This window comes from Pelmatolapia mariae, linkage group LG9 (genome assembly GCF_036321145.2).
Source record: "Pelmatolapia mariae isolate MD_Pm_ZW linkage group LG9, Pm_UMD_F_2, whole genome shotgun sequence".
Classification (NCBI taxonomy): domain Eukaryota; kingdom Metazoa; phylum Chordata; class Actinopteri; order Cichliformes; family Cichlidae; genus Pelmatolapia; species Pelmatolapia mariae.
Genome location: NC_086235.1, coordinates 20,910,563 through 20,970,668, shown reverse-complemented (window position 1 = coordinate 20,970,668; position 60,106 = coordinate 20,910,563). Strand labels below are relative to the sequence as shown.

Genomic DNA, 60,106 nt, shown 5'->3' with positions numbered 1-60,106 from the left:
AAAAAAAAAAAAAATCCAATTACTCAGACCTGCTTGCAGTTGTCCCCAGAGTTAGTGCATGGAAATAAATCTGGTGGCCTTGATTAAGTACCTGACAATAGAGTTAGCACAGTGCTAGTAGTTTATAGTAACACAGCGGACATGGGCAATTAAGCCCACCAAGTAATTTACAGTACTGCTTGCAGGTGGTGACCAGGTACGAGCTGGGGACCACCTCAGTAACAAATTAGATCATATAGGCAAGGAGAGTAGAGGCTCTGTAGGACTGCCAAATAAAGTAAAGCAATCAAAGATTTTAAAAAGCTTGGCACGTATTTCAAATTTGTTATGATTTTGGTTTCTTTTTTTAAAGGAACAACATAGGGCACTGGGGTTTTTTGTCTGTGATTTTCTGGAGAATGAATGATCACTTTTATACGTTGTTGATCTTTTTACGTCAACGTGGACTGTTCTCCTCTCACTGCTGCCTATTAATTATGAAATACTGTAGGCCTTTCCCATTTAATTTTACTGCTTCTTCCTGCTGAACTTGGTGTGAAAGGCTGCTGTTCTTAAATAGGTGTATAAAAGTAGGAGCGGAGCGTTTCCCCGAGTACCAGCTCTCCCCACAGCATTATGTCATCAGAGTCAAAAAGGCACAGCTAAAGAAAAATAGCTTGTTTCACACATAATAGACACCTTAACACGTGGAGCAAATGGAGCGCGTACAGGGCTACTTTTCTTTCTGGTCACAGGACAGACAGTGGCCGCCTTGATAAGAAAAGCATGTTTGAATGCATCAAATTTAACACTGCAGAAAGACGTGAATTTTGGAAAAAATAATATAAATTAAAAAAATTCTTATCCTCTAGGTGAATTTGTTCAGTGATGCCTTTATCATTGTACTGTACTCTGTGTACTCCATGTAACAGTGTTGAAAACAGTGCCCTCTTCTGCCTGCTTGCCAGTGTCTGTGCTGTTTGTCCACAAACTGAATGACTTGCTGTATTCCACACTGCTGAGATGCACTCTGTGTGGCACCTTATCTATCGTTTATCAACCTTTTGTAGAGGTAATGACTAGGCTGTTCAGCCTTGGAAAAACTTCGACTACCTTGAGCTCTACTGTCAGCTTCCTGGCCTTAGTGCGGGGGGATTTCATCAAGGCCAACACAGTATGATGGCCCTGCTCCCTGTAAGTGTCCACTGCTGGGCTGGTTTCCTCAGTAAGGCCATTTCACTTAACAGTCCTGTGCGGCTAATCCAGTTCCCCCATGGCCCCTCTTATACTGTAGATGTTTCATAAAACCCTCATAGTTGTATTTTTGTAGTATTTTGTGTTATATTTTCGCAGCAGGAATAAAGTAGTAATAAAAAAAACTTAGCTTCTTTAAAAAAAAAACTGTAAGTGATTTGCCTCTATTTTTATTTATATCTTTTAAATCTTTATAAATAAATGTACATGTTTATTGCCGGTCATACCAAGCACAGTGGTCGGTGAGTAGCTTTGAAGGATGGACCATCTATTTTCATTTATGACCAACACCCTGCAAATAGTCTTAACAGCTAATTGGCATAAACTCCAATGATGTGAGCAGAACCCCAGCACCAGCAGCTGTGTGTGGTCCACAAATGCTTGCACAGCTATTTTAGAACCCCAGTCCAAAAGAAATATACAGTGTGTTTATGCTTCGCTTGCAGTGCAACTCAGAACATTTCGCCTTTTCTCCAAGCAGAGAAAAGAGTCTTATTTCTGTAATCTTCTTTAATATTGATATTTAAAGCATTCATCATGCAAGTAAGCATCAGATATATTTTTTAATGTGCATGTTCTCTTTGTAAATAAAAAAAATATATCCTGAATAGTCTTATAATAATAATTGATACTTTTAATGGAACATTTCCAAAGGTATGGGTTTGTTGGATATGTTGCGGGGCTACTGAGCAATAATTAGCATTTTGGCTGCTGATGTTTAATCTCTTATTAGCCTTCAGGTGACATGAAACAGCATCGGCCTCATTCTAGTGTTTGCCATTCAGACGCAGGTTGAGTGACAGCCACAGAACAGCACATCTCTTATGTAAACCTTCCCTCTACTGCCACGAAATTAGAGTGCCTGTTGCTACACACTGCTGCCTCCTGCTTCTGCACAAATGAGAAGTAAGCACTGTGGTTCAGAAGTTCACATTTTGGATGCATGCCGGAACTACTTAAAACCAGTGACGTTTTCAGGGAACAGGTGGTCCGGGTGACATAATTCTGGCTTACTGTTATGATCCCTAGAAATTAGGCCCTGATACGCTGCCAGAAGGGTTATTACGCTGTCATTTTCTATAAGTTTTAGTGTATCTGTCTTGTTATTAATGGAAAAATATATGAATGCAAAGATATTGATACAAAATACTTCTTTGCAACTGCTTATATGCTTAAAGATATTAAATATCGCTACAGATAATTTGCGTACATGTCAGACATTAACACCCATCTTTTACATGTCTCAAGGCTTGGCTAAGAAAGCTATTTATTCTCATCCACTGTTAACTACTGGCACATATGCGTTAGAGTGGAATGCCATTCAGAATGCAGAAAATATATTTAGTTCTTGCCAACAGACAGCAAAAGGCACCAGTGGGTCTAGCCCCTGTGTGAGAACAGTTATTTCTGTCACAGTATGGACTTTCAATTACTGTAATCCGCTCCTTAAAGAACATTGATATGATTGATAAGATATGAATTTCAGCACATATTGTAAGTCAAAAACGTTAAGATGGTGTCTAAAATCATAATGTAATGATTTGCAAATCATTTAAACTCTAGTATATTTAATTAATAGAATAAAGGCTATGTGTCATATACTGAAACTGAGATTTTTTTAAAATACATGTGCTGTTGTTGCAAAACAGTGCATTTAGGTGCAGCCCTCGCCACTTTTATGCAGACATAGTGGGTGCAAGAGAGAGAGAAAGAATAAAATAAAACAGAATAAAACACATCTCCCTGAGCTCGACAGGTGGGTTGCTGGGCCTGCATTTCAGAAAAACTTGGAAAAGAGGCATGTTTAACATTGTTTTGCATTGCTGCTTCTCTCAGCATTGTCTATTAACTACACCTACATGTTCAGGAGCTGTAGTTGCTGTAGTTTTGAAAGCTATAGCCTTTCTTCCTTCATACAGGATTCCAGCTGCTTTACATTTCAAAGGATAATTTTTTGTAGTTTTTTATTTCATCATCTGCCCGATGTTTTCTCTGGATTACACGTCTAATCTTCAGGCATGTCAATTTAGACTTAACCCAGACAATTTTACAATGGAGCCATGCAAATTTAATATGTATTGAATGGGTTTGGCAGTGTCTTGCAAAAAATATTGCCTGGTTGACACTAAACCACTCTTTATTGCTTTAATGGTGCCTTCACAGATATGTGGTTACCCACGTGCACTAATGCACTACCATATTATTACAGTTACTTTGCATTTATTACAAAACAGATGTTCCCTGTTTGTTTTGTCTCAGTCCATCTTAAAGAAGCTCAGACCCACAGAATGCAGCAACATTTCTTGATTTTATTTCTGTTTCTTTTTTAATTTGCCTCACACAGTTTTAACTTGGAATGAACTGTGTTCACTGGCAATGCTTTTTAGATGTCTTCCTGAGTTGTTTCAGTCATTTCCGTAATATACTGATGTCTTCTTTTAAAGCAGTGCAGCCTGAGAGCTTAAACATAATGACCACTGAATAATGGCTTAAGGCCTTGATTTTTAAGTACAAAGATTTTTCTGGTTTCCACGCCATGCATACACTAGTAAATGCTCAAATTCTTCACAATTATGCATTGCAGAATGTCATTCATGCATTTTTAATTATTTGCTGTTTATTTCATTTTATTTAATGAGCTGAAACTTTTTTTTTTTAAGTGTTTTGGCAATGTTTTTAGTTATGACATTTATCACCGGTTGGAATTTTTATGTTCTGTTTTTCATTTTTATTTATTTATTTTTTATTGAATAGAGGATTTAGATAATTTAATTTGGTAGTGTTTATTTATTTTCGGATGCAAGGTTGGCAAACTTTTATTTTTACATGATGGTTATCTGTTACACTGGCTTCTTGGGTGTTAGTCTAGGATATTGTGGAGTGAATATTTTGGGACATTAGAGCGTATTGTACCCTTTGGCTTTGTTGCTATCTGCATGCCTGCTTTTGGTTTGATACGAAATGACTGCATTAGAGAGATTTTAACAGTCTGACAGATCTAAGTTATTATTTTGAGTTTCTGTAAGCCCATTAATAGGTAGGCACTTATGGACGGTGGAAATACCCCACAGCTGCAGTCTGGCTGTTGCTCCATATGTTTCCCCCAGAAGAGCCTCAAACTTCAGTGCTGCACAGACATGTGTCCAGCAAACAGTAATACAAAGAGAAACAGATGTCTTGTTTTTAGTCACAATCAAATTAATAGAAAACACAGTTAGAAATCAGCTAGTATTTTCCATGCAGATGTGTAGTAATCCTTAATGTTTAATTTATTATTGATATGCATGTTCACATGTAACTCCATGGTGTTACATGTAAACATTTTATTTCAGGACACACTATGAGGTCTGATAATTGGAGGTTTTATCTAAAACCAAGTCTACCAACAAAGTCAGGTGATTCAACAAGGGTTAAATGAGAACAATGCCCTGATAAGTGAATTACTTTCCTGGTATGAACACACAACAGTAATGTCCAAAAGCCCTCTGTTTATATTAGGAAACTATTGACCAGCTCAGGCAAACACTACCTATCCTGTTTAATTGGTAAGTAATTCCTGCAAAGTTGTCTTATACAAACAGTACAGAGCAGTGTGAATGGTTGCTGAGTGGTAAAGTGCTGGCTTCGTTAGAAAGGCAAATAACTGTTGGTTTGAGTTGTGTAAATATTTTAGAACCGAGCTGCACGACTGACTATTGCCCATCAGTACAGTTGTGTATGCAACACCAAGCCCTATGGCCACTCATGTATAAAAATACTGTTTTATGGATGATTAAGCATGTTAAAGACAACACTGCTGTGTAATACTACAAAATACACTGGTTTTCCTTATGAAATTTTCCAGAGTTGGTGATTGTAAAGTCGCACCAGTTTGTAAACCTTTTTTGATCAGGGAAATAATAAAAACAATTTTGTTTTTGTCCAGGTTTTCACAGGCTCATTAATAAGTATTTTCAAGCATAACCTCATTAATGTACCTCATCAATGCCCAAATGACTGCAAAGTGATGATTCATTCATTTGCTAATTGTTTGTTTAATTAATTCTCATGTTAGCTTTAAGCATGAGATAACTCTGATATTAAAAAGCAAATTTATGCCTTCCTTGTACAGACCTTTAAGACCACTTTGCAATCATCTGGATATTAATAGTAGTAGGAAACAACGTCCTTGCTGCAAGTCAGACTGAATATTGGATTAACTTTATTATGATTAAGAAAACAATCTTGCATGATGGCAAATGAAAAAAGCTTAAAACAAACATGCAGCTAATAGCTGACATTGCCACCATGGAGCCATTTATTTAATAAACTGTAATGAATAACTTGAGCAGACACTTCATTGGTGTCCGTGGTTCTGCATTATTGAAGTAATTCACTAACGATATTCCATATGCAAATGAGGATTATATAAATGAAAACTGAGATATGCTGTATTTGTTTCTCAGAGCAGATAACTGTGTCCTCATCTCTGAAAAATAATCCATGAGGTTTGACTAAAATAATCAAAAATAAGTTCTTTGGTCATTATTCTGATTTGCTACCATGAGTGAACAATACCTTTACCTTCTTTCAGTACTCAAACTTTTTAAATGTCCTAGAGGAGTTCTTGTTCGAGTCCCAAACCTACTGAGATCTCTAATGAAGGCTTTACCTTCCAGGCAAGCATATTTCTCCAAATGACAGTAATTTACATATGATGTATTTAGAGAAGAAGAGGGCAGGCTAATTCCATTTGGAGAGTTTCCTTTGTTTTAGGAGTCATTAGCAGCTAGCTCAAATCTAATTTTTACAATTTCATCAGGCCATCTTGGAAAGCCTCTGTGAGCTCATCAGAGAGGAGCATTTATTGCTAAGTGTTCTCTATTGCATTAGCACACAATAAAGCGGCCAGGGACTGCTACAGACGTTTATGGGGAATCCAGTTAACACTCTGGCAATTCGTTTTTTATTGGGACACAATCAATTTTTATTCATTTTAAAGCCAGAATGCTTTCTTTCATTGTGTGCCTACCCCAGCTTATTATCCCCTAAACTAATTACTCAGTTGTTTTCACAAAATGCTAATATTTATGTTAAAGATTTCCTCTTTTAAATTCAGACATGGCGTGCATATACATGCACTTCCCGCTAAGCTTTAAGCATAGTAATTGCATTCATTTAATTTGTGTAAGTCCTATTTTAAAGTATTACAGTATTAATCATTGAATCTGGCCCCTGGGTCAAATCTGGCACTCTGAGTCATTTGGTCCATCTTGAAATTTGAATTTTACCATTTTTAAACTGCAACAAAACTTGTACTAGCAGAAATGTGTGCATGTAGTGGACATACCAGGGGGGTTGAAACAAGTTTTGCCAATATTACATATTCCATAATTATTATTAAACCAGAAGGAATTTCAGATTATTTGCTAGGAAGACACTCTGCCCTGGCTTTGGCAAAAGCAAAATAAAATCATATTTTCACCACTCCTTACTAAAACTTCAGGTTTCAATATCCGGCATTATTTTGCCAAACTCTGAGTGAGTCTCTATGGTTTCTTTTAAAGAGACTCTTTAGCTTTTTCAGTGCCCAATGTGATCTCTGCATAATTAGAAACCAAGCTGTACTTTTTAAGAGCTGCTATTTCTATCCTAGATTTATGTTGATTTTCCACCATGACTTCAAATGGTATCCTTAATCACAGACAAGTCAAGCCCTATCAGATAGACATGAATGTGACTCTATCATACATATTTATGCAGTATATTGTATTTAAAATTAAAGGTACTATTTGCTTTACTGGTTGTGGGATTGTCGAGACGAGCATGGACCCCTCTTCCTCTGTAGTAGTCTTTTCTCTTGTTTACCAAGACCGTCTTTAAAGGCTCCCATTTGATGCTGATATTGTTTGTATCAGGTGTATATCTTGCACCTTTCAACTTTTTCATCTTTTTGTACCGAAGCAATCTTACCTCGTCGTCCTTGATCCACCACTGCTTTCCCATCAGTAAAATGCACAGACACAACTAGAGAATATCCATAGCTGCTATTAATGTGTATGTGTTTGCAACTGTTTTACTTTCTATGTGCATGCACGGATATTCTTTTCTTCCAGTTTTGGGATTTGTTCTGCAGTGGCCTCTGGAATGCTTTCAACACATTGATGAGATGACAAGTTATCATTGATCTGTCCTTACTTAGTGGGATCTATTAAATAATGTATGGGCTCCCGTGCATTACCAGGACACTCTCCTGTCCTCGACCCATTAGAGGAGTAGGGCATGGGGCCCTAGTGGCTCAGGGCCCTCAGAGGTCCTTGGGCTTTCATTTAATTAAATTATCCTATAATGAAAACTCCCATAAGGAGATTAATTTTAATTATTTATCAGCGGCCGATTTGAGGGAGAGGCTGCATTAATAATGCATGAAAGGGCTAAACATTTTTCAATTCATCACCTTTTCCTTTTGTTAAAGGTGCAATTTATTAAGTGCTCTGCAGCTGCTAGAGATATTGGTGGTGGAGATGTGGACAGTCAGTCCCAGAGGTCAGTCAAAGGGGCTGCTCAAGTGCTCAAATGTCATTTGATAATGTTCATATTTATTGGTCAATTAATATCCCTAAAATTCTTCTGTAGTATTAAGTATTATACTAGTGTCTTTGCATGCATTTGTACGTGTTTTGAAAGATTTATCCACACCGTGAAAAAGAAAGTAACACTTTTCCTTTCCTCAAATATACAGTAATGTTTTCCTCTGTTTCTCAAAGCTTGATGGATTTTATATTAATACCTAAGGCAAGGAAGTAATCAAAATTTTGCCAGTAGTTCTCTGTTGATGTTTGTATATCTCCATCAGATTGGCATGTTGATTCCCCTTGTGTGAGCACATTAGAACGCTTTGGTGTCTGGCCAACAGAATAGGGGAAGATTGTCGACTGTCGCACTGTGTGAAACTGTAATTAGCTGGCTTGGTAATGTACTTATTTGAGTCCCCCGGCTGCAGAGATAGCAGCACAGTTGAGAGCTGTAAGATGATACATTGCTGAAAACAGCTGCCTTTTTGTGTTATAAATGAACAAAATCCACATTTTGCTAAGTTTTGTATCACGGGAACATACAGGCAGACAAAGTGGCAGAAGTGGCTCAAGGCAGGAGACAAGAATGTCATTGGGATGGTGAGCGGGGTGCATTTATCAGCCTTCATCAATAGTTAATAAATAATTCAGGCAGTGTCTGGGGCTTCTTTAGGGCAGGGTTTCAGCTAGCTTGTAATTTTGTAAATTGCATAGTCATCATGCAATGGATGGGCCAGGCTCCTCTGAGAGCCACAGCTGTGAATCTAGAGCTGTATTTATACATGCACTGCAGCCCCAAACTTTTCTAGAATCACAGAGCTATATGTCAAAATGCTAATGTCCAAATCTTGTAGAGTATGTGCTTCAGGTAATTGTCCATGTCTGCCCAGATACAACCTAAACTACATGAAGTAATTTCATTGGGGAGAATGCAAATAACGAGGGATATCTTCCATTGTTTGCAACATGTGAGAAAGTGCAAATTTGGATGATGTGTAGATTGGATTCTCCTGAAATGGTCCAGAGTTCATGCCTTTCGAAGATGCAAGAGAAAGATAGTGTTAACCAACTTTGTGTCAAAAATACCTATATTTTAAAGGTTTTGTTGCCCTCAGTATGTCTAAACTAGAATGAATTTCTAGACGTAACTATAGATAAAAGTTTGACACTCAGTACTTCAGGTTGAAATTTTCCCAAAGCAGATCCACAGTTTGCTACATAAGCTTCTCTACAGCATGAACAATATAAATCAATATTCAGAAAGTGGCTTTTTGTTAAACCATTCTCCCATCTTTAGACAAACTTCCACCAGATACTTGCACCAGCTCACACCAGAATAAACACGCATTTCTTCCCATTGTGAGTTGTTCAAATTGTCTTAGCCCAGGTGCGGGTTTAACAGAACAGTCCATGCCCATTGAATGACCAAAGCCTTCAATTACTCAAAGTCAGCCTTCTGATACTCCTCCTTCAACAAAATAGGCCTTCTAATTGCCCCGACCAGTATTACCAGTTCTGCAACCAATAGCACACTGTTCTTCCACGTTGTTTCCTAGGCAACTGGAAGTCTTGTGACCTATAAAAAGTTGCTACTCCTGTAACTGATCCGAGCCTTTGCGGTTGTTTGTTTCCATGGTAGGCTGCTGAGCTATTTATATGTCTGTTTAGTTGGTAGTAGTAGGCAGAGAAAGTATTGCTAACAGTTTTATTCATTTATTTATTTTAGGCAAAGTTTATGTTGGTGTTGATACTCTGAGAGTTGACATGTGTTTAAGAACAAAAAACCACCTGGGGCTTCAGCAACTGAGTCACAAAGTTGAGAGGAAGAAGGCTTAACACTCTCATCCCGGTTTTCCCTCTGTCTGCTCCTTATAACAAACAGTGTTTATTTTGGAGTCAGAGGCAAAGTCCCGGTCGGCCAGAATTTCTTTGTTGTGGCTTTGTTAGCAAAGACATGCAGATCTGCTGGTATTGATGAATCATGTGTTCATCATCAGAGGTTACTAGCAGTTCATCACACTTTCCCCTTGTGATGTTTGACTATCAAAAGGTTTATCAGGGATTCCTCGTTATTAAAGTGATAATTTATCTCTGATTCACAGGTTTGAAAAGGTATATTATTTTTCAAAGGTGCCATGTACAGAGTTCAAGAAGAGATCTCCCTGAAGGTATTTGGCAGCTGTAGCAAGCTGAACTCCAGTTTTACTCTTGTCTCTTTCACTGCCTTTACACACAGCATGCAACAAACACTATAATATCACTTGTTAGAGAAGTGTACCACCATTTTTCTTAGTTTTGTTTCAACTCACAGAGACATGTACACAGATCAGCCACGAAATGTACTGTCCCAGACATTTGTGCAGACCAGCACGCATTTCCAATGGCAGCAGACTCCCTCTGTGCTACAGTACGCCCAGCATATCTGTTCAAAGACAACTCAAGGAGTACAAACGAGAGCTGAAGCTTCAAACATCTACCTATCCCGTTCTGTTCAAACATTGTTTCAGAACAAGCACGATCCACCAAGGCACCCCACCTCCACTTTTCTCCCACTGCAGCTCACAGTAGCCAAAAGATTTGGTGCCAGTGTCCTTGTGTCAGACACAACAATACAGTTGCAGAGATCCTTTGTTTATGTCCGCAATGGGTCAAAGAACTTTTGATGACACGAAGGAGATCTAAACAATAGTAGACAAGTCCTGTTAATGCTGTGGCTGTGAATATTGTACAGTTGTTTGCTTTATATGCATGTTGTTGCAAATTTTTTTTATGTCCGTGACAGCATTTCTTTTTTTAAAATCAGGTCATTATCTGTAGCATTGCCATTTAGATTACATATATGCAATGCAAAAATAAGACTGCTACTTGGTCACTTATTTTGAGATCCCATAAGAGTGGGAGGATATTTGTTAGATGGATGTTTACACCAGGTGAATTATCAATAGGAATTCATGTAGGTTATAGTCTCAATACAATAATTCAACTAACAATCAACCACTGCCATCTTTAAAGCTTTTTACACTGCTTTAATCTGACCTGGCAATACATTTCCAGGTACTGCACACTTTTAATGCCATTCTTTTGGTTACATGTCTGCCATAGCTGGTTTGTTGCTTTCCCATTTAAATCCAACTATTACTTCCCAGTCTGAGTCATTTGCATAAGAGAAAACTTGGCACAGGCAAACAGGCAGACACCAAATCTATTCTGTTCTGCAAGAAGTATCTTTTTACCCTTACCTTCTGCCTGCAACAATGTATTTTTTTTTAAATTAAAGAGTGGCAATAGGATTGCGGTGTTACTGTACTTAAGTTGATACTAAAATACACAGAAATACTGCACACTAACACGAGCCATATTGACAGAGAAAAGCGTAAATTCTGAGATTGTTTTTCTTTGAATCAGTTATACCAAAAAAAAAAAAAGAGAGACAGAGAACATATTTTCTCACAAGCACAAAGGGAGAGTGTTCTGCGTGGAGTGCATTGCAAATTCCATTTCCTCATAAGGGAAGTCACCTTTTAGAGGGGCCACTGCTGCTCTGAACACATCAAGAGGAAACAAACATGGCATATCATTGACTTTTAATGATTTCATTCACAGTGTCTGTAGAAAATGAACTGCATCTCAACTCTTTACTGACTTTTCAGTAAATTATGTATTCGTTGATTCCTCTTGGTTTAAACTGTTAGCGCTTCTCCTGGCGGTGCCATCTTTGTTTTTTCATATGTAAAGTAACTTAGACAGCTCTTCCTGTCTACTGGATATTGATAGTGCAGCAGTAGTACTCTAAGAAAAACAATAAATGAAAGGCTGTCTCCCTTACTCGTGATGGCTGCAGCAACAAGTACCAGACACATGCACAGAAGTCACCTAGAAGTACTTTGAGGTGATATATTAGAAGAAGAGTCAGTGCTCCTCCTGTATTGTCTGAAACTACAATTAATGCATTGCTTATTTTGAAAATCTGTAAATATTTCACTAGCTAGCTGCTGTTTGTTAACTGTATTCACAACTTTATTGTGGAGCTCAGTGTGTTTCTTGCTCCTGTATAAAATAAATGAATAATCTACGCATCAGCCGACCGAAGTGCAGAGTATGCAGATAAACCCAGCTGTTAAATCTGTCAAGGAGTTAAAAATTACTGAAAGCTGGTGTCCAGTGGCGGTGCTCATTCATCACTGGAAATACCCAAGCTATGTTTGCATGCACTTGTTTCTTTGAGAACAAATGTGGATGTAGGTTAAATATAAGTTATTTTCCGGTCTGTGCTATTTCTGTTTATTTATGTAGGACAAATATCTGATTGATAATGCCCCTGGCTTAAATCCTCGTCTGTGCTCTTGTATCATCCCTTGGCAAATATGGCACTGCAACTTGAATGTGGAAGCATTTTCTGTTAGTAAGACAAACCGCTGGCTTGCACAGCAGTGCCTCTTTTGTAACTGTATTTAGTCACTGAGGAGAATGGCACAGACCCAATTCAAGTGTCTTTCATCTGGCCAATTCAAACAGACGTTTGACCCCAGACATTTGCCTAATGTGTTTTTGTTATGTGGACTCCTGGCTTCACAAATGTCACAGTGGTTGGACTAGTGGGGGTTTGGTAAGTGAGTCAGAGAGGAGGACAGAGAGTTTGCCTGGAGGGGTGGGTTTGAGAGGCAGCAGTTATGTCTATAATGTCTGCATTTTGCACTCTAACCATTTGGGAGTTGGTTGGTGGTGAACATAAGTTCCACTGATGACCTGCCCCCCCCCCCCCCCCCCCCCCCCCCCCCCCGGCCTCCTTGCGGGCCAGACTCACTGCAAGCCTGTTGATCAGTGGCCTGGCCTCTAGTGCTTTGCTGACCTGGGCAGCTGGGGAAGAGACGGGGAGTGCCACATTTCTGGCTGCCTGGGTTGCACAAGTCAGAAGTCTGTCCGAGACAGTTGGGGCAACCCTGACAAATGCTGCCATTAAAGGGGTGCTGAAAATTTATTACCAAACATATTGGTATTTTAGGGTGCAGCTAATTTAGATTTAGTAGTGTTGCTGTGAGGCTGTATAGTTAAACCAGAATGCTAGAGAAATTCTAAAGTCTTACTGTTCATTATCACAACAGTGATTAATATCTGCTAAACCTACTGAGGAAGAACCCTCTTTACACTCAGATTTGTTTCTGTGCTTGATTGCAAATTTTAAAATGATGTGACAGCTATAAGCAGATCCCACAATTTGTTATATCAAGTGAAAATGTGCTTTTGTGTGCATTGCCAAAAAATTGCTGCTGAATGACAAAAATGTGCCACTTCAAGATGTTTTGATTCCTTTTTCTGATTGTTATTGCATTTGCGGGGAAGGCATCTGAAAGCAGTTATCCACTGTGTAACTTTTTTACATTAAATTATGAAACTTTTTTGGGTTTTGGTAAAAGCTGATGGCGAACGAGGGCCTTCTATTTTAAGTCGATTTCAGACTACTGAGGCTTAGCAAAATAGTATCGATAAAAAAGACAAGCGACTGTAGAGGGTGAAATTGTTTTTCCCTGCTTTCATAATGGAGCCGTTAATGAGTAACATGAGCACAATAAAGAAACAAATACAAAAATAGCCGTTTCATCATTTTTTTTTAAATTATATTTCAATGCTATTATGAAGGGTTGTTAGGGTATAAACAGCTTAGATAAAGTGTACCTGTTTCGTGGTTAATAATTTCTCCATAAAGCCATGCAAGATCAGTTTTCAATGCAAACTTTGTTTCTAATATGGACAGCAACATATAGATCACATTCATGACTAGAATCAGCAGTTTAGAATATATCTGTCTCTAAAATTTTATAGCCTTATATTTCAGTGTTTTTAGCTTTAGAGATTGTGATAAGAGCAAACTATAGATCATACTGTCATAGTATACCATTGGGTTGCACGAGCATTAAAGCTGGAGAACATGTTGATGTTCCTACTCATCAGTTCGTAATTACACAAGTTCCCAGTATTCATAGGTTGGACTATACTCTTCTTTAATCTAGTTTTATGTTCTTGTACAGACATCTATAAAATGTTTCACTGAATTTTGCAAAATATGTCCACCGAAAGATGAAAACAACATCAATTATACAATTAGATATGGTAAAGCTTTTTCTTGCATGTTCAGATATGTTAATGTCAGCTGTAAAATGTGTGTCTATATTTGCAAGGAAAGTTAGGTCATTGTTAAGCCAAATCCCAAGAGAGATAAATCAAAAATCCACATTTTACTTACTTATTAGAACAAATGTTCTATTAAAAATTTCTTTATCTTTCAGCAGGATGTATATTATGTATGTAATGTCCACAGTGATAGCTTACTTCCAGCCCTAGCAATGTCTTATTCTGAGTAATAGGTCTCTGAAGTGTGCTTGTTTGGCTTTTTTGGGGCCATTGGAGACCAATAAAGTATCTGTCTGAGGATTTTCAGGGTTCCTTATAGACTTTCCCCAGGTGTGCTTCACTGGTCATAAACTACACTTGTCTCTTATGGCATATTCATGGACAAATGTGTCCATGGAGAGTTTTTAACTACATACTAGTTAGCAAGCACCGGGGCAACTACAAAATATATTAATTGCTTTTGTAAATTCTTAAATCTCAATAAGATTGAGTTAAGTACATATATATATATATATATTGTTTTTTTCTTAAATGGCATTTTCTCATAATTCAAAACATGTTTCTCGTGTTTTATTTGGAATCAAGATGACTGCAACACTAAGGTCACTCTGTTCATTTAACTTTGTGACGTCCACTGAGGTTAACCATTTCCTTTGTTCCTTGCTTTCTGGAGAAAAGTGCTAGTGTATTTTCATGTCGAGGTATGCTGTGTTTACTTTTATCGCTGCTCCTCAGCGAGCCAATCCAACCTGATGTTTGTTTATAAGGAATTCAGGCTTCACTAAGAACTTTCATTCACCACTTGAAAGCACTTGAGTTGCTACTAATTTACCTTGAGGGATTTCAAAATTATCTGTCTGCACTGTCAAAATCTTTTTTGTGGTGGCAGCTTATCATCATCAAAGATTCTCTTTGGATTTAATGAAAGCCTGTTAGATGGGCAAATGTTATATTCTGTTTACTTGAATACTGGATGCAGAAAGACATTTTGAAATGTGTTAACATGTTTTTGGTCATCAAAACGACATTGGTTTGCTTTTTGTTTTTGCTTCGAGTGCTGGAGTTGTCATTGTTGCTAGGAAAGTTGCTTTTAAGTCTACTATTACAGAGTTCAGAAGAAAATGCATGCACTGGAAGAGAGAAGGAGTGGAATGGTATTGAAAGTGATCTTGTATTTCCCTTGGTCATCAGAGTACTCTTTCTTTACCAAGGATATGTCGCTCTGTGTTGCTTTGTTTTGAACAGGAAACTTTGCACATTGAACAACTCAGGAATATCCAGCAACTAGCACTTACCAAGCTCCCTGACAAATTGCGATCCGGCAAACTTCACGTCACACTTGGGTCAGGGGCAAAGTTAGGAGTGGGAGGTTTGTATAGTTAAGGGGTTTTTTTGTATTTTCTCCATAGTTAAAAGGTGAACACTTCACCCGGTAATGTCTGTATAAATATATAAAACTGTTATTTTATCCAAAGTTATCCCAAGTTCAGATTTCTCTTCTTGGGGGAAGGTTTTGAATGTAATGCTTTGCTGAGACGTATGTCAAAAAAGGAACTTGATCCTCCAACGTGTGACATTGTGCAAACACTCTAGTAGTTCTACCCAAACAAGTTTGCAGCATATGCATATGAAAATATTGCAACTGTGTCACCGGGGTGTTAGCATTTTGTTTCATCTGGACCACTTGATACCTTGTCAGATCGTTCCTGCTCCCTTCACACTGTTTATATATTCTTTGTCAAGTTAGGTAAACTCACTTTACTGAGATGTTCTCCTTTGTGGAACAACAGAGTAAAAAAATTGCCACAATTACTTGAGTTAGATCTATGTTAACTCTTAATTCTTTATCTCAAAAACTGCATCAGCCAGTTGGAATTGAAGTCTCTTTCCATGTGTGCAAGAAGCTGAGTGGATAACCTATTGGCAGTGGAGGACAGTGCAGATCTCTCCTCACTCTAAATTACAGTTAGGCATCCCTGCAGCCCCTCATGAAGACCATTGAGTCCCATCAAGATAATCCTTAATAAAGAACGGCTTCGCATTTAATCTTAGCTCTCTTCTCAAATTTCTTACTTGATATAGTTTTTGGCAAGTGGTGTTTTAGCGCTGATGTCAGTCGAACAGTATCACTGCATCTTTTGTTAAGCTTCCATCTGGCAGATGTAGAGGCACTCTTAGTTTTTACAGTTCCACAAACGATTATTTTATTGCTCTAATCTGCAAGTTTTTTTTTTTTTACTTTGAATATGTTGAGTCCCCCTAACTGTGATAGTATATTGTTACTCTTTTTGATTGTGTGCAAAACTTCAATTTTCAAACTCATAATATTGACAATTCAACTCGAGGTTTAATCTGCCATTTTCCGTAAAATAATTTTCATTTATTGACCTTAAATTTAATACTCCGTGACATGAACATAGTAGTTTAGCAGTAAAACTGCTAGATTGATTGAAACTTCGATTCACAACATTCAGATGCAGGATGCATGCAAGAGTGTAAGAGGAAAATCTGAGTTTACTCAATGAGACATAAACAACTCTGGATAATTATACTGTACAATTTGAAAATAACTCACTTGCAAAATTACATCTCAATCTAATTTTACACAGCCACTTAAAACGGAGAGTCACTGAATGAATGTAGTAACTTAATTGGCATGTGTACCCGTCTGCTATTAGAACTAGTTACTTGAGAGCCCCCAAGCATCTATTAGTCAATTTAGCTATTAAGAATCTGTTCAATGTGCAATATATTTCATGATCTGATATTGCAATGTGATCCTGTGGATTTACCTGTGGGCTGAGGGTTTGGAAAGACAGGCAGCGCTTGCATTTCAGGCACGTCCACATTATTACTGCACTGTGTTTAAATCAGGAGTAGTGCAGCCCGGATCTATTTCTGTCAGCTCCTCGTTGACTACTGCTACACAGAGGCCGGTTGGTGTCGACCTGCTTTCAGTATGGGCCTTGAACACTACAGCTGATCAGGTGCAAACTGATTAACTCATTTTCATTAATATTAAATAAATACTATCATAATCATAAAGATTTGAACGTGCTCTTTCGGTGACATGTGTGACATTATTTAATTTCTTATCATCACCAGCTGACTGGGAGTTAACAAGATATTCAAGTAGCACACAAAAAGCCCAGCCACTAACACAGCACGCTATTCTTCTGGCCGTGGGTGTTCTTTTTCTCTCACCACCTCTTTACCATAGTAAATGTATGGTTTCCTCTTTCTTGGTAATCATTTGTCAGTACTACAGTTGGTATTTAACCCACAGCTTTATTTTGTGGAAATTAAACATATTTTAAACGGTTCATTGATATCTCAGCCATTATTTACACAGACTTGATATTCTTGAAAAAAAAATGTCATGACATATTGAAGCAAAATCTGTACACGCCTCATCACCAGCCTGAATAAATCACCAGTTCAAGCTCATCAGTAGCAGCGTGGCCTTGTGTTGCTGCTTTGCGCAGTTGAAATAATAACCTGGAGCAGACAGAAGGCAGTCATTACCTTGCACACAGATGCCGTGTGTATGTGTTGACGGAGGACTTCCACTAGAGTGCTGTGGAGATGAACAGAGCCGAGTTTCTCGGCCGCTTTTAAAACCTCTGGCTTCCCATCACCTTAGCTAATGACCTAGCCCCTTGTTTACTCTCTGAAGTCCTTCTGTGACAGAAAGAAATCCAGCAATGACCCAAGGCTCACAGGAGAGAGAAAAAAATGTGGTTTGTGGTGAAAAAAAAGAGCATAACAAAAACAACAGAGAAAGGGGGGAGAAGAAAAGTGTGAGCCCTGAGGGTGTGTGAGCAGAGCCTGGTGTTCCAGTGGACAGACAGGGCATTGGAGAGATCAGCCTTTTCATTGTCTTAGTCTCCACTGATACAATCTGGAGAGGACTATATTGCTTAAAGCTTTGAGTTAATGACATATGGGAAGCTGGTGTGAGGCACAACTCCCCCGTGCCTCCTCCAGACCCAAAGTCTTCCTGTGAGAGCACCGAGCAACTTTTCTGCTTTTTCAAACGGCAGCAGCCTCCCTCTCCTTCCCTCATTCACTGCCTTTTTTTCCTCCCTCCCTCCCTCTCCTTGCTCTCGCTCACTCTCTCTCTTTTTTTCCCTCTTCCTCAGACACTCACTAGTCACTGCCTGAAGCAGTAATCGGACAACTCTCTTTCTCAATGGGACTGAGTCTCCTGAGATACCGCGTGGGGCTCAATGGGTTCCAACACCTAAAATGAAAAAGAAAAAAGTAGTTTTGTAGTTTACATTTATCGTGCTACAGGTTCTACGGACAGCTGAGAAGTGTTTTAGAAAGTTTGCCACCCGCTCTGCTGGACTGAACGATCTTTCTCAAGAAGATTTTTTTTAAGGAAGATATAAGAAGGGATAAACACACAGTGATTCAACCATAATTCTAGTGAGTATGACTTTAATTTCTGTGCGATAATTATTTGACATGATTATTTGATTTCTGGTTTACTAACTGTCTTGACATGATCAGTATTTCTAGAGTCTTATAGTGTGTGTGAAAGTTTGTCTTATTTCATACATTTCTGTCAGTGTTTAAGCAAGCATATAATACTCAATTAAAGCATTAATGTCAGCAGAAAGAGTGACAATTATGACTGACATTATCTTTTAAAACAGCACCTATGACAACCCTTATTTTTGCAATTTAAGAAATGTAATACTTGAGTGCATCTTACAAAAATAATGGTAACACAAACTCAAAAGGAAGGCTTTAAATTTCACGCGGTAGTTGCAGTTTATTAATGATAAAGATAGATAGCAAAAGTATTTAATTACATTTCACGTTAGTAAATCCAGCTAATATAAAATTAAAAAATTACACAAAATCATACACTAAGCTCTGTTTTTATACTACATGCAGTCAGACTGAGTTTTACAAGTTTCCAGTCAAATTTGTCTACAAAAATAATAATTTATTGATGTAAATTACCAGTGTAAAACAGATATAATTTTTTTTAAAGTCATTAAAAAAATCTTGTTTTTTGGCCTAAGTTAATTTTTTGACCTTCGAGTAAATATATATTTGAATTTTTTTTAAAAGCCCAATGTCTTTAGTGGCATTCAAAATAATACAAAGACCGTAAATACATCAAAATTCACATTTGAAATATGGGAGCCTCTTTTTTTTTCTTCCTTAACACACTACATTTTGTTAAAGTGTAGAAAAGATGCTGGACTGTCGTAGTTCCTTTTTTTTTTTGTTACTGGCGGAACAAACAAAATGAGCACAGTCAAAGCAGTTGACATCTAATGCCATCTGCTGAAGCGAGGAATGTTGCAAGACCTGAGAGGCTCACAGCCTCTAAACACGACAACAGACCCCGCTTCTCGGCCGTGCTGCGTCTCTGCTCGCCAGTGTTTCACGTGTAGCGAAGATGACTCACCCACTGTAATCACTAGCCTCTCTAATTGAAGGATGTTCTGGTTTAATGTTCTGCGTATGATCACAGGCTTACATCTCAAGTCGAGGAATTATTGTATGGTGTGTGTGTGTGTGCATGTGTCCGTGTGAAGCGCATTTCATCTTTCTGAAATTTTTTTCTTTTTCATCCTCTAATTCAATCCTCTAACAGCGTTTGCCGTTTTCAAACGCCTGCCCTTTTTTGGAGTTTAGAAAAGGTGTGTGCTGATGAAAGAGAGGAAATAGAGAGGTTAGGATCGCCTAGTGAGCCTCCGCTCTATGTAGACAAACATGACAGTGTGTTTGACTGCCTGCTGCAGCCATTCATTCACACAATAACCGTATTTATCCAATTAACAGATAATGAGCAGGCTGATTTGGGGCTGTTTACACTGTGTATTTGCTTTACACAGAGAGAGATCAGGGTCTCTCTGCCTGGCTGCAGTGCCTCATGCATGTGTAGCAGCAGTGTTTATAAGCAGGAGTGGTCGGCGGTGATGGTGGCATTGTTTGCCCAAGGACTGATGCCTTCCGTATGGATGTGTCTAGCCGGCCAAGCTCTCATCCTCTTCTCTCAGAGAGGAGATTGAAAATGGTGAAAGACACAGACGGCTAATTGATCGAGCCTCACTCAACTGTTAGGGAGGAAGATGGAGGGGTGGAAGAGAGCTCGAGAGAAGGAAGAAGGTAATAGGGAACCACCTATTAAGTAGCCCATGCTGGGCATTTAGTGGAAAGGAGTTGTTTACTAAATACTGTGGGGTGTTGTTTTGTTAACACACCCCTATTTAGATGTGTAATATGTGGTTGAAAGAGCAGGAAATGAGTGCTCCGAGCCTTTTCTAAGCTTTCCTGATGATTGCTATTGCAGGTCCTCAAACACTAATACCCACTTTTGTGCCTTTTGTGTGTAAAGGGCAATATGTTTATGCCGAGTCAGAATAAAAAGCAAGGCGCTGAGAAAATGTATTTCATTTCAACTGCATTGCACAGAATTAATTTAATTTATTTATGTTTTATGTTTTTGTTTTTATAAAAAAGATATTGCTAAAACTACTTTGCAACCTTTGGCGTTGTCAATTTGAAGTCTATTTAAAATGTGTATTGTTTCCTATTCTGTGCAAGTATTAATTTTTCTCAGTATAACAAATTGCTTTTTCAGGATTGAGAAAATTAAAACGACGAGTATTAAAGCTTCATAATCATTCCGATTTGTCCCTGGACTTTCTTTCACCTTTTTCTCGTAAAGCCTCTCTCATTCTGCAGCGGTCACGGTGGTAGGCAGGTTGTGATAAAATGTCCACCTTAAATCTTGTTTGATGGCCCCTCAAAGGCAAAGTGGCCTTCTGGAAATAATTTTGAGGGTTGAAGAGCACAGTATTAACAGATTTAATGTAGCCATTGAGCGAATTGCTGGAGCACAATGTCATATTGAACCAAATGAGAGAGACAAATTGCACATCAACAAACAGCACATCTGTTAATAATTGTGCTTTTAATTGTAGACAAGTTCAAAATTTTAAATTGCATGTGAAGCACCATGCGCTTTCAATTGTCACTGCATGTCGCACGCAGTGCTAAAATATATAGAATACTCCTCCATTATATGTATGCATTAAAAAAACAAAGTCATGTATTATATTTTAAGTAATAATAATTATCTTTAGATTTGTTTTTTAATAAGATATATGGGCCATGATGAAGTCGTAATAAATAAAATAACAGAAATAGTTTCTCTTGTAAACAAAAAAAAGGATATTAAAAATACACCAGTATTGAACTTCACTTGTCACTTCATTTTATCAGAAATGTGCAGTGCTTTTGTAAAATTAATAACACTGACAGGGTGAAAAAGCACCAGTGTATTTAATGTTGCATTTGTTGGCAGCCGGCTTTTTTTTTTTGGCCACGTATGGAGACACAAGTGAAGTGTAGCATTTTGTAAACTGTGCCTAATTCCACTCACATCTGTGTCCAATTGTTGTCCGCATCTACATTCTTTGCGAGTGGATTTATTTTTCCTGGGCCACCATGTGGATTCAGCTGACCAGCTTAAGTGGGGATTAGTTGTTTTAAAGTTAGATTTTGATTAAAGCATTGTTTTGCAAAAGTTGTAACGCACAACACATGGCTTATATACTCTGTAAAATACAAAAGACTTTGTGTAGATTATAAGATAAATATGTATTAGAAATGACAAAGGGGGTATTGACTGAAAAATGCCACTTTTTAATTGTCTTGTGCATTTTTAAAATTTGCATTACTTAAAATACTAAACAAATCACGATTTTTACGACAGTGCGTATATGAAAATAAGCAACCCTTGCTTGTATAATAACAGGTATATGCAGCAAAGAAGAAGAAACAGTGTGTGCTTGGTCAGGCACCCTGCATGCTCAGATGATCTAGCTAAAAGCTTGGCTGTAGCTATATTTATCTTTGGAAATGCAGGTCTTGAAATAAGCAAAGCGTAGCAAAAAAAAAAAAAAAGCCTGCTAACGGCTCTGAATGAAGCATGTTGTGGCACTTCTTTTTTTTTCTTCTTTCTTTTGATGACACTTCCAACGCTTCATCTAGTCAGGCTTTGTTCTTGTTAGCTTCAAAGACCTGGCAGTTCAGGTTGAAGTAAAGAAGCACTTCAAAGATGCTAAATGCAGACCTTTTTTAAAGAAAAAACTAAATATTTAGCAATGATGAAGAAAGGCATGTTTTTGCTTTTAAATCCAAGCCCCCTCCCTTCTCCTCTCCCATCTTCCCCGCTCTCCCTCACCCCCTTCACCTGGCTGGTTTCACCTGCTGGCAAAGGCTGACACACCACTATGGTAATGGCTTTATTGGCATGAACTGTTGAACAGAGAAGCCAGCCACCACACACACCATACCACATCAGCCCACCACAACACTCTCGCTTCACAGCTTGCCCCAACTCTGTGATCTCTCTTAATGTGCTGTGGCAAAATGTGTTTCTCTTTCGTCTCCATTGCTTTTGCCTCTTCTTTCTATTCTATAAATATAGATTTTACTCATGTTGTAATTTTTTTTCATCCTTTTTGTGTATTTCAGTATTAAGAAATTATTGGAGGAAGAAATGCTGTTGTCTGTGGTTTGTGAAAGTAAAAGTGAGGTGTGAGAATGAAATATACCGGTTATTTTTGCTAAGATGGCTGTATCGTAAGCAGTGGGAGAGAAGGCAAATTGTAAACCTGGAATGGTGTTCATGAAGGCTTTGCCTTGGTGTGAAGAGCAAAGCCTGTTGGGGTAAAAAAAAAAAAAAAAAAAAAAAACCTTAGACCATGGAGCTCAGGTTACCCTGGCTCATGTAAACAGTCAGCCATTAAAAAATCATGGCAGGATTTTTGAAAAAAGACTTTATACATCTTTCGCTCCATCTCTCTCTCTCTCTCTCTCTTTTTTTACCTGACCATATGAATACCTTTGACCTTTTTTGGACCCTGTATTCCCATGGTGGGCTGGAGTCAGGTCTAATATAGTGTTATAGCCATGCAAGTATATGGCTCTGCTTGATGTTTGCAGAGAGACAAGCAGAGTGGGAGTGGACAGCAAAATGTAACTGTCAGCTAAAGGAGAGTAATAGAGGCATTCGTAGCGTCATAGGAAACATATGTGGCTCCATATGCTCTCCATGTTCTCGTTTCCAGTCTCTTTCATTGTCTGAGATGCACCACTGATCTGAGGGCCTCTAAAGTGCCCTGCGCGCGTGTGTGTGTGTGTGTGTGTGTGTGTGTGTGTGTGTGTGTGTGTGTGTCTACGCCACTCATCTGGGGGCCTCTGTAGTGCCCTGTGCATGAGTGTGTGTGTGTGTGTGTGTACACATGCAGACATACAGAAATGAGTTATGTGTCTTTGTGTGCATAAAAAAAAAAGACATAAGCATGAACCTTTGTGTTACCGCAAAGAAAGTGTGTGTGTATTTCTCTTGTTCTTTATTTCATGGCCATTGTGAGTCGGCTGTGAAGTTGTGCATTTTTCTATTGTGCCCCAGGCACAGGCAGGCCTAGGGAAGACAGCCCTGATGGTCATTAGGACCTGTCAGTATGCCTAGAGGAGGAGTGCTGATAAATTTCAGATAGTGTCAATTGCAGATGAAAGATCTGCTGAAGATGCTAGGGGTGTCACGCTTGACTTGCCACTGCTCAACAAGTCCCATCTTCCTTCCAGCAGCAGCAGGCTACCTCAAGCAGGAAAGTAGGCAGGCTCTCCCACCCTTTACTGGCCCTCAGCCCCCTTCTATCCACTACCCCTCACCCCTTTGCCTACCTTCACTCCCTCACCCCCTTCCCAACACCCCCTCACCCCCCTCCACCCCACCCCTTCCTGCTTACCTTGGCTAAGCCGCTTTGCATGTTGATTGGGGGAGGGCTAATCCAGTTTGCAGCTGTCGTAGACCAATGATGAATCACCTTTCCGTCATTTGGCCATGCTCCCCTTGCTCAGGGAGGAGGGAGGACCTGGAGGAGGAAACAACAGTGGAGCGGGGCTGCGGCTCAGAGCGAGACAATGTGAGCCTCTGTTCCCCAGCTAGCCCTCTCTTCCCATTCTGCTCCAGAATAACAATAATGTTTTCTCAGACAAGCCTTTTTGTGTCATGGATGGCTCCGGACTGTGACATCGAGCTGCAATAACAAGGAGTGACATTGTTTCTGCTGGGGCAGGTGGAGGCAGAATAAAGAAAGGGAGTGTGGTTTGAGAGGACTCAAAGCCATCTAGGTCCAGGTAAGAGCACAGTTGTGCCAGTGCCAGGAGCATCAGAGACATGTAGCTCTCTGTGTGGCATCAGAGATTGCTTTAGAAATTCTGCTAAAGAACTGTCGGCATTTCTCGGCTTGACTGATTAGAGATAGGAGGCTTTTTAGCCGTCAGTTAATGACAAAAAAGTTTGGCAAAAGGAAAAGAAAACAGGATTAAGCCGTGTGTGCAAGAAATAGGGTCAGTTTATTCTGGATCATCCTTAAGAGTATGCTTAGCGGGTGTGATATTTTTAGGGGAGGAGTAAATTAATATACCTTTGGGAAAAAGGCAATGCAGCTTCCATTACTGGAGCACGCGTGAAGAAGACTGACTTGGACTTTTGTGTTGCTGTTTTTTGTTAATTATAATTACCTTTTTGGTGTGTACTGTCTTGCCTAAATGTATATATATTTTTCCCATAAATAATTGATTTGGATTTAAACCCCAAGAAATGACTACATCTGCCAAAATCTACTGGAAAGTATTACAACATAATATCATTGCAATGTTATTTTAAACCCAGTGAATGCATATCATAATTTAATGTTTTTATCTCATAATTCTGTTTCTTGGTGGCATCTGATATCACTCAGACTACTCAAAATTGCTTGAGCATTTATCTTTGTGGCCTTTTGTAAAGGCCGATGTTTATCAGCAGAGATACCCCAAACCCTGCAATATAATTAAAAATGACAGTATAATGTACAAAACATTTTATCCTAATTTCATTAACTCACTGTTGCAATGGGAGCAGCGGCAGAAACAAATGGGGTGTAGAGTTTGTGGCCATACTTTTTCAAATCACTCGTGCCTTCTTTTAGCTCCATTGTCTGTGCTCAATCAGATCCTTTGAGCGCACAAATGAGAAGAGAGAATAATGTTTTCAGTGGCGTGGTCTTTTGTATAAACACAGAAACAATTAAGGAGCTTGCCAGAGCAAACACATGCCTCATGAGCTTCTCATCTGCCCATCACTGAGGCATGGACTCTTATAATCAAGCAGAGTGCTGCGTTTTTAACAGGCATGCTGAGCGTTGCTTCCAACCAGCAAACATCTGTTAACAGTCTTCATTATCGCACAAAACGACATATACTTAAGGCCATTTTTGTTTCAAGAAGCATCAGACTAAATTAAGAGTAAACATTTTGCGTTTACATTACGTTAAATTGTGACTGCCAGTGAGAAATCTCAAACTGTGCTGTCAAAATGCTTACCAGTCATTTTATCACTCTGTTCCACACAGTTTTTTTTTGTGTGTGTAACATTTTGTCTTGTGTACTTCTTTCATTTTAATCTGATAATTGTTTTTTTTCTGGGCATTTAGCACAGCATAAAAATTGCTTTATTTAAAGTAGTAAAGTAGAAAAATATCACATTCAAGATAGAAATTAGTAAACTTGCATTAAATTGTGTATTTTTCTACTGTAAGTGCAGTGGAATACACATTTTTTTTACTTTATCTTCTGTACTTTTTACTCTCTCATGTTCACCATTTTATACCGTGCACGCTGTGTACACAGAATTCTGCATGAGAGCTCTGCGCCTTCCCTGAAACCAGACTATCTAATTTGATTTGATGTGTGCCTGCGTGTGTGTGTGCGTGTGTGTGTGCGTGTGTGTGTGCGTGTGTGTGTGCGTGTGTGTGTGTGTGTGTCGTCAGGTCTATGGAAATGCAGGATCTAGCCAGTCCGCACAGCCGAGTAAGTGGAAGCAGTGAATCTCCTAATGGTCCCAACCTTGACAACTCACACATCGGTAACAATTCCATGACACCCAATGGCACTGAAGGTATGTGTGCAGTGCTGTTGTGCGTACATTCAGCTTTCTCTCTTTTAATGCTTGCTAAAGTTCCTAAAATAACTGAAAATTGTGACAGTAAACCTAAAAGGATTTTATCACAGTATCGATGCTTTACAGCAATAAAGCCAGCGTGAGTGTTGAACTGATATTTAGAAGATTTTTAGGATATATTATCAAAACTTTTGCTGTAATATAGTATTAACGAGATACTAAAATGGGGCGTGGATTCATTTGACATTTGCTGGTTCTCAGCCTTAACACAGTTCAGTACCTCTGTTGGTCGTTTTCTCGTGACTATTAGCTGTTTATTTAAGCACCCATGTAATTATTCAAAGCCCACAAATGGAAATGATGGCACTTTGCATGTGGTTTCTACTCTACATAGTTATAGTCACTCAGGCGATTCACCTGTGCTTCAAATCTGAGCCTTTGTTTAATGAAGCAGTCGTGCCCAAATCATAAAACATCAATTTATTAAAAGAACCACATTGTCAGATAAGCTTTAGAATGGATTTTGCTTCAAGTATTTTTTTTATTTATTATTTTTGTTTGTTTGTTCATGACACACAGGACCCGTAGTCATGATGTAGACTGTCATGTGTTCCTTTGCCATTCTGTCTTTCCCATAGGTGATAACATCACAATGCTTACCACTGCAGACTGGTTGTTAGGTTCAAACTCACAGTCCGCTGCAGGTTTGTCTACTGTTGGTGCCAATGAAAGGACAATACTTGGTGTTTTGTTTTTTTTGTTTGTTTGTTTCAACTCAACCGAAAGCACTCATTGTAATTTTGAACCATCTACTTGACTCGTGAAGAAATTTGTATTCTTTAAAATCTCCCCTTAAAATTATATTACTATTTACCAGCTGCAAAGTTATAAAATCGCCTCAACTATTGTGCCTTTCATTCAGAAACTCTGGTATTTGTTGTTATTTTTTGTGGCATTCTGTTTCAAGCATGGTTTGACACAGACTTGACTTGAGTTCATTGTTAGTGATTGGTCGTACTGTGAACTTGCATATAAGCATTATAATTTTTAATTTTTTAATTTGGTTGTTCCATGCTGATTTCCTGAATACAGTGGTTATTGTGTGCTCTGTGACCTGATTGCTAGTTTATGCATGCATTTACCACTATTTTTCATCAGTGTGCTGTTGAAAAGAACTACCCTTTGTCAGCATATGTTCCTGCACTGAGCAAGCATAGTGGAAACATGTAAAACATGACAGCAAATGGCTTCTTCAACCATGAGGGATTCCACTGAGCATGACTCCTTTGCCCACATTGTCAATCTGTTTTTCCAAAAAAGGAAGAAAACAATCCTTCAGCTCGCCTGAAGTGAAATGGATAGATTTCAAAGAATCCTGAGCTGTCAGATAGCTGTGAAATTGTCTTTGCAAATCTATTGCTGAGCTGTATAATAGCATCAAGGTCAAACAGCGTTCCCCACCCTCTTAAAAAGATTTTATACACCATATATTTCCTTGACATTTCAGTTGTACTTGCGTATGCTTTTTATCAGCGACTTTAACGCACATCTACTGCACTTATTTTCATTCATCCCACATCTAAGTACTGATATGTCAGGAGGTTATTTTCTTTAAATTAATAATAGAAAGCTTTAGTATTTTACATTTACTAGAATCCACTCTCATATGAAAGTTTAATTCATGGTTCTTTTTTAAGTAGATAAAAAACTTTCCTCTTGCAGTTTTGATCTTTTCTATTTTGTCACTCTGAAAGATCAAAAGAAAATCTAGCTTAGGAGATTCGCTACCAAAAATAATTAGACAATTCAGTAATACATGTACATTAGACTACTGCAAATGTATCGTGCATTTAAATTAGCTGACCTTATTTTACATGCAATACACTTATTAAATGTTATTTTTGTGAAAATTTCCATGTTTGTGAAAATGTGGAAGCCTAATGTAGTGAGACAAGATTTTCCTTTTTTCCTGACATTGATTTAGTGCTCTCGCTGAGAATGTGTCTTCTTTGTTTGCAGTTAAAACAGAACCAATGAGCAGCACCGAAATCGCCACCTCAGTAGCAGACACCTCTCTAGATAGCTTCTCAGGATCAGGTGAGAAGTTTTGGTGTGTGTGTGTGTGTGTGTGTGTGTGTGTGTGTGTGTGTGTGTGTGTGTGTGTGTGTGTGTGTGTGTGTGTGTGTGTGTGTGTGAATGTGTATGAATGTGTGTCCGACTGCCTCTCTCTCATACACACAGCAGATGAGCATAGAGATGACTGACTGATAAGCCGGTACCCGGGAAATGTCCCTTCAGCTAAAACTGCATTACAATGTGTGTTTTTGTGTGGTAGTGTGTTTAAGAACAAGGGGATCTACCTCAACTGTCAGCATATATATATGCTGTGCTTGCTTGCACCTGTGTGTGTGTGTGTGTCCTCACTCCACTGGTTCCCATGTCAGTGAGGACTGAATTATGACCTGTAATGCACTGAGCTTGTCTGTCCGGTGGAGTGACACGCTGTCCCAGTGGCCCTCGATCTCCACGGGCTGTTACCCAATCGGCCTATCAGAGCCAGGCTTTTCACACCTTCCTTTCAGCAAGGAAGCATCTCACTCACACACACACACTCTCTAACATAAACACATTGTTAAATAAAACAAAGGCCGCAGAGTATGATAAGCATTGTTGGATCTATAATAGGAATTATAACTATTTAAATTTTGGGGGGTTTATTTTTCCACCATCTGCAGTAAATCTTCGCTGTAAACATTTGTTAATAGCACTACGTGCAGCTGTACATGGTATTAACCTGCTGCTAATTTGCCTTTATTTCCTAAGCTGTTTAACTAAATGCTTGATACTATACGCTCGGAGGACATAAATCACGGCATGACTTTTGTCTCTGACAGTATTAATGAAATTTAGTAATCTTATACCCCATATCCTCCGTGGGGGAAACCCAAAGCGCTCTTCAGAAGAGCAAGTTTTGTCCAGTGGCAGGTGCTACTGATGTGGGAAAAGTGTTCAATATTAATAACGTGTGTGAGGGGTTTGGGCTTACAGTTAGCGCCCCCCGCAACCAAATCCCTTATTTTACATGTCATGACCGATTAGACAGATGTTTTAAAACTGCGTCTCCGGTACAGTTAAATGCCGAGACTGAGATTGTTGCTTCCCTGAATTGTTGTGGTTTTAAACTAGCTGTGAATTATTTTGTCAAGCTTAACAGATTTTAATTTATACAGCCATCTCTTGCATTTTATTAGCTTATTTTGATTTCATTCAATATGACTAATTTTGGGTTTTTTTTAACATTTAAAGTTTAAATTTGCAAAACAGCATTCAAGGTAGCTCTTCCACTCTCAAATTTAATTTCTTTTTAAAGATTTTCTTCCTATTCAGAATTATTTACCAGAGTCCTATAAGTAAATTTATATTTTTTGTTAACGTACACGTGCTCTGTGGGTTGACATGGGTGCACATGCACACACGCATCAGCAACAGTAACCGGGAAGATTTTCTACAAATAATCAAATTATAGATATTAAACGTACTTTTGTGACTGTTGTTATTTGACAAGCTGGAAAAATGAACCCTGTGCTGTGAATGTGTCAGAATGCAAAGCAGCCAAATACATTTTGAGTTGTTTGACTTAAAACCGCACCAGCTAGTTTAATTCTCAGTTTAATCTGAGCTTGCTAGCAGCTTTGTGTTAAAGTTGCCTGTCTTATCTAAAGTAGGGCTTTGTGTTGATCAAAAGGCATATTTAAAAATCAGTATCTCTGTGATTTACCATCAATAGCAGTCTGATGCTTAAAAAAAAGTTTTCGTCTCAGTTTATTTCCCAACTTTGCACCTATCTACCTATCACCTAGTCTCACCTGCACAGTTTGACTGAAGATAGGGTTGATCTGTGAGGCGGCTTTGGGAGAAACCCTCTAACACTATATAGGAAAATGGAGTGAGACAGCTGATATTGCACAATTTTACATACCCCACAGCTATAATTAGTGTAGTAATTTTAGAACTAATTTTACAAGTGAATGCATATTATAGTTATTCTGATGAAGGCGGGGAATTGTACAAATATATACATTGTTGAAGATGGATGGAGTGAGTTTGAGCATCCCCTGAGTATTGCACAGAGAGCCAGAGCCTCATACAGCATGGCTAACAAAGGCAATCTAGAGTTAAATAATTTTTTCTGCACTCAAAATAAAAAAAACTTGTAGAGTTGTTTGTATTTCAACCTTAAGAGCACCGGTGAAGCATATACTCATCAGTGATGAAACGAGTAGCACTCATTAGCTCCAATCAGTGACGTCACTTCAGATATGGCTGTGGCTAGAAAGACCCAAAGCATCTTAAGCCACAAGCCGAGACTGATTCAGGCCATCGTGTGTGTGTTTACACCAGTGGTTGTCATAGCGGCTCAGAAGTATGTCAGAGATACGTGGGTCAGCAGGAGGACCTGATGTTTTTACCTGATTATTTTGCTTCATTATAACTCTCCAGTTTTCAACCTTAAATAAGGTTACCAAAATAAATAGAGTAATGCAATGTAATTACTGTTTCCTTGGAATCCAGAAGTTCTGTTGGCAAAAGATAATATTTACCTTATTTCTTAATGTTTAAATATGTGCTTGCCTCTTTTCTTTTTAACTCTCCTCAGCTATTGGAACCAGTGGCTTCAGCCCAAGACAAACGCACCAGTTCTCTCCACAGATTTACCCTTCCAAGTAAGGTTTCTTTTATTTTTCTGTAAAAAAATAAGCAGCATCCAACTTCATTTCGTTCTTTAATTAGATCCTTCTGCTAGATGGGGGTTTTCTGACTGGCTTTGTTTGCATGGGTGTCTGTAGCCAGCGCACTCTGAAATCTGTTGTAATTATTATCTTGCAAAAATTTCCTTTGCCATTTATTGTTCTTTCACTATGTATATGAGCTTTGCTGTGCTGTCTATCTTACAGCTTGGCTGGGTGTTTAGAACGAAGTAGCTCAATCACAAGGAATTTCTCAGTTAGCAAAGTTTGTGTTATGGTTTTGGGGGTAAAACACGGGCCTCACTTTTCCTGCCTTCCTTTTCTCACTCTAGTTTCTTGTTTCTTTTCTCAAATAGCAGAACATATCCGCATATTCTTCCTACCCCTTCATCCCAAAATATGGCTGCGTATGGACAGGCGCAGTACACCACAGGAATGCAGCAGGCCGCAGCTTATGCTAGCTACCCCCAGCCTGGCCAGCCCTATGGCATACCAGCTTATGGTAAGATTAACACAAATGATTGCCTCCTCTTGCTAGAGAGAGTCTGTTAATAATGTCAGAGTTCTTGAAATTGTATTAACCCAAAGTCTTGGAAATGCACAACTAATTTTTTTTTTTCTTCATGAAGTTTAGGAAAAGTACCTTGCTCATGTTCCCAGAATTCCTCCTGTACACCAAAACCAACAGAGATGCTGAGTTGTTGTTTAGTGCCTGCATATTCTCTTGCAGTGCAATAGAAGAAAATTTGCTTATGAAGCTGTTCAGATAGATCAGAAAGATTACTGATATAAATCTGAAAACAAGAACTGGTTTCCTCTGGCATTGCAAGAGAAGCATAGAGTACATCGCTTACTGTAGACTTTATTTGTCCTAAGTCTTTGGAGTGTTTTGACCCCAGAAGACTCTCCAATATGTGGAGGAATTTACACTGTTTATTTGAATAAAGTCCTGCAATCTGCCGTCGCATAGAGACTACATTGTGACTGACTCAGCCAAAACAGTGGTCAGGGTAGCTCACAAACACTGGCAGAAAGTTTTGTTACTTGTGCATCTTTTCATGTGACCTTTGCTAAATGATAATAACAGTTATTAATAAAATCATAAAATAAAACAAGCCTAATCCAAACATGCGTTTTGGTTTTCGAGCAAAGTAGTGTGCTGTTGTGCGGAGTGATGGAACTCAGCGCAAGATAAAATTTCCAAACAACAAATGATGAAAATCAGTAACAGATAATCACCAGTCATCCACTGTGATTAGTGTGTTATGCTAACAGACAGAGGTGGTGTCCCTTTGCTGTCCAGTGTAATTTAAAACTGTGTTGACTGTTGTCTGTGCATCAAACCGATCTGGTGTCACTAACTGATTTAGGTCCATTGTGGGCAGGCATAAAGACGGAGGGGGGTCTGAGTCAGTCCCAATCCCCGGGACAGACAGGCTTCCTAAGCTACAGCTCTGGCTTCACAACACCACAGACAGGACAGGCCCCCTACAGCTACCAGATGCAGGGTGAGGACATCATTGTGAATTCTTTGCTTTTTCTCCCAATTTTTTCCGAAGTTTGAATTTGTGCGTTAGAAAACACACCACAAGATGAAATACATTTTACTTAAACCCAACAGCATATGAAATAGATGGCAAACTTTTTTTTTTTTTTTTTTTTTGCTGTTGCTTTAGTGGGTCTCTTTTTGGATGTAATGCACAAAATCCTGTCTTTATATTCAGCCCTTCCAAATAAGGTTTATTGTACTTTTTTTACATTAGAAACATAGCTCTCTGATGATGATTTATCTACATGCAGAGGAAGACTTATTCACAGCACAGCCCTCGCCCTCACCCTTGATAGTGGTTGCAACCCAGCGGTGTTATGTGCAGCCACAACGGCTGCCTTCCTTTCCTCTCCTCTCTTAAAAGAATCAACACAGATGGAAAAATGGCAAGCACTTAGGAGGCAGCAGCCATGTCGCTCCCCAGCCTTTGTTTTTTCTCTCCCTGTGATCATATTTTCATTTGTTTAAGAACTGAGAACACAGAGATTTATGCCCTTGAAACCGATTAAGATGAGTTGTGCACCCTATACTCCCCCTTTTTGTGCTCTTTCTCTCCAGCCATACAATTTAAATGTAGATCAGGCCTAATGCCCAGTGGAGTGTATCTGTTACACTCTTTCTGCTTCTCTCTGGTTCAGAAAGCCTCTGCACTGGGCAAGCTAGCTGCTAGTGCAGTCTTTGTATTCTCTCCTGTAATATCTAAAGTGTGACAGTTGAAATATCTCCACATGTTGCTGAAAAGCCCCCAGAACATCCCACAATAAATAACACCAGCTCAGCAGCAGATGTAGCAGGGGAAGCCTCTCTTCCACGCCTCTTAACCAAATACAGTTGGCCACATTCAGAGATTTTGGAGCACACTTCACACCTGAAAAAAGGAGAGGCAGAGAGAGAGCGACAGGAACAAAAGTCAGAGCATGTGCGGCAGAGTGCACAAGCTGCTATCCTGCCCTTAGTGGTTTAACTCATGATGACAGTATTATGTTCCCATTCATCTTCTAAGTATTATGCTCTTACTCTGTCTTTCTTTTAACCTCTGTCTATCTCAGCCTCTCCCTCACTCTCTTCAGCTATCTCTGCCTATCTTTTCCTCCATGTTAGCGTTAAGTGCGTTAGTAATTGACAGCCATGTAAGATGACAGATTGACCACTATTCTGGCCCTGGGTTCTCTAACTGTGGCTCTGGCCCTCCGCCACACCATCATCATTACTCTCTCCGGCCTATTGATCTGCCTGGGCAATGTGCCTCAGGCCTGGGTGTCCCAACCAAAGACTCCTTTTCCACATCTGATACTCCCCTTTCTTTCAGTGTCGCTGCCACCAGCCTGTGGCCAGCTGTCAAGGCAGAGGACGATTAGATTAATGTTTTTTGCTCTTTGCTTTCATCTCTGATGCGATCGAGCTTTGTATGGTTGCTAAAGTCAAGACACCAAATCATAAAGTGGACACTTGGGGCACTTTTTTTGTAGGGCATTTCAGGGAGTACTGAAAATGGCAAAAAATATTAGAGGAGCGTAAACAGACAGAGACATTGTTTTTATGGTGGTGCTGAGCAGATGCTAATTAGGTGAATAATTGGGTTCCAGCATTCTGTCCCAATGGTAGTGCGAGCTGAAGAAGCTGAAGCCTTGGTTGCCTTTTAAAAGGAGAGCCCCATCTGGACTTGATAGGCTATTCCCAAGTGGGGCATACAAACTTCTGCTACAAATATTGTGCACTGATGATAGACATAGCCCATGGCAAGGGACTGATCAAGCAAAGCAAATGGACTTCCAATTGTGGAGCCAGAAGGCAGGAGGGAAGGAGGAGAGGAGGGAGGGATGATGTCTGGTCCTGAGTGAGTGAACTAACTGGAGCAGGACAGGGGGAGGGAGAGAAAACATGCCCCCCGGGGAACCACAAGGCCCTTTCTTTCTCCCCCTGCTATAACCAGCACCACCACTCCAAACAGCATGGGCTCATTCTCACCGGGCTAGCGGGGGTCCCCTCAGCTTTTATGTGGCTCCTTGTTCTCCACAGAGCAACCCTCAAACCTGGCAGCGAGAGCTTTTATGACTGTTTGAACTGTGCATTAGGCTAATTTGTTGTTCTTTGCGGCCTTTGCTCCTTGTTTTTGTCTTATTGTTCAATTGAACCTTCGCAGTATTTTGAACTTTCTTCAGCGAACACAGGAAAGTTTTAGGTATCTCCTTCCCCTTAAAATATTAAACAAGAAAAGAAAGAGCAACGCTGATAATTACCAGGATGTAAAACATGCTGGAGGTAAAAACTGCACATGCTGCACAAATAATTATTAAATTCTGGTCATTTAAAGGTATTTCTTTTTATCTTTTAGCCACTGTGCTGCAAGTGTAGCTAACTGACAAGTCAAAACTCAATGTCTTCATGCTGCTTTGGATGCACTGCCTTATCACCCCCGCACCCAAAAAAAAGATACACGCACAAGACACACATACACACTCCCCTCCACCCACACAGAAAAACTTCCCTAATCATTCCCCCCTTTCTGAAAGCTGCTTCATGTTTGTCACGGTGTGGGAGGGCCCTCCTGATGGGGCCAATGACCATAGGATGAAAGGAACTCCCTCTGTTTGTGTCTGACAACAAAGGTGTAATTACGTCCTCATTTAGGAACAGTAAATCTATCTCCTGCCTCGTTTTCACTGAAGCTGTGGGATACTTTCTTGGCCTTGGTAGGATGACTACGGTTATAGGTAAAGAAATTGTTTAAAGAATACGACGGCGGTGCCCTTTTTGTGTCCCCTACGGCTATATGGACAAACAAGCTGCTTTTGTATGGACAGAAATGAGTTACAAAGCCCACTGTTTTTTGGGCTCAGTGTTTTTTAACAATTCATTTGGAATGAAATAATTAAAATTGAATCATCTGTCACTGAGAGTGAGAGAGAGTGACCAGAACTGACCAAAACCCTTGATTTTTAGTTTTGTTTATTTTAATGTGTGCATTACACTGTTGGCAGAATAATTTGCTTATACTAAACTCCACAAGTAATCATTTCTTAATTGCAGTCATTATTTTGGATCACAATGAATTATACTTGAGTTGATGAGAAATCTGCACATAAAAGTCACATCAACACATCGTGGCCCCTACTCACAGCTTTTCTGATGAGTATTTTGCAATTAAACTTCTTTATAAACACGATTATTGCTCATTTGCTCAAATGGGAATCCCCTTCACGACATCTTTATAATGGATAAACCAGTTTTACTTAGTTGACCAGTTCGGAGTCATTGTTTGTGATTATATAAATATTTGAGTTCAGTTTAATGCCGTTAAGCCTTGGGCAATAAAATCTGGCAAATTCTCTTTCTTTTTTTTTCTTTCTTTAACAGTTTGAAGTAACATTTATATATTAATTCGTGGATCGAAATATGCAAATGAAGACAGATTTTATGTTAATTATTCAGTTCTTTGAATCTTCACAATAACTGTTATCTCAAGAATTAGGATCTGGTTTCTCTACCAGTGTATGACCCCTTTAAGCTGTCCCTCCTGCTGTTCTCTGACTTGACATGACAGTACAGGTGGATGGCCACTGAGGAGAGATGTTGTGTCCCAGAGGGCAGCTGCTGCTGTCCTATGCTACAAATCATAGCATGTATGATATTAGGGCATTAGATACTATCGACCCTTTTGAGTGATTTAATTACCCAGAAGAACCATACTTTGAACAAGTGGAAAGGAGAAGCATACATATTCATCAGGGCTGGATTTCAGTAGCACACGATGCCAGAGCTGCTCACCCCAACTTCAACCCTCTTTTCATATACGTCTCTGTCACTATACCCCCACCCCCCACCTCCTACTCATGTCCCGTCCAGAGTGCATCCACCGTTTCCTCCCCCTTTACTCAACGCCACCCTTCGGTAACTCGCACACAACAGTCTCTTGTGTTCTTCGCATTGTGCGGGCTTGGAAGCAGGTTTTGCCCCCCCACCTCTGCACTGTCATTCATCAGGCCTGATCCAATCACAGATAAGGGAGGAAGAGCAGAAAGATAAGGCCACTGTTTGGAGCTCTCCCTGAGGCCTCCCTCTGTTCACCTACTCAAATAGTTGTTTCAAGATGAATCTTTTTTTCCCCCTCCTAACAATGCACCATTTTATTTCTGTCGCTGCATCGAGTTTTACACTACTGCAGATTTAATTTTGTCTTTTCATGTAACATAACTTAAAGTTCCAATGTTTTTCTCCCCATAGGTGGGACTTTCACAACAACGTCAGGATTGTACACAGGAAATAACTCCCTGACAAACTCAACTGGCTTCAACAGCACGCAACAGGTAGCTGCGGATTTCTCCCTTATCTCCTTATTCCTCTAATCTGGTATCAATTTGCAGCTATCATTTTATACTTGAGGTTTGAACTGCAGGCTCAGATCTTGGAAATCTTCATGAAACATGCGTACTCAATATGCTACATTTCACCCATGACACATTCAGACATAAATCATTCACAATGTCAAAAGCTTTGTACACAGGCTTATCTACCGTACCTCCTCCAACACATGTATATTATGCCACAGAGGAAAGGAGGAGGGGAAAAAACAAGACAGATCATTGTCCAGATGTAGGACAGAACAGAACATGTGTTTGCGTTTATTTTTTGGAATCTGCACTGTAAAGTAGCAACACTGGTGCAGGGCATTTCTCAGATTACCCTGCCAAACCACCTAGTTATTTTCTTCAATTCTGCTACCTTTTGTCTTTCTGTCTGCCTCTGTGTTTTGATCTAAATCTTCCCTCTAACATCCCATTGAACTTATCATTCCATTTGACTCTTTTTTTATGTATCCCTGCTCAGACATGCACTTCTTCTCTGAACATGTTGACTTTATGTCTGAGTGAGCACTCTGGTAATACTTATGTAAAAGTCACGATGGCAGTATTATGACGCTGGTCCTAGTAAGGATAAAATATCTCCATTTGCATTTGCAGACAAGCAAACATAGGATCGTGACCCATTGTCTGGAAAGCAGCTTAGAAATAAGTCCAGCCTTTTGCACGCTTGGAGCTGGGCAGGCTTTTGGACAGAAACTTAAGAAAAGGGAATTTAAGAAAAGGATTCCCTAAAAGTCATGAACTAGCCATGGAGATGATAATGTTAAACGAGATGCAGTGAACTTAGAACAAATTCTTCAAAGAAATTTTGAACCTGATGTCTCTTTTAACTCTGTCATCTCCATTGCCACAGCACCATTTCCACAAACCATGAACAGAAACTCCAGTGCTGTCCAGTTTTGAGTGTATGACATCGTGTGTGTAACGTCTCTTTTCATCACTATTGGGAAGATGTCTGAATGAAACCTTGAGGGACACTGACACACAAGTGACCTACACGTTGTGTCAAATTAAAGGAAAAAGCTGAACACTGAACCCCTACAGTGCTCTTAGAGGGAAAAGTACAATAGGGGTTAATAAAAAGTTGTTCTAAGTGATCGTCTGTATCCTGAAATGAAAATCATGAGTGTTCTTCCCCTGAAAGAATTCAAGCAGTTTTTGGCTGCAATTTATTCCCTTACATGTGTCTGACTAAATGAAATGCCATCACTTTAATCAACTAATTAAAAGTTATCAACTTTTTCAATTTACCCTACTTACTCCACAGGACTACCCAAGTTATCCAGCCTTCGGCCAGGGCCAGTATGCTCAGTATTATAACAGCTCACCCTACACTTCACCCTACATGACAAGTAACAACACCAGCCCCAGCACGCCCTCAACCACCACTACCTACACCCTCCAGGAACCACCCGCTGGCATCACCAGCCAAGCCCTCACAGACAACCCTGCAGGTAGGAATTAAACCTCAGCTAGACCTGCCTTGTAACACCTGAATATCACGAGTTTGATTCTGGTAAGAAGTGTGTGTCTCTTGGAATTTGCTCTCCATAGCAGAGAAAATGTTCACTTCCACCACATAAGAACAGGACAGTTTGAGCCACTACATCTAGTGGTGAGATAAAACAGAAATCAGATGTAAGATTTTCCATAATTTCATGTGACATTAATGCATCATCTTGCAACTGAGATTGTATATTATAAGCCACTCAGAATTTTATGACTGCATTTGAAATTGTCATCATTCACACTGAAGACAGCTGGCTTTAACTAAATATAATTTCATACTTACATCATTCAATTTAGATAAATGACATTTTAGCTATTTCCAGTTGACATGCACTCCATTACCTCTTGTTTATTAAATCAGTATGGCGCACAGTAGCCTTTATTATTTGTTCTGCATCTGATTTATGGCATGCTTGTTACCTGCAGTCTTATAAGTTATGTCTCCTGCAGGATGCTGTCTGTCCTCCATCAAGACAAATGGTCCCTTTAAACATCTTTTCTAAAAGCAAATAGAAGCTCGTCTTCGGTGCGCTCTTTTAATACGCCCCTTCCTCCTTCTTTCCTTCCTTTCAGGAGAGTACAGTACCATCCACAGTCCATCAACCCCCATTAAAGATTCAGATTCAGATCGATTGCGCCGAGCCTCGGATGGAAAGTCACGTGGCCGTGGAAGAAGGAACAACAACCCATCACCGCCGCCTGACTCTGACCTTGAGGTAGGGTGAACCCGCTACCTTGGCGACAGACAGCCTCGCCCTGTCTGAGACACATGGACACTAATCCACTTACTATATGGCTGCCACACCAACTTTAACACTTGATGGACATTAATACTTAAAGACATGATTCCTTAACTTTAAATGCATTATTAATGCATTGTGGAATATATGAGTCATCACTAAACGCATATCATCTATAAAGAGCTTTGTATATCGTATAAATAAACAATAAGGCATGTGATTAAGTGAGTCATCACTGATGAGATACGTACTACTTATATACCACGCACTGAAGGCTGCTCACTAGCTGTTGCTTACAGTGATGTTATTGCCCACTTTGATAGTGACCATGTGTCAAAATAAACTTGCTGTAATTTCGGGGACTCTTCATTAATATGTTATTAATTTGACTGAGGATAATAGCAGCCATTAAAACACTGACATCATGGCATGTTAACATATCTAGTTAATTAGTTTGTCACTATTGATTACTCTAATGTAAAGGGCATGGGGTGGAAAGTGTGTAGTGGGGTGGTGAGAGAAGTGTTGCGGTGACCAACCCAAGCAAATGGATCCTGGTCCCTGTGGCACACGAATACGCTCCTGGCCTATTGACCAGGAGGATCACCTTGCAGCCCTACAGAGTGCACCATTGATTTTGCCTCTTTTTTTCTCTGTTTTTCTTTGTTTCTTTCTCCCCCACCTCTGCCCCCCATCTCCCTAGCGAGTTTTCATCTGGGACCTAGATGAAACAATCATCATTTTCCATTCCTTGCTTACGGGTTCTTATGCCAACAGATATGGACGGGTGAGTGACATCAGACTCTGGCAGTAGCCATTCACTTTATCAGCAAAATGCATAAATATTAAAAGGAGGGGGGCAGAGGATAGATTTCACTTTGCTCTAACCCCACAGTGAGACGATAGAGCAGAACTCAATGTATAGATAATTGCTTCTTCTTTTGTTTTTTAAATGAGTCCAATGAGATCTGACAAAAACCTGACTGCTCTTTGCAGCTGTTGGGGCTCTGCATGGCCCGTCCAGGCCCGGCTGTAGGGGCTCACAACAGTTGCACTCTGGATGTCTATTGACACATCTTGAGTGTTCCTTTCTCCTTCAGAAATGCCACATTGTTAGTTTAATTAAGTGCTTCTCAATCCATCCTTTTCAGGCAGGGATCTCCCTGGAGACCCTGGCAGGAGAGTGAGTCCACTAAATACAGCCCAGCCAGAACTCAAACTAGAGCTTAGAAATTCTGCCAAACCTGGCTTAATTAAGACTCAACAAATATGTATGTATTAACAAACATATATTTTTATTATTATATTTTTATTATTATAGCGAAAGGTCATTTCTATCCCATGTAACTTTGTGTGCTCATGAAATGAAGAGTTTACTTTTCCAGGGTTTTCTATTTGTTGTTTCATGTAAATTGCTTCTCTAAATTTAAACCTTCAAAACAAATAATTTGGGAAATAAGCCAGAATGCTTTTCTCATGGTTATATTGAGGTCATAGGTTCCTTTAAAGTACATCATCCTGTCTGTTTTTCCCCTTCTAGATATAAAAACTGACTTTAATATGAAATTCATAAACTAATATGCATTTTATTTTAATTTTGTTTTAGAACAGTGTTTTTTTTTTTTTTAAAATCACCACGTTTTGGCAAGTTGAAAATGACATATTACTCCTCCTATGTCAGAGAGCTTAGCGTCTGCAGCCCATGCTCTGTGCCTTTGTTCTGGTATGAGGGGGTGTTTGATGGGGGTAGTGTTTTGTTTTGGGGGTGAAAGAGGGCTGCCCCACGACCCTTTACTGTTTATTTACTTTATTCCCAGCCCTGCCTGCTGCGTAAAGAGAGAGCTAAAGCTTAGGGAGCTGTGGCTCCGTCATGAGGGTCTCTTGCACCATGCACACACATAATCACACATAGGGTCTCCAGTGTGCTCCTCTGAAACTCCATAATGGCCCATTCCATCAGAGCTCATATAGGATGCGACAGCTAACTAGAGCCACTCACTCTGGATTTTTTCATTTGTTCTCTGTTTTTCTTCCTCTCTGCCTATTTTACTCACTTTGTAACCCATGTTTTTGTCCCTCTGCCATGCCCTTATCTGAAATACAGATCTATAAACTCCCTTAGAAAAGAAAGTTAAGACTAACAACCAACACAACTATTCCACCCCCTTCTCCTCCTTTCTGGCTTTCATTGATGCCAGGCATAAACAAAAAAGATACAAAACAGTTTTCCCTCCTAGCTGCTCTAAACTTGCTATAAATAGATGTGTATCTGAGTGAGTGCACATCCACACTTTCGCTCACTCTCTGTGACCTCCCACCCGCGCTCTCTCTGACTTTTTTTTCTCTCCCTCTCTCCCTCTCCCTCATACACATAAACACACTGCTGTTCTTATCAGCTCTTTTAATTGGCATCAAGGCAGCTCACCCCCATAAAGCTGATGGCTAAGGCCAGCTGTGCTGGTACTGGGCTGGCCAGAGCGAGAGCTTAAAGTGGGTGGGGATGGGGGTTGTTATTGGTAAGGGGCTTGAGGGTGGAGGGGGAGGCTTGGCGTCCCCCTAAAGCCACTGACATCTCAGGACAGGTGGTGCTGGAGCAGTGACAGCAGCAGCACTTTGGCCTTCTGGCCTGCTTGTATTCTTAACTCCCTCACTGACTGATTGTTTAGATTTAATTGGAAAGGATTCACTTGTGCAGAAAAGGCAGCCTTTTCCCACCAAACCAGTCCATAAGAGTGAATCACCCAACAGTGCCAGAGGTTGGGAAGAGGGAGCTGGTAGCCTGTTCATGTGGGAGGCTAATTATTTTTGATGAATTCTTACTGAAAGATTGGTTCAAACTGGGAGGTTAAGAGGAAGGAGAAAGCCTCTAGAAGTGGGGATTGAGCTCTACTTGTGTGGTTTGTACTCTGTCATTTTAGAGAAAACATAAGCATTGTGGGGTGTGACAGCTAATCAGCGGAAAGCTCAGGTGTGTCTTTAGGTGGTTTAACTCTGTAATCCCTGCTTCTGGTCCTGCCTGGCTTGTCTCTAATACAGGTCTCACCCAGCTGCAGGAAAACCTCCTCCTCCACAGGAAGCTTTTGTCTTGACTTCGTCCTTTACTTGCCGAGGACATTCTGCTGATTTGAGACTTAAAATGTAAAAGGCATTCAATATGTATGAAAACAAACAAGCACAAAAAAAGAGTGTAAACATATCTCTCAAGTTAGTTAATTAATAGTAATATTAATAAATATGAAAACCCAAAAGTAAAACAACAATAAACAATGGACAATTTTATAATCATAAGAAGTCTCATTACAATGACAATCATTAGGGTTTATAATTTTGTAGATGTTCATGTGAGAATGATCTGATGACATTTTGCCTATACGTTAACTTTTTAAAAGGAAAACTGCACACATTGTCACATGCTCATTAACTATTTACAGTGTTGTTCACTCCTCTCTTGGTATTATCTTACAGACAGTGCAGCCATATCACCATTGCAGCACGTGTCACATTGCTGACAGAGATCACGATTTAAGGAGGAATTTGTAGTTGCGCCTGATATAGGGATTAATATAATTGTTGAATTATTTTGCAGTTTTAATTTTGAACAAACGGAGTGACTGTCAGTTAACTAAAGAAACTTTACAGGGAATCGTATTTTATCATGTAGAGAGCAATCAGATGATGCATCTGGACAACTATGTGGAGAATGGGCTATTTACGATGAGGCTGTGACCCCGGCTCTTCCATTTAACTGCCCCTCCCAAGAACAGGCATGGTTTTACTCCGTTCATTCTGTCTGTCTGTGGCATTTCTGATGACTATTCTGGTCCCTTTCAGAGGGTCGTAAACAGAGGCTGAAACTTTCAAGTGCGCCTAATGTCTTCTTTTATGGGAATACCTTGCTGTAGAATTTAAAGGGATTTCTGTGTTAATTGACAGACTTGCAGGGAACTTCATTATTTACTGTTCTGCATTGCTTCATCTGCTTCTTAAAACATACAGTATATACACACACACTTACATTTCAGAATAATGTGGTTTGATTTAACTAGTTTTGTCTGTTTTCTGTAGGACCCGCCAACATCTGTATCGTTAGGCCTTAGGATGGAAGAAATGATCTTCAACTTGGCCGACACGCACTTATTCTTTAACGACTTAGAGGTGAGTCTGTTTGTGTGTGTTTTACTCTGGTATGTTTTGTTTCTGCACAATTGCCTTCTGTTTACTTTCTGATGATTTTAGTGGCCAGAGGAGTGGATGTGCTGGGGTGTGAGAATTTTTTAGTAAAAGAAGCAACTGTTACGTAGCGTAGAGCCTCTTTTACTAATCTCTTAGTAATCTATCCCATAAGCGATGGCATGAATTTTACATGCGCTGTCAGTCTCCTGGGTCACCAGCCCTGCCCCCCCACCTCCACTGTCTTCCCACTCCCATGGCAGCTAGTCCAATTTGTCAGGCTCTAGTGTTTCTGTGGCTGCTCTGTCTGTGTGTCATGCTGTGTGCTTGGTGTCGCTGTCCACCTACACCACACCACAGACCCCTCCGTCACAGCATGAAATTCCCGCCACCTCCCCTCCCTTGCCCCCCTGATTCATGTACAGTTAGTGTAAAATCTTCCCCTGGGGCACAGGAATAGAAGGATCAGGCGTGGAGAAAAATGTGTGTCACATTTGTTTCAACAAATGTGACGCACACTTCATGCATGGGTATGAAGCATACCCTCTGTGCAGATTCAAATGTCAAACCCAACTTACAAGCAACTGTCCACAAATTTATCGCATTTTTTATATTTGCAGTTTTTTTTGTCCACGCCTCAACGTTTTTCTCCCGGTGAATCTGATCCCACCGGCCCTGCTTTTTTCCTCAGAGTCCTGCTTTATGCTGACCTCACAGGAGAGGAAATGTTTTGTTTGATACTTAAGTGTGAAGAGATCTGCGGCCGGCCTGCCAAGTCTCATTACTCACCACCATGTTTGGCTGTGCTACATGAAGCAAGCCCAAGAACGAGCAAAAAACATGGGAGACAGGGAGACAGAGAAAGAAAATATGCATACTCCCCCAAAAAGACAAGCGACTGAGATCCCAAGTGCAGTCATCGTGATCAAAGTTAATTGGCTACAATTGGCTGGTTAAATATTTCCTTATGCCCTGGCCATGTAGAAGCTGTTGTAGCTGCACTTTATTTAATAGATGTGCCCCAATCATTTGAAAAAAATGGCACTTTGTGACAATGCTTAAATGTGGTTTTGCTCAACATCTGTCCCGTGTTTTGATCCTTTCATGTGCTTTGAAAGTGTTCACAGATGAATTGGCAGCTCAGTCTTTTTCAAAACTCCAGCACACACATTTCTTCTGCTCTGTCTCAGCAACAGTATTATTTGATTTTGTGTTTAGGCTTTAAGGACTCAATTTTTTCAGCTTAAACTGGTGTGGTATGCTTAGGTAGGGATGCTTTTTACAGTGTCCAGTGTAAAGACGTCTCTGCAGATTCTGCAGTGATTGTCACTAACAATCATACCAGAGGAGGAGTGACATTCTCTTGAAGACATATTGATCTCTCCTCTTAAGCTGAGCAGGGCCAGTGTGAGTGTTAAGTGCCAGGTCTCAGCAATGCCTAACCAGTTGTATTTCCTCTCTGCTGATTTACGGTCCTGCATCTCAGATAGAGCCAAGTAGAGTCCAACTATAAATACCACAGCCAGCAGCAGTTATGTATTTAAGCATGTGCAGAAATGCATATGGTCCATCTAATTTGGTCTAAGCCATAAAGGGAGACCCCAGAGGCTGTGCAGAAACACAGGTGCAGAGTTAGTGGCCTGACGGTGTGTGAGTGGTCCATCTAAGTCTTAACACTGTCGTTCTGACAGCCACTGCACGAGAATATTAAATAGGAGCTCAATAAAATTTCAAAGTGTGTATAATTCCTAATTGCTTTAATTTGAATATGGTTTCTTGTAAGAAAAAATAGATTCAAAGTTTTTAAAGCATTGGGCTGTTTTATAGGACATCTAAAAACCACAATTAAGCATAATATTGTACTGAGTCTGCAGAGGCCACATGCCACATGCCACAGGCCACAGCGTATAATGCGTGTTAGTGTGTGTGTATATCTGTGTGTGAATAGAGGCTGGACTGTGTTGATAGAGCTGGTGAGTGACGATTCAGGGGAAAGTCATAAAAAGAAAGAGGGCATGCCGAAGGGGTCAACAGGGATCAGTTTCCCCCTTATGTCTCTCTCTCTCTCTCTCTCTCTCCCTCGCCCTTTTTCCTCCAACCATTTTTTTCTGGATCAGCACTCTCTTGTTTTTGTTCACTGTTTTTTAGATGAGTCCCAGAAATACTGAAGTTTCACTAAAAGACCTCCCTTCCCAACTTCCACGCGCAATTCTCTCAATCGATTGTCCCACACAAGCCATTTGTTATTAAGCTCTATTGTAAAGGAAGGGTGTATGATTGTATGAAAAGCACGATCTGTTTTCTATCATCAAAAATGCTCAGTATAGGATAATCCATACTGAGGCGATCTCAGCTCTATTATTTTTTTTCTTCTGGTTAGAAAAATCGTACTTCAGTATTTACAGAAATAAGCAAATGCTTACTTTATTACAATGTGTAAAACAAAACAAATACTGGCTGTAATCAGTTAATAATAATATCTCTAATATAATGTAATGGTGAGGGATTTTTTTTGGGGGGGGGGGTTCAGTATCATACTCTGACAATACTAAACCTGTTATCATTTTTGTTCAAATACCCCATCTTTGAAATATAGCAGATTGGCCTCACTGAATGCCTTTGTGGCAGGGGATTGCATGTGGAGTTAATTGATGGTCTGAAGTGATGTGTATAATGAAGTCCACTGAGGCTGAGCGCATGGAGAAGACTGACAGCTCTGCCGTGGTTCGGGGTGTGAGTTTACTGTAGGTGTGCTGCTCTAGGCCGAACTCTAATGCTGAGCAGTATGTGGGAACCAGGGGCCTCTTTCTCGCTGGCCGAGCCCCCTGTGTTCCCCTCTCAGTGGGGTACGGGGGCTGCCGTCTCCCGCCTCCTTGGGTGAGAAAACAACCCTCCCAGTCTGGAGAATAAAGGCCATGGGGGCAAACCACTCACAGGGCAGGAGAGGGGGAGAGGTCTCTAAAGGTGGGAACATTTTAAATGAGTCCACTGATGCCTCTTTGCTCTGTGCAGCGCACACTCACACACTCTAAACACATGGAGCTATACCCAAACACATATGGAAACGCATGCATACTGTATGTAAGTGTATAATCAAATGCTGACATTCGCACACACATGCCTGTGTAACAATCCTGTAACACTGTAAGCTGACTACCTTTTATAGCTCCCAGCCTGCAGTCACAGGGTTGAAAACTCCTCTGTCACTTTCACCCAGGGGCTGCCTGTTAATGAGAGATGCTGTGAAACACACAGTTACCTTTTCCTACTGGCTGAAATGGCCCTCCAGAGCCTCTTATTGTAGAGCCTTTCTGTTGGTTTTATGTCCCACTTTAGAAATGCAGTCCTGTACTTGCAATTCTATATGACTGGTAGCTTTATTGTGTTTTTAGTGATAGTTTATTTCTTGGTGATTTTATTCCTGGGAAAGCAGGGCTGTGATGCTAGCTGTGATTTTAATTGAATCACAAAATTAAGTCATGCACTTGATCAGTTACCAATTAGCACTACAGCAGAATTAGTGATTATTTGTATGTATTCATAGGAAATCAAAAACACAACACTGTCATCACGTTAGACACCATTATAACAGCACATAAATCTGTGAAGATCTGCACCAGTAAAAAGCTTGGAAACCAGAAATTACAACTTCCTTTTCTTTCTTTTTTTTAATTTATCAACTTTCAACATGCTGCCGAAACCAAACTACAACATTTTTATATGTGGTATATTTTGTCAGATGGGCTTCTTTGGGTCTGCGCACAGTGATGTGGTTATTTTAATCATTTGCTTGGCCACTGATGCTGCACTCAGACATAACTCCATCAGGTTTCAAGGCGGGGTTGATGGTGTGTTTTGGGAGGACTACAAACAAGAAAGTGGTGGTTTCAAAGCCATCCTGTCAATCTATGCTCCACAGAGGTCCACATCAACCCCATCCTCCACTATCCTCAAACAGCTGATTCATACACCACTAAGGGTTGAGGGTTCATGGAAAATAACATTACGGTCTGGTGACAAATGAGGAAATTTTACAGGAGATTTCTAGTCTTGCATTAAAAAGAAAGATGCAACACCTGCACAATGTGATTTGTGTAGGAAGAGATAGGAAAGTGCACAGATTTGTCCAAACAACAGACCACTCGGCAGGGATAAACTCCTACACCACGGATTTGTTCATTGCTGGGGGAAAATGCTGAAATGACTGAGATTTGATATGGCATTTAATGTTGCTCTCCTTGAGGTGCAGTTTGGATTTGAAGTGCCAAAAATAAGAAATAATGAGGAGCAGCTCATCTATCACACAGAATGAATTTATACTTTTCGTTGCCTACCTGTGGGGTGTGCCTTTTTTCTTTCTTTCTTTTTTAACTTTAAGCTACAGAGCTCTAAAAAACATTTTTGTTAAAATGCAGTTTGCTTCCCTCTGTGCCCCCTTTCCTGGTTGTTGGATTTTTTTTAAACCAGCATAGACTTACCTGTGCTTTGTTTGGCACTGCTGTTTGAATTCCATGACTGTTCAAGCACAGATTGTGGATTGGAATGAAGTGGGTTTGAAGAACTCTCCCTTTGTTACCCACATCCTGTGTTTGACCCCCAGATAATCACAGGCCCCCCTCCCATCTGCACCCTCCTCACCCCCCTAGACAGGGGTGCCTTTGGTGGGAACAGAGAAGGAAGTTGCTGGGGGTCACAGACCACTGGGGGTGGGGGGGGTGACAGCCTCTACCGGCAGAGTGGCAGCATTGAGAACCTGCGAACCATGGATGAGCCTTTTTCACATGGCATTAGCCTGTAGGGTCACAGGGAATTTCGTGATGATGGCTGTTATCGCTCACACTGTGGTGTGGGGTGGGGTGGGTGGCCAAAACACACAGCTCACCTGAGAGAGAAGATGAGATAGGGGGAGAGAGGGGTGGCTTGGATCTAAAAAGTGGACCCTATTGTGTGGCAGTGACCTAGACCTTCACCGGGGGGGGGGGGATGGTCAAAGAGGGAGTAAACATGGTCCTTTCTGTGTTTTGGTAGCATGCATTGCAGAGTTACCCCGTCTTTCTTCTCCCTACCTCTGACTGCTGCAGTCACCACTCTGAGCTCGATCCAGGGCTACAGGAAGACTCATGCCGTCATTGCTGATTGCTTAATGACAGATGCCAAGGGAACAAAGAGGGCTCTGATAACTTCCTCCCCAGTGAAAGGTTTTCAGCAGACTAGTGGAAAGACAGACAGAAAAAGGAAGAGAGAGTGAATGATGCCGAGATGGAAGCATCCTGTCTTCAATTCGTTTTTTTTTTTAGTTTGTGTTTTCTTCTTTCCTGTACAGATAAAAACTGCTCGGTAGCTGAATGAACTCTGATAAAAGAAAAGAACGCCTCTGATGAATTTCACAGAAAGACTTGGTGTTTGCGTTAGGAGCAATTGCAATTGCTTCTGGTGGAGGGTCTTCACTTCTTAGTACAGTAGGAACATCTGGTGTAAGTTAGCAGTGATTGTAGGTTTTAGAAAGACCACTGTTTGCTTGGTGAGGGAAGAACGGGGAGATTCAGTGGAAAAGAGGTGTTCAAAAGGTTCTAAGAAATTCTGACTGGCCCTCAATGTGCCACCGTCATGAAAGCCTGTCAGTCTATAGTTAGGATTATACAAACAAAATATTTTTCCTTCTAACCCTTCAAGCGACAGCAAGTTCAAGACCCTATAATTTATTAACTTTATGAAGTCCTGCACGACTGCAAATAAACTGCTCCTTCATAATGTGGCAATATATAAGTCATAAATTATTATGGTCATGTGATTAAGTACATTTTTTTATTTACCCTCTTTTGACTGAATTTCCACAAACTATTGTAAAATCCACAGCCTGCTAGTGTTTCCTTCGCTCTGTCCTCTTCGACCTGTTCTGTTCATGGCCCTGTGGTGTTTATGAGGCCTTCAGAAGTGGCTCCTAATGAGTATGTGTAAGAGTTACTGTACGACATTACCCACAGCAACCTCCTCTATTAGCTTTCCCAGGGAGCCAGTGCAGAGGTTTATGCCAGCCCCAGCTGGGAAACGTAATTGTTGAGTTGAGTCTTCTCATTCATCCAGCAACCCAAAATACACGCACGCACGCACGCACGCACACCAAAAAAGCCTTTTCATCTATTAATAAAGCATTTTAACATAATCAAAAAACTATGTAAACATTTCAGAAACAATGAAGTTGAAATGGTGCAGACATTTAAACTCCAAAACACTGTATTTTTCTTGGCCCCTTTGAATATTTAACACTTTACATTTGATGTGTTTATTAGGTTAAATATTTGGACCCATCCATGAAAAATCATTCGTAATCAGGCAGCAGGTACAATGGCTCCAGTTTGGCCTAATTACAGAGACGTATTAATGTGCTTCATGCCATAGTGAAGTATCGCTTGTACGACCTAAAATAGCTCCATTATTAACGTGCTAACAGTGTTCTCAGATATGCTTTGATACACGCTCGGTGTCATACTCTGAAAGAAAACATTACGAGTGAAGAATATAGGGAGTTGTTTTAAACAAGGCTCAATAAAGTGGGATATAATTTGAGATATAATTTTGTAACCAAATCAGTGAAATTGGTGGCAGAAGCTGCTCATCAGCCTATTGTGTCTGCTTCGTGAGCAGATCATTACTAGATAACAAAAGCATTCCAGTCACTTACGTCGAAATGGGAGGTCTTTAAAACGAAGCTTAATGAGGTGCTTAACCCAGGATGCTGTTTTTGTTTTCTGAAACAAGCACACACGCCTCTACTGCTTACAGAATTACGTGGAACAATATGCCTGGGTTGAGAGCTATTCTCCGGAAAATTTGGGGATTATTTGTGAACACAAATTATCTACAAGTTTGTTGGCAACAGACCCTCAAGCTGGGACAAATTGTCAAGTTCTTCAACTATTAAAGATCTGCCAGCGAGTGTCTGGAAACAGATTAGGCCGACAGAGCAACAAGTCCCCACGTGCAACCCATGTCAGTTGGCAGTTCATCTTCTGAAACACATTGCTTCAAACTCACTCCATGTGAGGTCACTTTGGACTCTATCCCCCAGCCTTTACCCGTTTCTCTTCTCCATCTCCACCTCTCTACCCTTCCACCCCCTTATCGGGGTGCCAGAGCCCCAGAGAGGAGGGGAGAGGGTCACGGGGTCAAAGTCTTTTCCTCTTTGGATCTCGGGGCTTGCTGGGAGAGGCTTGGCGAGAGAATGGCTGCATTAGAGCTGGGGTTGGGGGTCAAGATTTTAATTCTGTTAAAGAACAGCTGGTTTGAGTTTTTCTTCACGTCGCTCTTCCCTCCCTCTCCCCACAAATCCAGGGAGATGAAAAATTTGTTCAGATGGGAACCAGTAAAATAAAAAAGGTTTACGGTCCAAAGCCCTTACCCTTACCCTGCTCTAGCATTAGGGAGGAATGTAATAACGTCAGCATTTGGCCTCAGTTAGACTGACTTAAAACAAGGAAGTCCTTTCTGTGTTTTGGTGTCTTAACAGCCGGATGAAACTTAATTAAAAAGCTCAAAAATTTTTGAGGGATTTTTCATACTTGAGACCAGAGGAATTCACTTCCTCGTGTTTCATTTTTCTTGAGAAATTATTAACATAACTTTAAACAGGTGAGACAAACTTTTTTGGCAATTGCGTAACCACTTTAAAATCTTTAGCCTTCCTAAAAAATGAGAAGACAAACTAAATCATGGTGGATCAAGTGCTCTCTCTGTTATTCACACTGGATTAAAACTGACTGAAACAAATTTAGAAGTAACATAACATGAATTTCAAACCTTTTTCCTCTTATCTAGGCTATTGCTGAACCTCCTTATGGCAAAATTGCTAACCACACAATATTAAAGAAAAAAAAATAGCAGCTGAGCTACTTTGTTTTTCTTTGCCCCACATGTCATATGCTTATCTAGATGCCAAGGCAGGACTCCCTCACCTTTCACCACTGATGGGGTGGAAAGAGGGCAGGAAGGGGGGGGGGGGGGGGGCACTAGAGGGGTCCCATAAATGGAAAACTAATAACAGATTTTTTTTTTTATTTTAGTCTGCTTTCTCCTGCGCTCTTTTACCGGTTGACTGGCTCACTAGCCCCGGGGCTGTGTTGGTGTGTGGCGCAGCAGCAATCAGAGGTCATAATTTCATTGGCGGTTAGCATCAGGTTCAATTTTTCTAGTAGGTTACATTTACCAGAAAGTCTGGATTGTGTTACTGTGTACCGGTAGAATCAGTGCAGGGCTGCAGAATCCCGCTACCTTTCCAAGAGGAGCCAGGCACCCCCAAAGTGGAAAAGGAGTGTGCGCATATGTTTGGAGATGGACACACACAGAGACACATACACATGCACAAATCATTAGTGCGAAGATGCTTGTACTAGCTAGCTCTAGTCCTTCTGCTATGTAGAGTGTATATATATATATGTGTGTGTGTGTGTTCATCTGTAATCTTATACATAGAGGAGGAAACCTGGCGAGTGTTTACAGTTTCTTGATTGAGGCTTATTGGTTATGTGCAGGAGAGTCCACATCTTTAGATGTCTTTCAGGCTGATGGTACAGTTTATTTTTATTTAGACCTTTGAGCTGCTGCATAGTAAATCAAAAAGGGGAAGAGCTGATTCAAAAGGAAATGGGGAGGCTGAATGTCTACAGGGAGCACAAAAAATACTGGGAACATACAGGAAGTGTCCCGCATTACACAATTAAGTGATTGTTTTGTATATTTTAGGAATGTGACCAGGTGCACATCGACGATGTGTCCTCTGACGACAACGGCCAGGATCTAAGGTACAGCAGTGATTCATAGTTAGTCAACAAGAAATGCATCATATGCTCGCCCGCCACAAACAGTGAAACAGGCTTGTGCTAACACATTCTTTCTCTGCCCTTATTTTAGCACGTACAACTTCAGCGCTGATGGTTTCCATGCAGCAGCTACCAGTGCCAACCTATGTCTGGCCACAGGCGTACGGGGAGGCGTGGACTGGATGAGAAAGCTGGCCTTCCGCTACAGACGAGTAAAAGAAATTTACACCACCTACAAAAATAACGTTGGAGGTAATCCCCGGCAAGCAGAGCTGCCCTGTACTGATTTTTTGAGTAGAAATGACTTTGCAAATGTACGTTCCCTCATTATGTGCGTGTTTGTGTGAGGGTATGCTCATGTTGGTGCGTGCGTTCTAAAAGCACACATGCCCCCACCACTTGGTCAGGGTAAATTTTGAAAACTTCGCTGGTATTCGGGGGGCCCGTCCAACCTAAACAATGTTACCCTGCGTTTCAGGTCTGCTGGGCCCGGCCAAAAGGGAAGCCTGGTTGCAATTGCGAGCAGAAATTGAAGCCTTGACGGACTCCTGGTTAACACTGGCACTGAAAGCACTAACATTAATCCACTCAAGGTAGGACTCCAGTGAGGAAAATTTTACACAGTCCCATACCGCACATATATAAATTTGTATGTGGTGTGGAGTACCCCATACTCCCACATTATTAGAAAAACAGCAACGCTATGCATTTGTCTTTTTTAGACAGTCTTTATCTGCTCGTTTAGAAAAATACGTGTGCTAAGAGATCCGACTTGAAAAAGGAGCTGAAACGCAATCTTTCATTGCAGGACACTATTTAAAGAACTGATTCATTGCAGTGTCTTTATTTTCTGCACACTGTGTTTTCTTTTGTCCTCCCACAGAGTGATTTTGAATGATGTCACCTCTTTTTCTGCTCCTCTGTCTTTGTTACTGCAGGTCAAACTGTGTGAATATCTTGGTGACCACCACGCAGCTCATCCCTGCCCTGGCTAAGGTCCTGCTCTACGGATTGGGAATTGTCTTTCCTATCGAGAATATTTATAGTGCAACCAAAATAGGTAAAGACTGCATTTGATGTTTAATTTCTGAATTAGCTTGTTTGTTTTAAGTTTTATGTGGCTTTGAGACACAAATGTCTATTTATTTGTTTATTTATTTATTTTTGCCTCGGTGCAATAAAAGCAGTTAAAACATACATGCTATGACTAAAGTGACAGGACTGAGGCACGGACGGGGTGGGAGATTGAGTCACCGGAGAGGGTTGATGTTCTTGTGTGAAGGAGTAGTCCCAATCAGCCTAGGATTATTTTCTTGGAGCTGGGCCTGCGCTGGGCCTCTTCAGGCCTCTCCTGCTCAATCTCTGCATATGAAACCACTTCTGCACATTTATGTCATTCCAGCGCAACAGGGCCCCGTCCTCTTCCTCCTCCTCCTCCTGCTTTTACCTCCTCACTTTCCCCTTTTTCTTTCTTTCTTTCTTTTTTTTTTTACTGTTTTAAATGCAAAATAAACATCAAGTTTCACTCTTGCATCAATATCTGACCCATCAGCTAAGAGTTCAGGGAGAGAAAGAGACACAGTGGAGCACAGTGGTCTTCAAAACCAGACCCTGTAGCAGGACTGATTTGCCTGTTTGTTCTAGATTTAAAGAGGAGAGGGGCAAAGTTAATGCTTTTAACATTGTCTTTATCTGGGGGACAATCTTATCACATCTCCTTCCTGAACCCACTGTTTACACTCTTCCCTTCTTTGTAAATTTGGTGTTTTAAAGAGGCTCTTGTCACCCTCGGCTCCTAAATCAACTTTGAGCGTGTGTGTGCCTGCATATCTTTTTTGCATCCACGTAATGCTTTACTAAGAAACTGCCCTCAACTTCTTCACAGGGAAGGAGAGCTGCTTTGAGAGAGTAATTCAACGGTTCGGGAGGAAAGTTGTTTACATTGTTGTTGGAGATGGGGTAGAAGAGGAGCAAGGCTCAAAAAAGGTAAGAGGTTTTAAAATAATAGATAAAGTAAACAACATGCACACTTGTATGTCTTTAGGGTATATTTACATGGTGAAAACAACCATGAGAACCACATAAAGTGTGGAGCAAAGAACTCCTGATTAGTTTTCATAAGGTCAGGAGTTCATTGTGAGGGAACACCGAACATACCTGCCATACTTTTCCAAAGAAAGGAATCAGCGCGCCGGCTTTCCTTCTCAAGAGTCTTTGCTTTGCTTTCATTTGTTTATCCTCTTATACGGCATCCAAGCACAAGAGAGAAAGTCTGTAGTGTGTAATCAGCCCTCTTCCACCACCATCTCAGGTTTACAGAGCAGGGGAGGGGAGAGATGGCATAATTATATATTCCTGCTTGGTGCTCTGAGCAGTGTGAATGCTGTATGTGTAACGCTAGACAAGCCCTTTCAGGCATGTTGAAGGCGCATCGTAAATAGAGCGCACATAAAGGCGACTTAAATCATTGTTGATGAAATTAGAATATTTACTGCAATGACAAGCCTGTTAGTACGAGATGGATCAAGGAGGGCTCGCTGCCGACCTCCGCCCACGCTCTTGCAGGAAGCATGACAGTATCTGTTCAGATGAATTTGATGTCTCGCTGTTTTTTTTTCTCTTCCCCATTTTTTATGTTACTTGTTGGCTCTTGCTCCAGATCTTGTGCATTCAGCATTCCTGTCAGGTTTGGATGTAAAGCAAATGCTGCATGTGAAACTCACACAGCAAACACGCTCTTTAGCAAATTAATCAGCGGCTCAGGAGAATACTTCCCTGACAGTTATGGTGAGCCGCCGTGTCACGCTGAAGACATTGAGTTTCCCTTTGAAAGTCCTCCAGCTCCTTCTTCACCTGTTTCTCCGTAAACAGAGCAGAAGCACGAGGACCGACGCAGAGCGATTAGGCAGCTATTAGAGAGAAGTAAGAACCTTTACCCTGGATAAAAGCGTAAAGCAATAGCTCTGTGTTATGAAAAGCGAACACGCCCTGGGAATGTGGTCTTGAGGGGTGATTGTGGAAAAAGATGCAAATATTTTTACTCAGCTTTGAGTTGTTGGAGAGTGACATTGATGGAAGAATAAGGTGTTTTTTTCCCTCCATTTGAGTGGTGCAAGTCCCGCAACATGCCATGCAGTAAAAGGTTTCTGTGTCAACATCAGAGAGAAGGTGAAATAACACAACAATTTCACCCGTCAGGAGGCGCATATCAGACGTGACACATCGTGGAACTACAAAAGCAAAAGTCTGAAACTTCTCCCGGTCCTCATTCCTTCACTTACAAAAAAAAAAAGAAAGAAAGAAAAAATTCACAATCCCTGTCTTCAGTTATTGCCTTCGCTTGGGAGAGACAGCAGAGATAACATCACCAGCTTTTAAACTTAAAAGCAAAGACAATTTACAAAACAAAAAGCAAAAGAGCTTTTTAAGGGTCAGTGCAGGCTCTCCTAAGCGGAACATACGCCTGGGAGAGGCCATACCTTTGATAAGGGGAGGGTAATGGGCTCCACACACTGAGGAGCTGAGGACTCTACCTGACAAGCTCCTTTCATTCTCTGCGACTCAAGTTTCTCCCCCCATCCTTTGCCTGGGAACAACAGCTCATTTGCACTGTCCTAAACACACACTGGCAGGCAGGAGGTTCATTCAAAAGACACTGTGGGAGTTCATTTCTGTTCAAGTTAAAGACAGTCAGTGCATTAGTCTTGTGGTATAAAACCCCACTTTGATGCAGCAAAGAAATTAGTTACAGGTACAGATGTACGATTTGGCTGCGCGGACTTATGCACAAGGGAGCAAGAGGAGTAGGTGGGGTGTGTTAATGATATGATTGCTTTTCCTGGTGAGTGGACCAGGCTTGCTTCATTCACTAAACATATTACCGCAGTATAAAGAATAAGAAATCAGTTTAGAAGGCCTGCAAGTATTGGTCTGTCCAATTCTAATAGTGTGTTCTATGTTAAAGGCTGACTAAAAAGTATATAATTTTGTCCATAACATATTCCAAAATTAATTGATATGATTTGCAATCATGAAAAGAACCAAATGCACTCATCTCTTAATAAATAACTAAAAGGATTGATAAATATTTTGCTCATTAACATCTCTTTTTTAGCAATTTTACTCTTTCATACTCTAAGGTGCATTTTCCTGATTTTGAATAGAAGTCATTTTTATTCATGTAAATGGTTAAAAAGATCATTTAAAAGAACAGATTAATTCGTTTTGTAATTAGTTTGAGAATTTTGAGTTTTGTGTTTAATAAAACTAAAAAGATGCTTTTTCTTCCACCCACAGCACAACATGCCCTTCTGGAGGATCTCCAGCCATTCAGACCTCATGGCCCTCCACCATGCTCTAGACCTGGAGTACTTGTAGCACCACACCACCAACGTGTACCCCCTGCTCCGCTTCGGCACACCACACAACCTTTCACCTTCGCCCTCCAGCCCCATCCCTCGCTTGCCACGGACCCCACAGCTCAGAAAAAAAAGACAAAAAACAACAAAAAAAAACAGCCGTGCTGCTGTGCTGCCTGGCGTTTGTCTGTCACTACATAGGAAGAAAAGAAGAGGACAACGGAAAAAAGAAGACTGAGCACACGGTTAACGTGCTGACATACGGTCACACATCGTCTTAACCCTAAACTCTTTCCTTCTTTCTTTTTTCCGGCGAAGCGAAGGAGAGAGAGAGAAAGAGAGAGCGAGGTGAATTTACGGCGCTGCAGCTGCTTGCCCTGGTTACTGTGAATTGGCCGCTTTCTGAAGCTGTCAAAGTGTTTTACGGCCCCCTGTTTGTGCCGGGACTCTGTCAGGGTTCACACCTGTGAGGAGAGCAGAGCTACTGGTGGCCTCGCCTCGCTTCGCCTCACCTCGCCCCAGAACTCAGTTACAGCGAACTGCAGGGCCCACAGCTACTGGTGGTGACTTTTCTGCGTCCCTCTGGCTCGCCCCACGTCTGCTCTTCGCCTCCGCTTTATTTCTGTTCCTCTGTTCACCCACTTCGTAGCCTCCCCTTCGCTGTGGGGCAGAAAGACAAAGCAAGTGCTCCTCTGTAAAGCGTCGGCCTGGGAGCTCTGTGCTTCTTATTTATGAACAGACACTTTGTGAGTGGCACCGCGCCACTGAGAAGGTACCTCGATGATAAAAGACTCGTGCCTTTTACAAAGTACTATTGATTTCCACCGCAGCGAGAGGAAGACTTTTATGGAAGAGAGAAGAAAAGGGGGTTTTCTAATAATTTAAGAAAATTACAAAAAACTTTATTTACAATGCTGAGACAATCATGTACAGAGGAAATCTTTTTTTTGTGTGTGTGTGTGTGTGTGTGTCTAAGTTTGTAATCACTGGACTATTCCTTCCTATATTCATTTTAGGTACATGCTCTTGAAAGATGGCAATGCTTTTTCATTGAAGTTTAAAAAAAAAAGGCATCTCATCGCACATAAGTTTGTGCGACGACGCCTGAAAGTGTTGATGTGTTAAAGTTACGTTGGATAAACAAAATATGTAGATATTGGGATTTTGTGATAAATTGTTTTGTCAAGACCAAAAGCATGGATGTCAAGTGTCAAGGACCTTTCTTTTCACTCTGTGATGTTTTCTCGTCCTTACAGGAAACTTCAGTCACACACTTTATATAGAACAACAGGTCTCTTCTTACTATACGTCCTTCTCGGACACATATATCAAAGGGAAAATATACATTGTTTTTTTTCTTTAGTTATGCAGGAAGGTAGCTCACAACCTTGTGTCCTTATGGCATTTCACCAGCTTGCAGCCCTGACCCCATATATTCAAAGGCAAACACAATTCTGACGAGGGTTTTTGGATACGGCAAACGGGAATTTCTGAGAGCCATTTTAATGTCAAATTTGAATAAATCTGATGTTTGGAAAAAACAAACAAAAAAGCAGGCTTGAATAGGTTTTATTATCTTTTATACAAGCACTATAACAACTCTTGTACAGCAAGCGTAATTTTGTATACTGTAGTGTTTTTATTTCGACTTTGAGAATACATTCTGTGTCCCTCTTTGAAGCAGCTGAAGTACACGAAGCCCTTTTTCGTAGCGCTTCTGCATCTGTGGACGGGGAAACCATAATTAGCATTGAGAGAAAAGCCACTAACTTCGAGAGGTTTGTGAACATACAGGACATGTGCTATCGACTGTGAATTTCTTAAACAGAAACCGACTCGTTCTGTTTCTAATTTCTTTCCCTCCTTTGCACATGATCACTGTTGTCCTTTTACATTTCAATTCAAATCCTTCTCTCTTCTGACGTACCCCTTCCCCCTGCCCCGGCAATCACACGGGGTATCTACATATTGCTGCTAGGTAAATAGAGGAAATGTTTTATAGAGTCATACAGCACGCTTTTTTTAATTATGTTGCAATCATAAATGCAAACTGGAAATACTTTACACTACATGGGCCTCATTGTGGAAAAAAAACGCAAAAGATTGTCGTGTCTGCAAATTATGTGTACAGATGTTTTTGACATTATTATTTGATTGTGTTTAAATTAATAAAACTGATTTGTGAACTGTTACACGTTGCTGACATTTTGTCCCCTTTTCTTTAAAACTACAACATAAAATTTAACATTTTTGTTTTTTTGAAGAGCAACATTATTGCCCTCCACAACCACCATGACTAACCACCAGTGTCCAGATTGACACAGATGCCATAGGGTTCAGACACTAATCCTACCAGGAAGTAAACAGAAACTGGAGCTCTTACAAGTCTAGACCAAACAACAGCCCATACCCTTTACCCACACACATGCTAATCACATCCCTTTATTAATCTTCCCAATGACTACAACAATAACTTTTTTTTTTTTTACACATCAAGGCCACATATGAATTTAGACATGTCTTTGTGACTGTTAGAGTATAACATAACATTCAGGTTAGGATTCTCTGAATGCCTGCGTCTGAAGTGTCTCTTAAAGCATTCTTTACGCAGTTTTTGATTGCATCTCTGTTAAAGGCACAGTTCAACCCCAAATCCAAGTTATATATTTTTCTGCTGAGAAGAAGAAAACCTGTATAAACTGTCTTACTTGCATGCTTTGTTATGTTATTAGCACCTTAATGTGGGAACTATTGTCTGTATTCTGTCTACAATCCACCGTAGTGAAGGAGGATAGCAGAGGATTGGTGTGACAGAAGAGGATGCCAGAGATAAAATAGATGGATGCAGATGATCTGTTGTGGCGACCCCTAAAGGGACCAGCCGAAGGACGAAGTCTACATCCACGATCCAGGCGAGCTAGCATTACATCTCAGTCAAGGAGGATCCCATTCATTTGTCCTTTCTCTCATGCTATCAGACCATCTGGTCACTGGTTCCACGCTTCCTTTTGCTAAGTTCTTTGGTAGAAAGAAAATAGTTCCTAATATGTAAAGATTAAGGGTGTCCCTTTCATCTGAGCTGAAGGTAGCTAGCTGACTGCTTGTTTTAGGGAGGCGACAAAAAAGTTTGCAGCTTTTTTTGGTGCTTCCAACACCACAAGAAAAGAGTCAAAGATTTCTATAGCCCCAAAACTGGGCAAGCCACAAAAACACTCTAGATGGCTAGCATACATGGCAGCTCAGCAGAAAAAATGCACATTTGATATGGGGGTGAATTTCTCCTTAATTTGATTTTTTTTTAATTCCTGTGAGAAAGTTTACTTGATAGCTTCAACAGTATATAACACGCATCATGCATGTTTGAGTCTCTGGAACCTGAGCCAAAATATAACCTAATATTTGGAATGCTGTAGTTATATCCTAATAGTCTAACGGAGCCTCCATGCATGATTTACGCTTATCAAACCACTCCAATTCAAAGAGAGCTGAGTTAGTTTAAATAACATATGAAAAATATTTATGAGCCTCATTTTATGAGGTGGTCACAGCTAAGACAGTCCAGTGTGTTACACTAGCCTGGACAGGGAAGAAAGTGTCCGGCCTCCAAAACCACGGTGGGAGAATTAAGCATGCATGGAATTTTATTTAGAGCCACATGGCCCGTTTAATATCCAGATCAATTATGTCTTCAGATGGAGAGGGAGTGATGGCCAGGGAGAGGCATGTGCGTCTGCCAGGCTGGACAAAGCAAGTCGGGGCGCTGCCATCGGAATGCACCAGCACAATGACCTCTAATGTGCTTTTCCCACTTCTGAACAGCTGAAAGACTAAGTGGTGTCTGAGGTCCCGACTGGATTTCTCTTTCGAGGAGCGGAGCGCTGCTCTCTCACAGAATAGAGGTCTGTTCTCTTTGATAAGTTTTCCCGATGTTCAGAGACCTGGCAGAAATA

At 40.4% G+C, this 60,106-nt stretch overlaps 1 protein-coding gene across 7 annotated transcripts; it reads left to right on the top strand.

Moving 5' to 3' along the window:
- The first annotated feature begins 18,126 nt into the window (after positions 1-18,126).
- On the top strand, positions 18,127-56,391 carry eya1 (EYA transcriptional coactivator and phosphatase 1). 7 transcript variants are annotated; one of them, XM_063484005.1, is made up of 18 exons: positions 18,127-18,347; positions 25,772-25,899; positions 26,541-26,606; positions 27,922-27,999; positions 30,560-30,626; positions 31,007-31,152; positions 32,021-32,158; positions 36,424-36,506; positions 37,831-38,017; positions 38,646-38,788; positions 39,516-39,599; positions 42,878-42,967; positions 51,722-51,780; positions 51,890-52,050; positions 52,277-52,391; positions 52,737-52,858; positions 53,684-53,784; positions 56,095-56,391. In XM_063484005.1, exons 2-18 carry the CDS (start codon positions 25,776-25,778, stop codon positions 56,173-56,175), a joined length of 1,845 nt encoding a protein of 614 aa, XP_063340075.1. In that variant the 5' UTR covers positions 18,127-18,347; positions 25,772-25,775; the 3' UTR covers positions 56,176-56,391. The 7 variants fall into 7 exon arrangements, with proteins under 7 accessions (XP_063340075.1, XP_063340076.1, XP_063340077.1 ...); XM_063484006.1 differs by lacking the exon at positions 18,127-18,347 and adding an exon at positions 23,872-24,095 and having other exon boundaries at positions 31,010-31,152; XM_063484007.1 differs by lacking the exon at positions 18,127-18,347 and adding an exon at positions 23,872-24,095 and having other exon boundaries at positions 32,036-32,158.
- Positions 56,392-60,106: the final 3,715 nt, after the last annotated feature.

Excerpts from the sequence above, each read along its gene's own strand:
- eya1 (XM_063484005.1), top strand. The coding sequence starts at position 25,776 with ATGGAAATGCAGGATCTAGCCAGTCCGCACAGCCGAGTAAGTGGAAGC. Across the intron at positions 32,159-36,423 it reads CTACAGCTACCAGATGCAGG|GTGGGACTTTCACAACAACG; the intron begins GTGAGGACATCA and ends TTCTCCCCATAG. Across the intron at positions 42,968-51,721 it reads TATTCTTTAACGACTTAGAG|GAATGTGACCAGGTGCACAT; the intron begins GTGAGTCTGTTT and ends TGTATATTTTAG.